The sequence below is a fragment of the Echiichthys vipera genome (assembly GCF_963691815.1).
Source record: "Echiichthys vipera genome assembly, chromosome: X".
Classification (NCBI taxonomy): domain Eukaryota; kingdom Metazoa; phylum Chordata; class Actinopteri; order Perciformes; family Trachinidae; genus Echiichthys; species Echiichthys vipera.
Window position 1 is genome coordinate 25,035,940 of NC_139825.1, and position 60,948 is coordinate 25,096,887.

At 38.9% G+C, this 60,948-nt stretch overlaps 5 protein-coding genes across 5 annotated transcripts in view; all 5 read right to left on the reverse strand.

Moving 5' to 3' along the window:
- The window catches only part of LOC310965760 (green-sensitive opsin-like), a gene marked incomplete at both ends in the record, with an annotated part of 3,260 nt that extends 2,265 nt beyond the window's left edge, over window positions 1–995 (reverse strand). Inside the window, 2 exons of the mRNA XM_083939515.1 lie at window positions 271–439; window positions 632–995. Coding sequence (XP_083795641.1) covers window positions 271–439; window positions 632–995 — 533 coding nt within the window. The remainder of the gene's footprint in view (window positions 1–270; window positions 440–631) is intronic.
- A 10,008-nt stretch (window positions 996–11,003) lies between these two features.
- Window positions 11,004–14,334, reverse strand: LOC310965606 (green-sensitive opsin-like; the record flags this gene model as incomplete). Its single annotated transcript, XM_083939304.1, has 5 exons — window positions 11,004–11,102; window positions 12,190–12,429; window positions 13,103–13,268; window positions 13,610–13,778; window positions 13,971–14,334. The coding sequence occupies 5 exons, from the start codon at window positions 14,332–14,334 to the stop codon at window positions 11,004–11,006; spliced, it is 1,038 nt and encodes a 345-aa protein (XP_083795430.1).
- A 9,679-nt stretch (window positions 14,335–24,013) lies between these two features.
- On the reverse strand, window positions 24,014–27,288 carry LOC310965440 (green-sensitive opsin-like; the record flags this gene model as incomplete). Its single annotated transcript, XM_083939041.1, has 5 exons — window positions 24,014–24,112; window positions 25,203–25,442; window positions 26,059–26,224; window positions 26,564–26,732; window positions 26,925–27,288. 5 exons carry the CDS (start codon window positions 27,286–27,288, stop codon window positions 24,014–24,016), a joined length of 1,038 nt encoding a protein of 345 aa, XP_083795167.1.
- Window positions 27,289–32,949: 5,661 nt separating this feature from the next.
- LOC310965442 (green-sensitive opsin-like) lies at window positions 32,950–36,705 on the reverse strand (the record flags this gene model as incomplete). The annotated part of the gene is made up of 5 exons (XM_083939043.1): window positions 32,950–33,048; window positions 34,647–34,886; window positions 35,525–35,690; window positions 36,008–36,176; window positions 36,342–36,705. The coding sequence occupies 5 exons, from the start codon at window positions 36,703–36,705 to the stop codon at window positions 32,950–32,952; spliced, it is 1,038 nt and encodes a 345-aa protein (XP_083795169.1).
- Window positions 36,706–42,733: 6,028 nt separating this feature from the next.
- LOC310965441 (green-sensitive opsin) lies at window positions 42,734–46,623 on the reverse strand (the record flags this gene model as incomplete). Its single annotated transcript, XM_083939042.1, has 5 exons — window positions 42,734–42,832; window positions 43,758–43,997; window positions 44,493–44,658; window positions 45,947–46,115; window positions 46,260–46,623. 5 exons carry the CDS (start codon window positions 46,621–46,623, stop codon window positions 42,734–42,736), a joined length of 1,038 nt encoding a protein of 345 aa, XP_083795168.1.
- Window positions 46,624–60,948: the final 14,325 nt, after the last annotated feature.

A 60,948-nucleotide genomic window follows, 5' to 3' on the forward strand; every position in this document is an offset into this window, starting at 1 on the left:
CTTTCATGTTCCGATTTACACACGTTCTGTCATAAAGCTAAACCTTTACTTAAGTGCAATGTTTACTGTGCTATTCAGCACAAATTCTGATTGTTTCCATCTCTGATATGTGTTGTGATGATTGCTGCAGCCTGCCCATGTTACTTTACAGGACAACATGGCACTGGCTGCAAAAGCGTTCATTTTGGATTTGATTTAAGCAGCAATATTGTTCGTTTTATGTATGAATCTGATAAATATATAGGAAATCTGACAGACGGAGGGTTTTACCTGGACCAGCCAACCAGTGGTGGGGCGGCACAAGCGAGAGCCATGATCCATGTGAAAACAACTCCAACTGCTGCATGAGTCCCACTGAACTTGAAGCTTCCCATGGGTTTGCAGACAACAATGTATCTTTCAACAGCTAGGACGACCAGAGACCACAGCGCAACTTCACCTGTAAGACAATGAGGTAAAAGACACAAAAACATCTGGTTATGACTTTTGTTAAATTTGTCTTTTAATTGTTGTATGTATCAGAGAGCTTTGCAGGGGATAGGTCAGGCAGTAAAATATGGAAAAACACTTTTTGTTCACAAAAGAAGCAACAATATACATTAGCAATTTTAAACAAATTCCTCTACCATACCTCCCAGAGTAGCCATGAATCCCTCAACAGCACAACCCAATGGTCCAAAAACAAAGTAGCCATTTAAAGCAGTTGTTAAGGTGATGGTGAACCCAAAGAGGACCATGATCAGTCCAGCCACAGCCAGGTTGACCAGGATGAAGTTCAGAGGTTGCCTGAGCTTCTTGTTCTGAGCTGTGACCACTAGTGTCAGGAAGTTGATTGGAAAGCCGGTGCAGATCAGAAAGAACATGTAGAAAGCCGTGAGGTAGTATTGCCATGGAGCTCCCAGGTAGTACTGTGGATACTCAAAAGGACTCCTCACAAGCCCCGTCCTGTTGTTCATGGGGATGTAGAAGTTCTTTCCTTCTGTGCCGTTCTCCATCTTTTTTGACTGTGTGGACCGACTGTGTGCCGTTTGCCCAATGCAGTATCGAACCTGTCTGCAGCTCATCTTGAGTCGAGCTTTATACCTTTGAAAAAGTGGATTACAGGAGGATTGAGAATAAGTCTTTGGTCTAATCCTCAGGAAATCACGTTAACAGGGATGACAGTGTTACATGTAGACACCCGTTACTGCATTTGTGCTTGAGGTTGAAAATCTTGATTATATCTGTAGAAATAGTAAAATCTCTTTTCAAATTTTCATCTTAAAACTATATTTTGCTAAAAAAAATTTGCGAGCTTACACTGTTTTGGACAGGAATACACTCTTTTTGTTTTTTTGTTTAATAACTGAAGTGATTTAGAGTTTAGTTTTTTCTGTGCATGAACTTGGTAATCTATCGTATTTTAAGGTGCTATATGAATAAAGTTTATTATTATCATTATTATCGTGTTACATTTTAAAGTTGGAGCTTAATTAATGACTTTTTCATTTTTAATGACGAAATGTACAATAGGACGTAATAATTTATTAGTTGATGATATTTTGTATTAAAAACTAAACATGTAAAGAAACTAAAGCTGTCAGATAAATGTAATGGAGTAAAAAGTATAATATTGACTACTGAGATATAGTGAATTACAAGAACAAAGTATTTGAAATGAAATTATATAAGTACACGAGTAAGTATGCAACCAACTCCAGTCAATAAATGTTTAATAATAGCAGATGTGAAGTAGGCAACATTCTCAATGCAAATCTTAATTACTAACTACTAATTATAGTTTTAACATCATAATGATCCAGAAAGTAAACTGTTTTTCAGTTACATATTTCAATTCAACAATGATAAAGAGATGTGCTGTGAATGTGAATAAGTGGCCCCAGCAAAATCCCCTACAGAGGTACAGGCTAAGCCTCCAATGTCCTCAGTTCTTGACAATGGCCCTGCTAGCCAACCTCACATGTGACATGTTTGGACTGTGGGAGTTCTTATAACTATCCATTTTTTTACTTAAATTAAATTACGTAATTAATTCATTCATTTAAAACTACTGAAATTGGTCCAGTCCAAAACTACTGACACAAAAGCAGGAAGATTTTATACTGTTAATGAATGTCATAGTTTAACAAAACACAATTACAGTGACTAGGCACCTCAAGCATATCTGTTTTTTGCTCAAATCTAAGGATAGATTAAAGCTAATTGACTTACAGTATTGTACAAAAAATTTGTATTTACAACCATTCCTTGCTCTTTTAATGTTAGCACTTTATCTAAAACTTTCTGTTCTATATATTTTTTCATGTTGGTAAACTGTGAGTCTCCATATGTCTATTAGGGTGCACTCACAATGTCCGCCCGTACCGTGCCCCGGGCTTTAGGGTACTTGTTTTTTGTTTTTTTTTATGTCCGAACAGGCACACATACAATGACGTCGTAGGCCTCATGCTCGTACACGTGCGCACGCTCGTGCTCGTACATGTGCAAACACGCTCTACAAAGGCCCACCTCTCTCAAACGGGCCATGGACGGCAAGCTGGCCGCAGCTAGGCGCGGTGCGGTTGCACTCACACTAATCAAACGAACTAGGCTTTACCCGTAAAACCTGTTTGAGCACGGTACGGAAGGACAGTGTGAGTGCGCCCTTAATGCCATCTTATGGCCTGGAGTTAATGAATAAGGCAATATAATTATATAAACTGTTAGGGAGTATACATGTTTCCAGACTTTTTTTCTTGGCATAAATAGTCTCAAATGTTTAAATCTATAATAGGCGTGTTTCCATTAGCCCTGTAGAGTGGCCTCCAGGAAAGTTTCAGTCCACGCCCTGTGAAAGGCCTTTAACTCGCCGTGTTTCCATTCCAAAAAAAGGCCCAAAAGTGATTTACGAGATACCGGAGGTGACATATCACTCTGAATGGGTTTAGATCATCGGTGATCAGCTGATCAGTTATACAGCAGTGCGTTCTTCCTCCAGAGAAATACAGAATAGTTGCAGTTGGATTTTAGGTGGCCCGTATTATTCACAACGTCAACTAATGCTCAAGTAACATGAAATAAAGCACACCACAGACAAGTTGTCACCCCGTTGCAGCACGGTGTATCTGTGTGTGTGTGTGTGTGTGTGTGTGTGTGTGTGTGTGTGTGTGTGTGTGTGTGTGTGTGTGTGTGTGTGTGTGTGTGTGTGTGTGTGTGTGTGTGTGTGTGTGCACGCGCATTTGTGTGTAAATTGGAGAGAGAGAGAGAGAGAGAGGTATGGAGCATGCAGCAAAGGACCACAGGTCGGAAATTCAATCCAAAATCCGTGCACAGATTATTTTTCTGCGCTGCGTTTTACTACACCACTGGATAAAAGTATCTACTCTACTTCACTATGTTGTGGTGGCGTCTGTACTACCAGATGTCACATCCCACCAAGAGCCACATCCGATCAGCATCTGGGTATATCTCAGGGCCTCCCTCTCCGATAGGGTCTCTTTCTACTCGGTCAAACAGCCTCCTGATCGACTCACTTGCAAATTAGGGGCGTTTTTGAGGAAATAAACCTGCTTCATTTGGGGTAGTTGACCATAGTGGAAATGCACCTAATCAGGGTTGTTTCAAGGCAATATAAAAGTTGTACCATATGGAGCTCCCTAGGGGACATGGAGAAAAAAAATGGTTGGAAAAAAAAATAACTTTGCAAAATGTCACAAAGTTTTTCACTTAGAATTTTAATGTGCCACTCACTGTTGGTAAATGCAAATAATAATGAATGCTTCCATCATGCTTTCATGCTACACTGGTTATTTTCTGATGCAAACTGAAGTTTAAAGTCAGAGTCGAACTGAAAGGCGGCTTCAAGCATAACTCTTGTACACGCTGACCGACTGCATCAGTCTCTTCAATCAATCACTACACAACCACCAGTGAAGATAAGACTCAGATCAGATTCATTACTGAGATAGCTGAGACTAAGCAACTGTTGAGGTGGACATTGGAATCAATTTCTGAGTTGTATCCATTCATCAAGTCAAGCAGCAGGTGAGTGTGACGGACGCGGAGCTGAGCTGCTGAGCACCTGAACAGGATTGCCAGGTAAACTGGTGATCTACCGGCTTTTTTGCGTTGATTGTTAAAAGCGAGAAACAGGAGCATATAATGCCTCCACCGAGGAAAAAAGTGACAAAAGAAGAAGTTGAGGATATTAAAAAATCGCTCAACTTCATCTCATAGGAAGTTTCCGCTGTTCGGAAAACCATGATGGACTTGGTTATGGAAGTAAAAGCACTACAGCTACTGAATGCTGAAAAAGACAAGAGAATCGCCTATTTGGAAGACAAAGTTGCAGACCTGGAGCAGCACACTCGGGCAAACGATGTGATCATCTGCAGACTTAAGATAAAGCCCCGTTCTTATGCTCGAGCAGTGGCCAGAGATCCCGGTGAATTGGAAGTTGATTCCGTGGAGCAACAAGTGGTTACCTTTCTACAGTCCAAAGGGATACAGCTGGATTGCCAAAACATCGAAGCCTGCCATTCACTGTCAATGAAAAGCGCCAGTGATAGGCCCATAGTAATAATGAAATTGATGAGTAGAAAACATGAGATAATGCTGCTGAAACAAGGAAGGACGTTAAAGGAAACCGATGTCTACATAAACGAGCACTTGGCCAAACACAATGCCGAGATAGCCAGAAAAGCACGCCTCCTAAGGAAACAAAGTAAAATACAAAACACTTGGACTTCCAACTGCAAAGTTTACATTCAATTGAATGGGACCCCGGAGGAAGCCAAAGTCATCTGTGTCAAGCATATCAGTGATCTGGACAAATTCCAATGAGGGTGAATGGGATTACCGTCAGGGGAATAAGGACCACCTGGGTGAATCCGTATCGGACTGAGGTAAGAAGCAAAATAAACAATCAAATTATAAATCAACTATGACTAACACTAGGACTTGCTCTGCATCCGGGGAGGACATCAGTCAAATAACACAGATGATAGGTTCAGTGGAATATCAGAAATTGGAACTGGGAGTTTTTGCATATACTGATTCCAGCAGGGGCATGGAACAGGATATAGACCCAGACAACAACTTTCTTTCATCTATAAATAACAACTGCTACTATTACACAGATGAACAACACAACCAGGGCATAAACTCTAAAGAGAAATTATCTCTCATTCACAACAGCAGAAGCTTATATGCTAACTTCAATTACATCAAGGACTACCTTCATACATTTTCACAGCAATTTAGTATTATAGCTATATCTGAAACATGGATCACCAATGAAAAGGTATAGATTTTGAACTGGATGGCTATGAATTCAAGTACAATAATAGACTTAACAAAAGTGGTGGAGGAGTTGCTCTGTACATTCATAAATCTCTTGACTGCAGGGTTATAGAGGGGATGAACAGCTGAGGATAATTTATATGAATGTTTGACAATTGAAGTCTGTATGGAGAAGACTAAGAATATTATTGTTAGTTGTATTTATAGAGCACCTGGGTCATGCATTAGTACATTCGGTTAATGGATTGAAACCTTTTTTTCAAAAATCATTAACAAAACTATATTTGTTTGCGGGGAATTTACCATTGATGTGTTGAACCCAAAATCAAAATGCTACAGATGATTTTGTAAATGCATTATATGGTATGAGCCTGTTCCCACGAATCACTAGACCAACCAGAATTACAACCCATTGTGCCATTCTTATCGATAATATTTTCACCAATGGCATTGACAATAATACAATAAGCGGTATATTGATTAATTCAGGGTATTTCCAAAACATTAACCTACATATCAAACTTATCATTTCAAACTGGTTCGTTCCCAAACAATATGAAAATAGCTAAAGTATTACATCTATATAAGACTGGAAACAAGCACCATTTCACAAATTATAGACCTGTGTCATTGCTACCGCAGTTTTCCAAAATACTTGAAAAATTATTTAATAGCAGATTGGACACATTCTTAGAAAAACACAAAAAACTTGCAGATAGTCAGTACGGATTTAGGACTAATAGATCAACATCATTGGCAATAATTGAGGCAATGGAAGAAATAACAAATGCAATAGATCACAAGAAATTCGCTGTTGGCATATTCATTGATTTAAAAAAGGCATTCAACACAATCAAGCACAACATACTGCTCAATAAAATGGAAAGATATGGTATTAGGGGAATAGTACTTCAGTGGGTGACAAGTTACTGAAGTGGGAGACAGCAATTTGTGAGCCTGGGTGACTGTGTTTCATCTTGTTTGGACATTGTTTGTGGGGTTCCCCAGGGGTCAGTGCTGGGTCCCAAATTTTTGCTTTTGTATATCAATGACATATGTTATGTTTCTAAGATATTGCACTTTGTATTGTTTGCAGATGACACAAATATTTTTTGTTCAGGGAATGATTCACAAAAACTACAGGAGGAGATCAATATAGAATTGAATAAACTTAAAATCTGGTTTGACACAAATAGGTTATCACTCAACCTCGGTAAGACAAAAATGATGATGTTTGGAAATTGTAGAACAAATAAACAGGTAATATTAAAAATAGAGGGAACTGTAATTAAAAGAGTACATGAAATAAAATTCCCGGGGGTAACCATAGATGATAAAATGAGTTGGAAAGCACATATTAGACATGTCCAAACCAAAGTTTCAAGAAGCATCGCAATAATAAATAAAGCAAAAAAGGTTTTAGATTACAAATCCCTCCACACTCTGTACTGTTCCTTAGTCTCAACGTATTTGCAATACTGTGCTGAGATTTGGGGTAACAATTACAAGACCTCACTACAGCCACTAACCATCATTCAAAAAAGAGCCATACGTGTCATTCATAACGCCGACTACCGGGAACACACTAACTCATTATTCCTGCAATCACGCCTACTCAAGTTTACAGATATGGTCAATTATCAAACAGCTCAAATTATGTTTAAAGCTAAAGGTAATTTATTACCTACAAACATACAGAAATTATTCAGCATATATGAAGGGGGTTACCATTTGAGAGGGACAATTAATTTCAATATTCCACTAGTGCGTACGATCAGGAAAGGTTTTTGTGTTTCAGTCAGCGGGGTGAGGCTTTGGAACAGATTTCAAAAAGAATTAAAGGAATGTCCAAACATAAAACAGTTTGAACTGAAGTATAAGGATGTGATCTTTACAAGGTACAGGGATGAAGTTACTCAGGACCACTAAGTGGTATAATGGGCATAAGGGTGTGATAGGGTGTACTGTAAAGTATGGGGTGGATATTTTTTCTCTATATCTTTCTGTGTGTATCTGAATCACGTATTCATTTTTTGGTCAACACACGTACAGCTATATGTGTGTTACTTTATTGTGCGTTGAGGATATCATATGAGGATATCATATGCATATATATATATATATATTTTTTTTTTTTTTTTTTTTTGCTTAGCACTCAGCATAGCGTTATCTATTTTATTTTTTTATGTAAGAGATCTGTTGGGCTAGGAAGCTCATTTCTATCTTGGTTGTAAGTTATAAAGAAGGATAAGGGGTGAGAGTTTATAAGTTTAACTTCTTCTCACTCCTTTTTCGAATATTTATTTCATGATGAATGCGATTACTGTTGTAGATATGTATGTGCATATATAGGTATATACATATATATGTGTATTATTATTTATTTGGAGAAATATTCAAAATAAATGCAACAAAACAAAACAAAGCAGTGGGGTGTCTGTGTTGGCTCCCAGTAAGCATGCAGTGACCTCCAGCATCTGCTGCTTTCGGGGCTGTCGACTCATCAGCGGAGAAACCGGTGGTCAGGGAAGCTGTCCAACTGAAGAAGGAGGCCTTCCGGGATAAGTTATCCCAGAAGACTCTGGAGGCAGTTGCACGGTATCAACAGGCCAGAAGGACTGCAGCCTCTGCTGTGTCAGAGGCAAAGATGCGGGTGTGGGAGGAGTTCGGGGAAGTCATGGAGAAGGACTTTCGGGCGGCACCAAGGTGATTCTGGAAAACCATTCGACATCTCAGGAGGAGGAAACGGGGAACCGTCCAAGCAGTTTACAGGAAGGACTGGACGCTGGTGACCTCAAACGAAGAGGTAATTGGGCGGTGGAAGGAGCACTTTGAGGAACTCCTTAATCCGACTCACACGCTCTCTTTTGTAGAGGCAGAGCTGGAGGCTGATGGGGAATCATTGTCAATATCTCTGGCGGAAGTCACTGAGGTAGTAAAACAACTCCTCAGTGGCAAAGCCCCAGGGATTGATGCGATTCATCCAGAAAAGCTGAAAGCTTTGGGTTTGGAGGGGCTGTCTTGGTTGACATGTCTGTTTAACATTGCGTGGAAGTCTGGGACAGTGCCAAGAGAGTGGCAGACCGGGGTGGTGGTTCCCCTGTTCAAAAAGGGGGACCAGAGGGTGTGTGCCAATTACAGGGGTATCACACTACTCAGCCTCCCTGGTAAAGTCTACTACAAGGTGCTGGGAAGGAGGGTTCATCTTATAATCGAACCTCAGATTGAAGAGGAACAATGCGGATTTAGTCCTAGACGTGGAACAAAGGACCAGCTCTTTACTCTAGCAAGTATCCTGGAGGGGGCCTGAGAGTATGCCCATCCAGTCTACATGTGTTTTGTGGATCTAGAGAAGGCATATGACCGGGTCCCTCGGGAGATACTGTGGGAGGTTCTGTGAGAGTATGGGGTGAGGGGGTCACTTCTGTTTGCCATCCAATCTCTTTACACCCAAAGCGAGAGCTGTGTCCGGATCCTCGGCAGTAAGTCGGATTCCTTCTTGGTGGGGGCTGGCCTCCGCCAGGGGTGCACTCTGTCACCAATCCTGTTTGTGATTTTCACGGACAGGATATCGAGGCGTAGTCGCAGTTGGGAGGGGTTGCAGTTCGGTGTGCTTTCTCGTCATTAACAGTTCAGCTGCGTTCACTTGTTATCGGAAAATTGGGGATTTCCAACTTCTGAGTCAGGCTTCTAGTAAGGGCAGAAGCGTAATAGGAACGCGACAAGACGGAGGGCTCTGAAAGGGCAAGCTCGCTTGCAATTACATCTCACCACTAAAGAGGCCACTAGAACCAAGGTATCTCAATTCTTATGGAGTACAACATTAACCTGAACCAAACCATATGTCCTTACTATAGCCATAGAGGAAAGCACCTCATCATTTAAAAAGAGATAACATTATTCGATTGCTGAACACTTTTCTATACAACCCCGGATCCCCACTGATAAAGGTACCTGGTTAAGCTGGGCCCATTTGCGGCTGCAGGACCAAGAGCTCACCGCTGCTTCTTTGAGGATAACACCCGCACCACGCTGCTAGAGATAGCCTTTCAGTTTGACAGATTTGGACTTTATACTTCACTAGTTACCAGAAACTACTCAAAAATGTGAAGTTTTTATGACATAACGCCTATGGAAACAGTACCGCTTATAAGCAGCGTGCTGCCGGTGTAAGTTCATAGCATCACTATGTACAGTACATTGTTATTCAGTTTGATTTAATTGAAATTCAATTTACAGTGCCAAATCATTACAAAAGTTGTCTCAAGACACTTTACACATAGAGTAGTCAAGACCACGCTCTATGACTTATTCATGATTTACAGAGACTTTTTAAACATGAAATGTTTATTTTTGTTACAAGTCAATTAAAGCTGTTATTACTCACTGTGCAAATATAGAATTTAAATATAAATGCATGGTTATACATTATTATCAATTTAATACAGATGACACACAATTAAATGTTGTTGCAGATAAACCCCAGGTTAAAAGTACGTGCAGTAAGATGAGAGAGGATCAGCCCCCGGAAGATGAAAGTTAAGAAGTAGGCAGGGTTCTTACAACAGGAACTGGCTGTTCATTGGAGGAACCGTGTGACCAGGGGGCGGAGGACTCAACTCGTGCAGCAGCATTGAACGAATGCAAACCTGAATGGGGGTGATGGATGGTCCAAAGCCTGGACCAGGGACCGCCTCAGCAATATTCTTCATCAATTACAACTAGCCAGTGAATCCAGTGGCTGATGGCCAAGCTGATATCTGAAGCCAGGGAGAGGCCTTGGTCAAGCAGAAAAATCCTTTGTTGTTTTTATAATTAACTTTTTAAAATGTAAGAAGTAGTTTGGCTTACCTTGAGAAAAAGAACACTACAAGACCGAGCTATTCCCCCATGAGTACCAAAAAGTCGCACAATTGTTAATAAAAAAATAGTAATAATTGGAATAATAAGAAATAATATAATAATCATGATAATGTTTAGATATTGTGTGCCACATTACTCTTCAACTTTAATGGACTTGTTTTTTTTCCTGAAATGCCATTACATCAAAGAAGCTTTGCACTGTATATTCATCACTGATATGTCCTCCTGCCTATTGAGGTTACTTTACTTGTTGGTCTATGTTTTGTTTATTAGGAGAACTTGTGCAGAACAGAATGTCTCCCTTTACCTTCTACCTATTAGCAAAAAAAAAATCAATGCAATATTCATACTTACAAGTATTAGCTGGTGGTAATTAAACAGTTTAAATGTAAAAGAAAAACAGAAAGAAAATAACAACAACGAAAAGGTCTTTTCAGGGATGCATTTAATATATTTTTACACTTTCTACTCTTTTGTTTTTATAAAATATATACAGAATATTATGACAGAGGTCAACAGATATGCTAACCTCTCCATCTCATAAATATACAAAGATGATTCTCAACCACTCATTCACCCAAACATACCATCAACATCGTTAAATCAACACTTGAGGCTGTGTTTCAGAGATTTTCTTTTCTTGATCGTTTTTCAGATGAGAAACTATGTTGGAGTCCAGCCGTGCAAACAAATCACGAACACGCACGTTGAATTAAAGGCATGTATTCTGAGATTAAAGTCAATTGGTTGCAAAAAATAAAGAGAGTCCACTTCTATCCAATTGTTCAATTTCAAAACAGCCATTCACAGTCAGGAAGAAATCAGCAAGTAGGAAGTCCAGAGTCGTGAAGTTCTTGATCTTAAGAGACAGAGGACACTTCTGTCTTGCTGGCTGATACTGAAGTCTCATCTTCCACCATACCGCCCATTCCAACTGTAGAGAGCATGCAGTTACGGAACTGAAAAGGAGACAGAGGTAAGATATTAGACCATTTGTTTTTCCAAATCTCAAATGAATGAACACTGATCTGGCAAGTTTGCCTATTTTGGTATTTTCAGACTCAACAAATATTTCTGGTAATAATGGTAACACTTAAGTCTTAATATTTAGCATTTATAAACAGTATACAAACCCTTTAATGGATTCTTTATAACAAACAATAATTTGTTTGTAGGCAGGTATAGGGACATGTTAAGAGTTTACTAACATGCAGTATTTGCCGGCAATTATAATTGCTCTTCCATAAATCATATTCATTCATAAGTCATCATTAATCCTTTCACCTGTGTTTTTTATATGATGTCATTTTTTATCTGTTTATACAGCAGACTCGACCTTTAATTACCACAGAAGGAGATTAATACATTATTTAACACTTAATTAACAACAGAGTATTACTACTCACAATGACTTAAGTAAAAGTGTTATTGTCACAAGTTTTGGATCAGATGTGTGGTCAGTTTGACCAATGAGTCTCTCAGTCATTGCAAATCATCAGTTGGGTTTCACTGTTTTAAAAAATCACACTTTATATTAGCTTGATCTGAAATCTTAAGCAATGGTAATTATTCAGTTACGAATGCCACAGTCATAATCTGTTAACGTTTGAGTTGTAAGGTGGTGGCTGGTGTTGATAATCTGCCAATAAGAACACTTAATTCATTACTATGACAGTGTGGGTGACTTTTTTAAGTTTTGCTGAATCATTAAAAAGTGAGACCCTTTATTAACTGCAGACTAGATGTTTATTGTTCTTTGTTATTACAGTGATGTATTCAAAAGCCATCAACTGTTGACCTGGTTAATTTTCCTTTAGTAATGACTTGTGTCTCAATAAATCAAAGGCCATAAAGACTTTCAACCAAAACCACAAGCAGGTTACCTAAACCGTATTTTCCTAAATTACATTAACCCTGACTAAAATGCATTAGTAAACACTTAATTAACCCATAATACAGTAATTTGTTTCAAAATATAAACCCTTTGGTCCGTCTCTTCTGAGGAGACTTAGTTTCTCAGTTCATACAGCAAAGTAATAAACTGACCTGTTTGTTGAACAACACGTAGATAATGGGATTGAACAATGCTGAGCTCTTTGAGAAGAAGGCGGGAATTGCCATTTGTGCAGCTGTGAAAGCTGCTCCTTTGTTGAAGAAGATCCAAGCAGCAAAACTAGCATATGGAGTCCAGGCCACAAGGAAGCCAAACACCATCAAGATGCACATGCGTGTCACTTCCCTCTCAGCCTTCTGAGTGGATTCTGAGTCCTGCTGCTGGGCTGCAGCCTGAAATGTGTTGAACAGAAGAGAAGTTAGGAGAAAAGTACAACAAAGCAAACAAACAAACAAATTATTTTTCCTACATTGTGTTACTTTAATATTAGACTTTAATTAATTAATTAATTAATTAATTAGATCTGAAAAAGATAGATGGATTAATCAATTACTTGATTGAATAAATAATATTTGGATTATTTGTTTGGATATTACGAAGCAATAATATTAATACGTTTTTATTCGATAGAGCTTTTCTGCATAAAGACACATTAAAGACACATTAAAGACACATTTCAGTACATAAAGTACATTACAACTCAACTAAGAGCCGACAGGAGTACATGTAATTGGAATTGTACCTTTTTTGAGTTCCTATTATTGATTGATTGGTTGATTCAGTAATTGATGGATTGGTCGACTGATGGATTGGTTGATTGATTGGTTGGTTGATTGGTTGATTGATTAATTGATTGGTTGATTGTTTGATTGATTGATTGATTGATTGGTTGATTGATTGATGAATTGATCAAAAACACTGTTAAAAGATAATGGTGCAGATATTAAATACAAAGTACAGGTGAGTATAATGTGAGATGTTTGAGGGAAGGGAAAACTAAAGATGCCATGCTTCCCCTCATAGGCTAGTGTTAAAATATATTACAGTTAACAAAATATGACTTACAGCTTTGACTGTCAGCACAAGGCTGCCATAAGTGAAGAAGATGAGGAAAACTGGGACAAAGAAGTGGAAGATGAACATATAGAGGACGTAGGATTCATTGTTGTATCCTGGGGCCAGAGTGTAGTAGTCAGGTCCACAAGAGCACTGCAGACCCTCAGGGATGTACCTGTGTGAGAGATAGTGAGATGGTAGAGATGATCAGTCCATAATGTACAGTCTATGAGGTATATGAAGTTCCTTTCATGTTCCGATTTACACACGTTCTGTCATAAAGCTAAACCTTTACTTAAGTGCAATGTTTACTGTGCTATTCAGCACAAATTCTGATTGTTTCCATCTCTGATATGTGTTGTGATGATTGCTGCAGCCTGCCCATGTTACTTTACAGGACAACATGGCACTGGCTGCAAAAGCGTTCATTTTGGATTTGATTTAAGCAGCAATATTGTTCGTTTTATGTATGAATCTGATAAATATATAGGAAATCTGACAGACGGAGGGTTTTACCTGGACCAGCCAACCAGTGGTGGGGCGGCACAAGCGAGAGCCATGATCCATGTGAAAACAACTCCAACTGCTGCATGAGTCCCACTGAACTTGAAGCTTCCCATGGGTTTGCAGACAACAATGTATCTTTCAACAGCTAGGACGACCAAGGACCACAGCGCAACTTCACCTGTAAGACAATGAGGTAAAAGACACAAAAACATCTGGTTATGACTTTTGTTAAATTTGTCTTTTAATTGTTGTATGTATCAGAGAGCTTTGCAGTGGATAGGTCAGGCAGTAAAATATGGAAAAACACTTTTTGTTCACAAAAGAAGCAACAATATACATTAGCAATTTTAAACAAATTCCTCTACCATACCTCCCAGAGTAGCCATGAATCCCTCAACAGCACAACCCAATGGTCCAAAAACAAAGTAGCCATTTAAAGCAGTTGTTAAGGTGATGGTGAACCCAAAGAGGACCATGATCAGTCCAGCCACAGCCAGGTTGACCAGGATGAAGTTGAGAGGTTGCCTGAGCTTCTTGTTCTGAGCTGTGACCACTAGTGTCAGGAAGTTGATTGGAAAGCCGGTGCAGATCAGAAAGAACATGTAGAAAGCCGTGAGGTAGTATTGCCATGGAGCTCCCAGGTAGTACTGTGGATACTCAAAAGGACTCCTCACAAGCCCCGTCCTGTTGTTCATGGGGATGTAGAAGTTCTTTCCTTCTGTGCCGTTCTCCATCTTTTTTGACTGTGTGGACCGACTGTGTGCCGTTTGCCCAATGCAGTATCGAACCTGTCTGCAGCTCATCTTGAGTCGAGCTTTATACCTTTGAAAAAGTGGATTACAGGAGGATTGAGAATAAGTCTTTGGTCTAATCCTCAGGAAATCACGTTAACAGGGATGACAGTGTTACATGTAGACACCCGTTACTGCATTTGTGCTTGAGGTTGAAAATCGTGATTATATCTGTAGAAATAGTAAAATCTCTTTTCAAATTTTCATCTTAAAACTATATTTTGCTATTTTTTTTGCGAGCTTACACTGTTTTGGACAGGAATACACTCTTTTTGTTTTTTTGTTTAATAACTGAAGTGATTTAGAGTTTAGTTTTTTCTGTGCATGAACTTGGTAATCTATCGTATTTTAAGGTGCTATATGAATAAAGTTTATTATTATCATTATTATCGTGTTACATTTTAAAGTTGGAGCTTAATTAATGACTTTTTCATTTTTAATGACGAAATGTACAATAGGACGTAATAATTTATTAGTTGATGATATTTTGTATTAAAAACTAAACATGTAAAGAAACTAAAGCTGTCAGATAAATGTAATGGAGTAAAAAGTATAATATTGACTACTGAGATATAGTGAATTACAAGAACAAAGTATTTGAAATGAAATTATATAAGTACACGAGTAAGTATGCAACCAACTCCAGTCATTAAAATGTTTAATAATAGCAGATGTGAAGTAGGCAACATTCTCAATGCAAATCTTAATTACTAACTACTAATTATAGTTTTAACATCATAATGATCCAGAAAGTAAACTGTTTTTCAGTTACATATTTCAATTCAACAATGATAAAGAGATGTGCTGTGAATGTGAATAAGTGGCCCCAGCAAAATCCCCTACAGAGGTATAGGCTAAGCCTCCAATGTCCTCAGTTCTTGACAATGGCCCTGCTAGCCAACCTCACATGTGACATGTTTGGACTGTGGGAGTTCTTATAACTATCCATTTTTTTACTTAAATTAAATTACGTAATTAATTAATAATGCAATTAATTAATAATTAGTAATTAATCATGCTCGTACACGTGCGCACGCTCGTGCTCGTACATGTGCAAACACGCTCTACAAAGGCCCACCTCTCTCAAACGGGCCATGGACGGCAAGCTGGCCGCAGCTAGGCGCGGTGCGGTTGCACTCACACTAATCAAGTGAACTAGGCTTTACCCGTAAAACCTGTTTGAGCACGGTACGGAAGGACAGTGTGAGTGCGCCCTTAATGAAATCTTATGGCCTGGAGTTAATGAATAAGGCAATATAATCATATAAACTGTTAGGGAGTATACATGTTTCCAGACTTTTTTTCTTGGCATAAATGGTCTCAAATGTTTAAATCTATAATAGGCGTGTTTCCATTAGCCCTGTAGAGTGGCCTCTAGGAAAGTTTCAGTCCACGCCCTGTGAAAGGCCTTTAACTCGCCGTGTTTCCATTCCAAAAAAAGGCCCAAAAGTGATTTACGAGATACCGGAGGTGACATATCACTCTGAATGGGTTTAGATCATCGGTGATCAGCTGATCAGTTATACAGCAGTGCGTTCTTCCTCCAGAGAAATACAGAATAGTTGCAGTTGGATTTTAGGTGGCCCGTATTATTCACAACGTCAACTAATGCTCAAGTAACATGAAATAAAGCACACCACAGACAAGTTGTCACCCCGTTGCAGCACGGTGTATCTGTGTGTGTGTGTGTGTGTGTGTGTGTGTGTGTGTGTGTGTGTGTGTGTGTGTGTGTGTGTGTGTGTGTGTGTGTGTGTGTGTGTGTGTCTGTGTGTGTGTGTATGTGTGTGTGTGTGTGTGTGTGTGTGTGTGTGTGTGTGTGTGTGTGTGTGTGTGTGTGCACGCGCATTTGTGTGTAAATTGGAGAGAGAGAGAGAGAGAGAGGTATGGAGCATGCAGCAAAGGACCACAGGTCGGAAATTCAATCCAAAATCCGTGCACAGATCATTTTTCTGCGCTGCGTTTTACTACACCACTGGATAATAGTATCTACTCTACTTCACTATGTTGTGGTGGCGTCTGTACTACCACATGTCACATCCCACCGAGAGCCACATCCGATCAGCATCCGGGTATATCTCAGGGCCTCCCTCTCCGATAGGGTCTCTTTCTACTCGGTCAAACAGCCTCCTGATCGACTCACTTGCAAATTAGGGGCGTTTTTGAGGAAATAAACCTGCTTCATTTAGGGTAGTTGACCATAGTGGAAATGCACCTAATCAGGGTTGTTTCAAGGCAATATAAAAGTTGTACCATATGGAGCTCCCTAGGGGACATGGAGAAAAAAAATGATTGGAAAAAAAAATAACTTTGCAAAATGTCACAAAGTTTTTCACTTAGAATTTTAATGTGCCACTCACTGTTGGTAAATGCAAATAATAATGAATGCTTCCATCATGCTTTCATGCTACACTGGTTATTTTCTGATGCAAACTGAAGTTTAAAGTCAGAGTCGAACTGAAAGGCGGCTTCAAGCATAACTCTTGTACACGCTGACCGACTGCATCAGTCTCTTCAATCAATCACTACACAACCACCAGTGAAGATAAGACTCAGATCAGATTCATTACTGAGATAGCTGAGACTAAGCAACTGTTGAGGTGGACATTGGAATCAATTTCTGAGTTGTATCCATTCATCAAGTCAAGCAGCAGGTGAGTGTGACGGACGCGGAGCTGAGCTGCTGAGCACCTGAACAGGATTGCCAGGTAAACTGGTGATCTACCGGCTTTTTTGCGTTGATTGTTAAAAGCGAGAAACAGGAGCATATAATGCCTCCACCGAGGAAAAAAGTGACAAAAGAAGAAGTTGAGGATATTAAAAAATCGCTCAACTTCATCTCATAGGAAGTTTCCGCTGTTCGGAAAACCATGATGGACTTGGTTATGGAAGTAAAAGCACTACAGCTACTGAATGCTGAAAAAGACAAGAGAATCGCCTATTTGGAAGACAAAGTTGCAGACCTGGAGCAGCACACTCGGGCAAACGATGTGATCATCTGCAGACTTAAGATAAAGCCCCGTTCTTATGCTCGAGCAGTGGCCAGAGATCCCGGTGAATTGGAAGTTGATTCCGTGGAGCAACAAGTGGTTACCTTTCTACAGTCCAAAGGGATACAGCTGGATTGCCAAAACATCGAAGCCTGCCATTCACTGTCAATGAAAAGCGCCAGTGATAGGCCCATAGTAATAATGAAATTGATGAGTAGAAAACATGAGATAATGCTGCTGAAACAAGGAAGGACGTTAAAGGAAACCGATGTCTACATAAACGAGCACTTGGCCAAACACAATGCCGAGATAGCCAGAAAAGCACGCCTCCTAAGGAAACAAAGTAAAATACAAAACACTTGGACTTCCAACTGCAAAGTTTACATTCAATTGAATGGGACCCCGGAGGAAGCCAAAGTCATCTGTGTCAAGCATATCAGTGATCTGGACAAATTCCAATGAGGGTGAATGGGATTACCGTCAGGGGAATAAGGACCACCTGGGTGAATCCGTATCGGACTGAGGTAAGAAGCAAAACAAACAATCAAATTATAAATCAACTATGACTAACACTAGGACTTGCTCTGCATCCGGGGAGGACATCAGTCAAATAACACAGATGATAGGTTCAGTGGAATATCAGGAATTGGAACTGGGAGTTTTTGCATATACTGATTCCAGCAGGGGCATGGAACAGGATATAGACCCAGACAACAACTTTCTTTCATCTATAAATAACAACTGCTACTACTACACAGATGAACAACACAACCAGGGCATAAACTCTAAAGAGAAATTATCTCTCATTCACAACAGCAGAAGCTTATATGCTAACTTCAATTACATCAAGGACTACCTTCATACATCTTCACAGCAATTTAGTATTATAGCTATATCTGAAACATGGATCACCAATGAAAAGGTATAGATTTTGAACTGGATGGCTATGAATTCAAGTACAATAATAGACTTAACAAAAGTGGTGGAGGAGTTGCTCTGTACATTCATAAATCTCTTGACTGCAGGGTTATAGAGGGGATGAACAGCTGAGGATAATTTATATGAATGTTTGACAATTGAAGTCTGTATGGAGAAGACTAAGAATATTATTGTTAGTTGTATTTATAGAGCACCTGGGTCATGCATTAGTACATTCGGTTAATGGATTGAAACCTTTTTTTCAAAAATCATTAACAAAACTATATTTGTTTGCGGGGAATTTAACATTGATGTGTTGAACCCAAAAATCAAAATGCTACAGATGATTTTGTAAATGCATTATATGGTATGAGCCTGTTCCCACGAATCACTAGACCAACCAGAATTACAACCCATTGTGCCATTCTTATCGATAATATTTTCACCAATGGCATTGACAATAATACAATAAGCGGTATATTGATTAATTCAGGGTATTTCCAAAACATTAACCTACATATCAAACTTATCATTTCAAACTGGTTCGTTCCCAAACAATATGAAAATAGCTAAAGTATTACATCTATATAAGACTGGAAACAAGCACCATTTCACAAATTATAGACCTGTGTCATTGCTACCGCAGTTTTCCAAAATACTTGAAAAATTATTTAATAGCAGATTGGACACATTCTTAGAAAAACACAAAAAACTTGCAGATAGTCAGTACGGATTTAGGACTAATAGATCAACATCATTGGCAATAATTGAGGCAATGGAAGAAATAACAAATGCAATAGATCACAAGAAATTCGCTGTTGGCATATTCATTGATTTAAAAAAGGCATTCGACACAATCAAGCACAACATACTGCTCAATAAAATGGAAAGATATGGTATTAGGGGAATAGTACTTCAGTGGGTGACAAGTTACTGAAGTGGGAGACAGCAATTTGTGAGCCTGGGTGACTGTGTTTCATCTTGTTTGGACATTGTTTGTGGGGTTCCCCAGGGGTCAGTGCTGGGTCCCAAATTTTTGCTTTTGTATATCAATGACATATGTTATGTTTCTAAGATATTGCACTTTGTATTGTTTGCAGATGACACAAATATTTTTTGTTCAGGGGATGATTCACAAAAACTAGAGGAGGAGATCAATATAGAATTGAATAAACTTAAAATCTGGTTTGACACAAATAGGTTATCACTCAACCTCGGTAAGACAAAAATGATGATGTTTGGAAATTGTAGAACAAATAAACAGGTAATATTAAAAATAGAGGGAACTGTAATTAAAAGAGTACATGAAATAAAATTCCCGGGGGTAACCATAGATGATAAAATGAGTTGGAAAGCACATATTAGACATGTCCAAACCAAAGTTTCAAGAAGCATCGCAATAATAAATAAAGCAAAAAAGGTTTTAGATTACAAATCCCTCCACGCTCTGTACTGTTCCTTAGTCTCAACGTATTTGCAATACTGTGCTGAGATTTGGGGTAACAATTACAAGACCTCACTACAGCCACTAACCATCATTCAAAAAAGAGCCATACGTGTCATTCATAACGCCGACTACCGGGAACACACTAACTCATTATGCCTGCAATCACGCCTACTCAAGTTTACAGATATGGTCAATTATCAAACAGCTCAAATTATGTTTAAAGCTAAAGGTAATTTATTACCTACAAACATACAGAAATTATTCAGCATATATGAAGGGGGTTACCATTTGAGAGGGACAATTAATTTCAATATTCCACTAGTGCGTACGATCAGGAAAGGTTTTTGTGTTTCAGTCAGCGGGGTGAGGCTTTGGAACAGATTTCAAAAAGAATTAAAGGAATGTCCAAACATAAAACAGTTTGAACTGAAGTATAAGGATGTGATCTTTACAAGGTACAGGGATGAAGTTACTCAGGACCACTAAGTGGTATAATGGGCATAAGGGTGTGATAGGGTGTACTGTAAAGTATGGGGTGGATATTTTTTCTCTATATCTTTCTGTGTGTATCTGAATCACGTATTCATTTTTTGGTCAACACACGTACAGCTATATGTGTGTTACTTTATTGTGCGCTGAGGATATCATATGAGGATATCATATGCATATATATATATATATATTTTTTTTTTTTGCTTAGCACTCAGCATAGCGTTATCTATTTTATTTTTTTATGTAAGAGATCTGTTGGGCTAGGAAGCTCATTTCTATCTTTGTTGTAAGTTATAAAGAAGGATAAGGGGTGAGAGTTTATAAGTTTAACTTCTTCTCACTCCTTTTTCGAATATTTATTTCATGATGAATGATTACTGTTGTAGATATGTATGTGCATATATAGGTATATACATATATATGTGTATTATTATTTATTTGGAGAAATATTCAAAATAAATGCAACAAAACAAAACAAAGCAGTGGGGTGTCTGTGTTGGCTCCCAGTAAGCATGCAGTGACCTCCAGCATCTGCTGCTTTCGGGGCTGTCGACTCATCAGCGGAGAAACCGGTGGTCAGGGAAGCTGTCCAACTGAAGAAGGAGGCCTTCCGGGATAAGTTATCCCAGAAGACTCTGGAGGCAGTTGCACGGTATCAACAGGCCAGAAGGACTGCAGCCTCTGCTGTGTCAGAGGCAAAGATGTGGGTGTGGGAGGAGTTCGGGGAAGTCATGGAGAAGGACTTTCGGGCGGCACCAAGGTGATTCTGGAAAACCATTCGACATCTCAGGAGGAGGAAACGGGGAACCGTCCAAGCAGTTTACAGGAAGGACTGGACGCTGGTGACCTCAAACGAAGAGGTAATTGGGCGGTGGAAGGAGCACTTTGAGGAACTCCTTAATCCGACTCACACGCCCTCTTTTGTAGAGGCAGAGCTGGAGGCTGATGGGGAATCATTGTCAATATCTCTGGCGGAAGTCACTGAGGTAGTAAAACAACTCCTCAGTGGCAAAGCCCCAGGGATTGATGCGATTCATCCAGAAAAGCTGAAAGCTTTGGGTTTGGAGGGGCTGTCTTGGTTGACATGTCTGTTTAACATTGCGTGGAAGTCTGGGACAGTGCCAAGAGAGTGGCAGACCGGGGTGGTGGTTCCCCTGTTCAAAAAGGGGGACCAGAGGGTGTGTGCCAATTATAGGGGTATCACACTACTCAGCCTCCCTGGTAAAGTCTACTACAAGGTGCTGGGAAGGAGGGTTCATCTTATAATCGAACCTCAGATTGAAGAGGAACAATGCGGATGTAGTCCTAGACGTGGAACAAAGGACCAGCTCTTTACTCTAGCAAGTATCCTGGAGGGGGCCTGGGAGTATGCCCATCCAGTCTACATGTGTTTTGTGGATCTGGAGAAGGCATATGACCGGGTCCCTCGGGAGATACTGTGGGAGGTTCTGTGGGAGTATGGGGTGAGGGGGTCACTTCTGTTGGCCATCCAATCTCTATACACCCAAAGCGAGAGCTGTGTCCGGATCCTCGGCAGTAAGTCGGATTCCTTCTTGGTGGGGGCTGGCCTCCGCCAGGGGTGCGCTTTGTCACCAATCCTGTTCGTGATTTTCACGGACAGGATATCGAGGCGTAGTCGCAGTTGGGAGGGGTTGCAGTTCGGTGTGCTTTCTCGTCATTAACAGTTCAGCTGCGTTCACTTGTTATCGGAAAAATTGGGGATTTCCAACTTCTGAGTCTGGCTTCTAGTAAATGCAGAAGCGTAATAGGAACGCGACAAGACGGAGGGCTCTGAAAGGGCAAGCTCGCTTGCAATTACATCTCACCACTAAAGAGGCCACTAGAACCAAGGTATCTCAATTCTTATGGAGTACAACATTAACCTGAACCAAACCATATGTCCTTACTATAGCCATAGAGGAAAGCACCTCATCATTTAAAAAGAGATAACATTATTTGATTGCTGAACACTTTTCTATACAACCCCGGATCCCCACTGATAAAGGTACCTGGTTAAGCTGGGCCCATTTGCGGCTGCAGGACCAAGAGCTCACCGCTGCTTCTTTGAGGATAACACCCGCACCACGCTGCTAGAGATAGCCTTTCAGTTTGACAGATTTGGACTTTATACTTCACTAGTTACCAGAAACTACTCAAAAATGTGAAGTTTTTATGACATAACGCCTATGGAAACAGTACCGCTTATAAGCAGCGTGCTGTCGGTGTAAGTTCATAGCATCACTATGTACAGTACATTGTTATTCAGTTTGATTTAATTGAAATTCAATTTACCGGGCCAAATCATTACAAAAGTTGTCTCAAGACACTTTACACATAGAGTAGTCAAGACCACGCTCTATGACTTATTCATGATTTACAGAGACTTTTTAAACATGAAATGTTTATTTTTGTTACAAGTCAATTAAAGTTGTTATTACTCACTGTGCAAATATAGAATTTAAATATAAATGCATGGTTATACATTATTATCAATTTAATACAGATGACACACAATTAAATGTTGTTGCAGATAAACCCCAGGTTAAAAGTACGTGCAGTAAGATGAGAGAGGATCAGCCCCCGGAAGATGAAAGTTAAGAAGTAGGCAGGGTTCTTACAACAGGAACTGGCTGTTCATTGGAGGAACCGTGTGACCAGGGGGCGGAGGACTCAACTCGTGCAGCAGCATTGAACGAATGCAAACCTGAATGGGGGTGATGGATGGTCCAAAGCCTGGACCAGGGACCGCCTCAGCAATATTCTTCATCAATTACAACTAGCCAGTGAATCCAGTGGCTGATGGCCAAGCTGATATCTGAAGCCAGGGAGAGGCCTTGGTCAAGCAGAAAAATCCTTTGTTGTTTTTATAATTAACTTTTTAAAATGTAAGAAGTAGTTTGGCTTACCTTGAGAAAAAGAACACTACAAGACCGAGCTATTCCCCCATGAGTACCAAAAAGTCGCACAATTGTTAATAAAAAAATAGTAATAATTGGAATAATAAGAAATAATATAATAATCATGATAATGTTTAGATATTGTGTGCCACATTACTCTTCAACTTTAATGGACTTGTTTTTTTTCCTGAAATGCCATTACATCAAAGAAGCTTTGCACTGTATATTCATCACTGATATGTCCTCCTGCCTATTGAGGTTATTTTACTTGTTGGTCTATGTTTTGTTTATTAGGAGAACTTGTGCAGAACAGAATGTCTCCCTTTACCTTCTACCTATTAGCAAAAAAAAAATCAATGCAATATTCATACTTACAAGTATTAGCAGGTGGTAATTAAACAGTTTAAATGTAAAAGAAAAACAGAAAGAAAATAACAACAACGAAAAGGTCTTTTCAGGGATGCATTTAATATATTTTTACACTTTCTACTCTTTTGTTTTTATAAAATATATACAGAATATTATGACAGAGGTCAACAGATATGCTAACCTCTCCATCTCATAAATATACAAAGATGATTCTCAACCACTCATTCACCCAAACATACCATCAACATCGTTAAATCAACACTTGAGGCTGTGTTTCAGAGATTTTCTTTTCTTGATCGTTTTTCAGATGAGAAACTATGTTGGAGTCCAGCCGTGCAAACAAATCACGAACACGCACGTTGAATTAAAGGCATGTATTCTGAGATTAAAGTCAATTGGTTGCAAAAAATAAAGAGAGTCCACTTCTATCCAATTGTTCAATTTCAAAACAGCCATTCACAGTCAGGAAGAAATCAGCAAGTAGGAAGTCCAGAGTCGTGAAGTTCTTGATCTTAAGAGACAGAGGACACTTCTGTCTTGCTGGCTGATACTGAAGTCTCATCTTCCACCATACCGCCCATTCCAACTGTAGAGAGCATGCAGTTACGGAACTGAAAAGGAGACAGAGGTAAGATATTAGACCATTTGTTTTTTTAAATCTCAAATGAATGAACACTGATCTGGCAAGTTTGCCTATTTTGGTATTTTCAGACTCAACAAATATTTCTGGTAATAATGGTAACACTTAAGTCTTAATATTTAGCATTTATAAACAGTATACAAACCCTTTAATGGATTCTTTATAACAAACAATAATGTGTTTGTAGGCAGGTATAGGGACATGTTAAGAGTTTACTAACATGCAGTATTTGCCGGCAATTATAATTGCTCTTCCATAAATCATATTCATTCATAAGTCATCATTAATCCTTTCACCTGTGTTTTTTATATGATGTCATTTTTTATCTGTTTATACAGCAGACTCGACCTTTAATTACCACAGAAGGAGATTAATACATTAATTAACACTTAATTAACAACAGAGTATTACTACTCACAATGACTTAAGTAAAAGTGTTATTGTCACAAGTTTTGGATCAGATGTGTGGTCAGTTTGACCAATGAGTCTCTCGGTCATTGCAAATCATCAGTTGGGTTTCACTGTTTTAAAAAATCACACTTTATATTAGCTTGATCTGAAATCTTAAGCAATGGTAATTATTCAGTTACGAATGCCACAGTCATAATCTGTTAATGTTTGAGTTGTAAGGTGGTGGCTGGCGTTGATAATCTGCCAATAAGAACACTTAATTCATTACTATGACAGTGTGGGTGACTTTTTTAAGTTTTGCTGAATCATTAAAAAGTGAGACCCTTTATTAACTGCAGACTAGATGTTTATTGTTCTTTGTTATTACAGTGATGTATTCAAAAGCCATCAACTGTTGACCTGGTGGTTAATTTTCCTTTAGTAATGACTTGTGTCTCAATAAATCAAAGGCCATAAAGATCTTCAACCAAAACCACAAGCAGGTTACCAAAACCGTATTTTCCTAAATTACATTAACCCTGACTAAAATGCATTAGTAAACACTTAATTAACCCATAATACAGTAATTTGTTTCAAAATATAAACCCTTTGGGTCGTCTCTTCTGAGGAGACTTAGTTTCTCAGTTCATACAGCAAAGTAATAAACTGACCTGTTTGTTGAACAACACGTAGATAATGGGATTGAACAATGCTGAGCTCTTTGAGAAGAAGGCGGGAATTGCCATTTGTGCAGCTGTGAAAGCTGCTCCTTTGTTGAAGAAGATCCAAGCAGCAAAACTAGCATATGGAGTCCAGGCCACAAGGAAGCCAAACACCATCAAGATGCACATGCGTGTCACTTCCCTCTCAGCCTTCTGAGTGGATTCTGAGTCCTGCTGCTGGGCTGCAGCCTGAAATGTGTTGAACAGAAGAGAAGTTAGGAGAAAAGTACAACAAAGCAAACAAACAAAATTATTTTTCCTACATTGTGTTACTTTAATATTAGACTTTAATTAATTAATTAATTAATTAATTAGATATGAAAAAGATAGATGGATTAATCAATTACTTGATTGAATAAATAATATTTGGATTATTTGTTTGGATATTATGAAGCAATAATATTAATACGTTTTTATTCTATAGAGCTTTTCTGCATAAAGACACATTAAAGACACATTAAAGACACATTTCAGTAAATAAAGTACATTACAACTCAACTAAGAGCCGACAGGAGTACATGTAATTGGAATTGTACCTTTCTGAGTTCCTATTATTGATTGATTGATTGATTCAGTAATTGATGGATTGGTCGACTGATGGATTGGTTGATTGATTGATTGATTGATTGATTGGTTGATTGATTAATTGATCAAAACACTGTTAAAAGATAATGGTGCAGATATTAAATACGAAGTACAGGTGAGTATAATGTGATACGTTTGAGGGAAGGGAAAACTAAAGATGCCATGCTTCCCCTTATAGGCTAGTGTTAAAATATATTACAGTTAACAAAATATGACTTACAGCTTTGACTGTCAGCACAAGGCTGCCATAAGTGAAGAAGATGAGGAAAACTGGGACAAAGAAGTGGAAGATGAACATATAGAGGACGTAGGATTCATTGTTGTATCCTGGGGCCAGAGTGTAGTAGTCAGGTCCACAAGAGCACTGCAGACCCTCAGGGATGTACCTGTGTGAGAGATAGTGAGATGGTAGAGATGATCAGTCCATAATGTACAGTCTATGAGGTATATGAAGTTCCTTCCATGCTCCTATTTACACACGTTCTGTCATAAAGCTAAACCTTTACTTAAGTGCAATGTTTACTGTGCTATTCAGCACAAATTCTGATTGTTTCCATCTCTGATATGTGTTGTGATGATTGCTGCAGCCTGCCCATGTTACTTTACAGGACAACATGGTTGGCTGCAAAAGCGTTCATTTTGGATTTGATTTAAGCAGCAATATTGTTTGTTTTATGTATGAATCTGATAAATATATAGGAAATCTGACAGACGGAGGGTTTTACCTGGACCAGCCAACCAGTGGTGGGGCGGCACAAGCGAGAGCCATGATCCATGTGAAAACAACTCCAACTGCTGCATGAGTCCCACTGAACTTGAAGCTTCCCATGGGTTTGCAGACAACAATGTATCTTTCAACAGCTAGGACGACCAGAGACCACAGCGCAACTTCACCTGTAAGACAATGAGGTAAAAGACACAAAAACATCTGGTTATAACTTTTGTTAAATTTGTCTTTTAATTGTTGTATGTATCAGAGAGCTTTGCAGTGGATAGGTCAGGCAGTAAAATATGGAAAAACACTATTTGTTCACAAAAGAAGCAACAATATATATTAGCCATTTTAAACAATTTCCTCTACCATACCTCCCAGAGTAGCCATGAATCCCTCAACAGCACAACCCAATGGTCCAAAAACAAAGTAGCCATTTAAAGCAGTTGTTAAGGTGATGGTGAACCCAAAGAGGACCATGATCAGTCCAGCCACAGCCAGGTTGACCAGGATGAAGTTGAGAGGTTGCCTGAGCTTCTTGTTCTGAGCTGTGACCACTAGTGTCAGGAAGTTGATTGGAAAGCCGGTGCAGATCAGAAAGAACATGTAGAAAGCCGTGAGGTAGTATTGCCATGGAGCTCCCAGGTAGTACTGTGGATACTCAAAAGGACTCCTCACAAGCCCCGTCCTGTTGTTCATGGGGATGTAGAAGTTCTTTCCTTCTGTGCCGTTCTCCATCTTTTTTGACTGTGTGGACCGACTGTGTGCCGTTTGCCCAATGCAGTATCAACCTGTCTGCAGCTCATCTTGAGTCGAGCTTTATACCTTTGAAAAAGTGGATTACAGGAGGATTGAGAATAAGTCTTTGGTCTAATCCTCAAGAAATCACGTTAACAGGGTACATGAACAGGGTGCATGTAGACACCCGTCACTTCGTAGTAGGCATGTTATGTGACGTTTATGTAAAACTTTAAAGTCTTCTTTTTGAGTGCACTTACACCCTTTTGGCCAGGATTACAGTCTTTTTGTTTTTGGTTTATAATTCACATGATCTTTTTAGGGTACGGAAAGTATTCAGACCGCCATTTCTCAGTCTATGTTAATCAGCCGCCATTTGCTAAAATAATTGAAATAGAATTTTTTTACATCATGAATGTACAAACAGCACTGTATTTTGACAGAAAAACACAGAATTGTAGACATTTTCGAAAATGTTTTAAAATACAAAACCTGAAATATCACATGGCCATAAGTATTCAGCAGAGGGGAACCGTTAACGACTTCAGAGAAGGCCCAACATATAAGCATTTTAAATGTTATATTTAATTTATTTCAATGAATATCAATTATGTCTTTTAATTCTAATTTTAGCCTCATTTTCTATCAAGTTTGCTTCAGAAATGACAGTGAAACAATGGTGATTGCACTAAGACTGCAAGGGAAAGTCACCTTCCCCTAAAATGTCACCCAAAGAAAGTGATGAAAAATGTACTGCTTTGTGTACATTTCATTGACTAAATACGCACTAAAAATCTTCATAATTTTTTCAGAATCAGCTACTAGTGTCATGAACGGTGCGGGGAAATACACAAAGGAACTGGACCCAAATGCAGACAAGGAAATAGGATAAGGGAATAAACAAATATTTAATAATGACAGCAAATGGGAACCAATTACAGGGGACAGGTACAATACGGACGAGACGGACGAGGGTAACAGGAACGGATAACAGACGGACAGTCGGGGATCTGGACAGGGGAACGGGATCTCGGGAAACTACGTAGAGAAACAAAGAAACAATAATTAACCAACAAATAACACGGAGCGAGAATGCAAATACGAACGAGAAACGGGAGCCAACCGACAAGAAGTTATCACGTAAATGAGAACGGTCCGGCGCTGAATGTGTGTCACCTCCAGCTTCTTATACCCAGGGAGGTGATCAGCATAACTAACGTTGTGTTTGGTGACCCTGTTCTGTCACTCTGCGGTTTCTTTCCCCATCAAGCAGCTGCGAAGCTTCTCCCCCATCACTCACACTCACACTCACAGGCGGTCACACTTCACAGAAGCCTGGCGCAGCAGCTCCAGCTGGGCCAAGGCCGTTTGAGAGGACACCGGTCAAGTCCCTGGAAAAGACGACTAGTTGGTACGATCTGGCACAGATCATTTTCTTGAAAAGGAACAAAGGGTAGAATTTACATATAAATAAATAAACACACTTTTGATGTAGGCCGGAAAAATTAGCTCCCCTTCCTTGAAAGACCAGCAGCCACAACTGCAGTGTAAGTGTCCTAAAACCTTTAAAATAGAGTTATCCAATCAGATTTAGTTGTTGTTGTCTCTAGGCAGAAAAGGCTTCCAGTTCTCTGCTCAGAGACTGCAAGCGGCCCTTAACTGGGATCCGGAGCTGTGGTCCAAACCTGTGTGTTAATGTAGTAAGTGACAGGTATATCAGCCAATCAAATGCTGCTACTAGTGGGCAGGACAAAAAGGACCTTTAAGAACTTTAACCTACCAGCCATCAGACATCCTTAATAATAATTATATAATAATAATAATACTAATAATAATAATAATAATAATAATAATAATAAGAAGAAGAAGAAGAAGAAGAATAGATCAATTTTATATAGCGATTTTCTCAATACTCAAATATACTTTACAAATAAAAAAATAAAATAAAAAAATTAAATAAAATAGACAGTCAAACAGGAAGCACATGAAACAACACTAGGACAAATAATATGACATTAATAAAAGAACAAGGGTGAAAGATGGTGGATTTTAGTTGTTGTAGGTAACTAAAGCTAACAGCAAATGCGTTTGTGTGTGTTTGTGTGTGTTTGTGTGTGCGTGTGCGTGTGCGTGTGTGTGTGTGCGTGTGTGCGTGTGTGCGCGCATGTGTGTGTGTGTGTGTGTGTGTGTGTGTGTGTGTGTGTAACAAAGAGGAGAGGTGTGGGGCTTGGACCCCTGCAGGGATGGTGTGAACATTTAAGTTACACAAAAGCCAGCAGGCTGAAGACCTCAGAAGTTAGAGTCAGGTTATAACAAAGTTACAGTATTATCTAGTCGTTCATACAGTCCTATAACATGTAGTAATGCCCAGTTGGTGATTAGTTACCAGTCCATGAGATGGGAGAAAAGTTGCGTTGCTTGATGCCAGTGGCTGGTCCTTGTGAAGGAAGCTGGTTGAAGAAAGGTTCTTGTCTTAGTTGTTGCTCTTAGGCAAAAGAGGACTCAGATCGCTCTTCGTTCTGCTCAGTTGAGTTGGTAACCGGTTGGTTAACCTTTGCTGGTGATCATACACCATACAGGCCATTTTCAGGGAAGAGGGACAGCGGGCAGCTGGTCCCTGGATCCAGCAGGACAGCATCAAGTTGAGTGCAAGAGGAGAGTCCAAGGAAAAGTGGCCAAGAGAAAGAGAAAGAGCAGGAAGTGTCCTACAGTTTTATAGACACTGATGATGTCATCCCCAGTGGTCAGTTCAGCCAATGAACTAACAGTTTGGGGGTCCCTTGGAGAATTCACACCTGGGTGTGACCTGTGGGGGAGAGCTTTGACCATGTACTCAGGGACAAAGAATCCCAGGCTTTCGGGCCTAGTCTTCCCCCATTATCTGAGCAGGCTGAGGCCTTCTCATAATCAAACTGAAAGTTCACGTTAATCCAGAAATGAACAATCATCTTTGGGATGCCAGTTGCACCTACAGCACTGAATTTGAGGAGGAGGAGAATGGTGAGGGAGCCGGAGTCAGAGGAGAGTAAGAGGTCGTTGGTGACATTGAGTAGAGCTGTTTCAGTGCTGTGGTTGGTTTGGAAGCCGGATTGGAATCTTTCATACAGGTTATTGGAGAGGCTTTTGCTTGAGTTGTGTTGAGTCAGCTCTTTCCAGTAGTTTTGAGAGGAATGGGAGGTTGGAGATGGGTCTGAAGTTGTTGGGGTCATCAGAATCAAGGCCAGGCTTTTTGAGGAGGCGGGTGATGGAAGCAAGCTTAAGTAGTGGGGCTACGGTGCCAGAGGTAAGGGAGGAGTTGATGGTGTCCCTGATGAGTCGAGAGAGGTGAAGCAGGCTTTGACGAGGTCAGAGGGCAGGGAGTCAGGGGGGAGGTGGATTATTTCATGGTGGGGAGTATTTTCGAGAGGTCTGCTGTGGTTATGGGAAAAGGGATAATCGGTGGTCCAGGGGAAGTGGAGGTTCAAAGTGGGGGGTGGTGGCAGAGGAGGTGGCGAGCTGGTTGTAGATGCTATCTTGAAGTGGAAAAATTATAGGAAGTTGTCACATTTTTCCTGAGTGAATGAGGATGAGATGTCCTGGGGTTTGAGGAGTTTATCTATAGTGGAAAACAGAGTGCAAGGGTTTGAGGATCCAGACTGAATGATGCCGGAGTAGTAGACAGAGGAGGAGTTCAGTGTGTTGTTATAAATATTGACAAGATCCGTGGGGGCTGGCTTAACAGGGAGGGTGAGGCCAGAGAGAGTGTTTGATATGCAGTTGGAGAGAGTGACTGGGCAAATGGACCGGAAAGTTATTGTGCGGTCGTGTTTGGGTTGACCTGCTATACCTGCTGTTTATGGGTAATCTCTGCACCACACTTTGCCATGCAAAACCGAACAGAACTGTGAACTGAACAAACTAATGTTACGCTGTGCTTGGGTCCTCACACATGCGCCCACATACACACACAAACACACACACACTAGCAACACCAGTGAATTGAATTGAACTGAACTGTATAGCAACGGCGCTGTTACATATCTACACACAAACACACAAATTCAGACTGATACAGCTGCTGAGTGACAGTTTGAACATAAACATTTTCTATTTCAAGGGCTGTTACTGAAACTGAGGTTTCAGCTGAGTGTATTTATCTTTTATTGAAACATAGACTGGAGCAATCTTTCATTTGAATCTAAGATGCATGTCTTGAGGCAATTTGTAAGGCAAGCCTAGTTTGTTTAAAGGGTGCCATTTCAAGTGTAATGGATAGGCCAAGTCAATAAGTGTTTGTTTTCTAATGTTTAATGGAAATGCTAGATTGAGAGGATATGGGTTGTTATTGGCAAATGCTAATAGTGAAAGCATTCATGATAAATGGAAGTGAATACACATTTATATTTGAAGGTTTCACTATTGGTGCCCTGGTGTGTTAATGAAACCATACTGTGTTGTATTCCTTGATCTAAGAAAATGTTAACAAGTTTGTATTTTAATCATTTTACTAAAAGCTCAGTGTTTAGTCTCGGGTAAACATCAGAAGGTATAACATTCGTAATCTTGTATTTAATTTACTCAAATGTTGTAAATTGCTACTTACCTGGAGGTAGGGGCACCTCACCTGTTTAGTAAGATCTATACAAAGTAGGGGTGGTGTCAAGTCAGTTTGACAATTTTCTTCAGACACTGCACACTTTCCAGGTGGCCATGTAAACATTCATAAACATCCTGAAGCCCACTTAATCCAATCTAAGAGAGTCATGTGAAATGATATCAAATTCTGCCCAGAGGATGAGTAGTGATAACAATCTAGAGTCTGTGGCCATCAAGAGATCACTGATGATTTTGCCTATTAACCCCATGCTGTACAGTTTTACCACTGACACAGAATTGCATACATACACATTTGGGGCATATTATATATTTTCCAGAAAATATGCTTTATCATCATATACAGTATATTGTCATGTCATACAATGACAAATTTTATGTGCCATTTTACTCTTGAAGACATATTTTTTGTTGCACATGTGCTGCATATTCATCACTGACAAGTCCTCCTGCTTATTGTTAAACGTGTTGGTCCATCTATTGTTTATTAGGAGAACTTGTGCAGCACAGGATGTCTCCTTTTACCTTCTACTTATTAGAAAAAAAATCAATGCAACATTAATATGTACAAGTTAAAACAGGAACTAATTAACAAACAGTTTAGATATAAAAAGAAAAGAAACAACAACAACAACAACTGAGTTGTATTTTCATGGATGCATTTAATAGATTTCTTTCTACACTTTTGTGTTTATAAAATATATACAGAATATTATGACAGAGGTCAACAGATATGTTAACCTCTCCATCTCATAAATATACAAAGAGGATTCTCACCCACTGATTCACCCAAACACACCATCAACATCGTTACAACAACACCTGAGGCTGTGTTTTAGAGATGTTTTTTACTTGATCCTTTGTCCGATGAGATAGGATGTTGGAGTCCTGCCGTACAAACAAATCAAGGACCTGCACATTGAAATAAAGGTATGTATTCTGAGATTAAAGTCCATTTGTTGCAGAAAAAAGAGTCCACTTCTATCCATTTGTTCAATTTCAAAACAGCCATTCACAGTCAGGAAGAAATCAGCAAGTAGGAAGTCCAGAGTCGTGAAGTTCTTGATCTTAAGAGACAGAGGACACTTCTGTCTTGCTGGCTGATACTGAAGTCTCATCTTCAACCATACCGCCCATTCCAACTGTAGAGAGCATGCAGTTACGGAACTGAAAAGGAGAGAGGTAAGATATTAGACCATTTGTTTCTAAATCTCGAAGGAATGAACACTTATCTGACAAGTTTGCCTCTTTTGGTATTTTCAGACTGAACAAAGATTCTGGTAATAAACACTTAAGTCTTAATATTTAGCATTTATAACCACTATACAAACCCTTTAATGGATTCTTTATAAACCACAATAATGTATTTGTAGGCAGGTATAGGGACATTTTAAGCGTTTACTAATGTACAGTATTTGCCAGCAATTTGTGAGCATCATTTGTCATTACACCTGTGTTTTCATATACTGTCATTCATTATCTGTTTATAGATTCAGACTCAATTTATAGATTCAGACTCAATCTATAAGTGCCCACAGAAGGAGACAACTACATTAATTAAAACTTAATTAACAACAGAGTACAACTGCTTTAAATGACTCTTACGTAAAAAGTGTTGCTGTCACAGGCTTTGTATCAGAAGTGTGGTCAGTTGTGTGTCAATGTGTGAACAATGAGTTAAAATCCCAGACTGTATAAAGAAATGGACATAGCCTTTACGTTGAGGTCCGTTCTCTCAACTTGATCCAATCGTACTCGCCTATGGGAGTCTTGTCAGACTTTGACTCCGCCTCATTTCCACCTCCAAAAAAAGGCATTGATTGTTTTACAGAGGGAGGTACGTCAATCTGGCAGACGTACACCGAGGCGATGTGAGGGCAAGCGGCACTCGTCACTTAAGAGGCAGCGCCCCTAATTATACATACATTCTCCAATGCAGAAAAAAACTAACGTGGAACAAAACCATTCAACCCCCTGAGTGTTGTCATGGACATGGTTTTCTCTTCTTTCTTTTCAGGCCTTGAATTATTGTAATTATGCAGTAAAAATGGGGTCCATGAGAATTTCTCATTGTGAAACCTGCCCTTAGTGGACACTCAGAGAACTGCAATTTTTGGCACTTCTGTATTGGATCAACCAGGAAATTGCTGTGGTTGGGGCTTGTTTAAAATACGATATTCAGACTAAACTCTTAGTCATTGTCAATCATCACTATTTTATTAATCACACTTTATAAGGAATATATAAGCTGGATCTGAAAGCTTAAGTAATGGTTAATAATAAATGAACAAATGCAATAGTCATAATCATTTGTGTTGCAAGGTGGTGGCTGGTGGTAGCTGGTGATCGACTTCCAGTAAGAACACATAATGCATTACTATTAAGATTTATAACTGCAGATGAGTTTCCGGGTTTTAGCTGATACTTTTCATTAACTGTAGACTAGATGTTTATTGCTCTTCATTATTACAGTTATGTATTTGCCCTTCACAATTGGAACCTGGTTGTTAATTTTCTTTTTGAAATGACTTGTGTCTCAAAGAAGATTTTCAACCAAAACCACAAGCTGGTTACCCAAAAGTTTTCTTAAATGGCTTATACCTTATCTATAAAGCTTTAGTAAACACTTTATTAACTGTTAATAAAGTACTTTGTTTAAGTTATGAACCCTTCATAAAGGATGACGAATCAGCCTTTAGTCCGTCTCATCTGAGGAAAGTTAGTATTTGAAGTGGTATTTCATACAGAAAAGTAAAACAACTGACCTGTTTGTTGAACAACACGTAGATAATGGGATTGAACAGTGCTGAGCTCTTTGAGAAGAAGGCAGGAATTGCCATGGCTGTAGCTGTAAAGGCTGCTCCTTTGTTGAAGAAGATCCATGCAGCAAAGCTAGCATATGGAGTCCAGGCCACAAGGAAGCCCAATACCATCAGGAAGCACATGCGTGTCACTTCCCTCTCAGCCTTCTGAGTGGATTCTGAGTCCTGCTGCTGGGCTGCAGCCTGAAATGTGTTGAACAGAAGAGAAGTTAGGAAATTATTACAAAGGTGGCATCAACACTACTTTCAAAATTGTGTGTACATCCCAAATGTATCAGTGTATGAATTAAATGATATTATGAAACAGTAATATTAATAAATCTGACTTCTATAGAGCTTTTCCGCAAAGTCAAAGACACATTTTAGAATAGAAAGTATATAACTACTCATAAATTGAATGAGCCAAGAGGAGTACATTTAATTGGAATTATGTCTTCCTGTGGTTGATTGATTGATTGGTTGATTGGTTGATTGATAGATAGATAGATTGACTGATTGATTGATTGATTGATTGATAGATGGATAGAAAGATAGATAGATAGATTGATTGGTCGATTGATTGATTGATTGATTGATTGATTGATTGATTGATTGGTTGATTGATTGATTGATTGATTGATTGATTGATTGATTGATTGGTTGATTGATTGATTGATTGATTGATTGATTGATTGATTGATTGATTGATTGATTGATTGATTGATTGATTGATTGATTGATTGATTGATTGATTGATGTTCAAGGGGAGTTGAAACTCAAGATGCCATGCCTCCCCTCAAAGACAAGTATTTAAATATTACAGTTAAGAAATTTAGACTTACAGCTTTGACTGTCAGCACAAGGCTGCCATAAGTGAAGAAGATGAGGAAAACTGGGACACAGAAGTGGCAGAAAAACATGTAGAGGACGTATGATTCATTGTTGTAGCCTGGGGCCGTAGTGTAGTAGTCAGGTCCACAAGAGCACTGCAGACCCTCAGGAATGTACCTGTGTGAGACAAAGCGAGACAGTAGAGATAACCAGTCCATATTGTTAAATCAATTAGGTCTATTAAGATCCTTTCATGTTCAGATTTACACACATAAACTTGTACTCAAGTGCACGTTGGAAGCAAGATATCTTCACACAGTGTTTACTGTGTTTCAGAATTCAGCACAAATTCACCCTGCCCATGTAACTTTACAGGACAACATGCACTTGATGGCATGCATATGGAGTTTCATTCAAGCAGCAACATTTTTGTTTCTTTAATAAATCTGATAAATAAAAATAACATCTGACAGATGTTTGACATATGTATTTACCTGGACCAGCCAACCAATGGAGGGGCGGCACAAGTTAAAGCCATGACCCATGTGAAAGCAACTCCAACTGCTGCATGAGTTCCAGTGAATTTGAAGCTTCCCATGGGTTTGCAGACAACAATGTATCTCTCAACAGCTAGGACGACCAGAGACCACAGCGCAACTTGACCTGTAAGTCAATTAGGGAAGAAAAACAAATTATCTGGTGATAGTTGTTGTTGCTTTTTTGTTGTTGCATGCATCAGAGAGCTTTGCAGTGGATAGTTCAGGCATTAAAATATAGAAAGCAGCAATAATATAGAAAAGCAATGTTACAAAAAATCCTCTACCATACCTCCCAGAGTAGCCATGAATCCCTCAATGGCACAACCCAATGGTCCGAAAACAAAGTAGCCGTTTAAAGCAGTTATAAAGGTGATGGTGAACCCAAAGAGACACATGATCAGTCCAGCCACAGCCAGGTTGACCAGGATGAAGTTGAGAGGTTGCCTGAGCTTCTTGTTCTGAGCTGTGACCAACAGTGTCAGGAAGTTGATTGGAAAGCCGGTGCAGATCAGAAAGAACATGTAGAAAGCCGTTAGGTAGTATTGCCATTGTGCTCCCAGGTAGTACTGTGGATACTCAAAAGGACTCCTCACAAGCCCCGTCCTGTTGTTCATGGGGATGTAGAAGTTCTTTCCTTCTGTGCCGTTCTCCATCTTTTTTGACTGTGTGGACCGACTGTGTGCCGTTTGCCCAATGCAGTATCGAACCTGTCTGCAGCTCATCTTGAGTCGAGTTTTATACTTTTAAAAAAGTGGATTACAGGAGGATTGAGCATAAGTCCTTGCTGTAATCCTCAGGAAAACACGCTCTCCGCCTGCTTGCTGCACACGATGCCTCTATCAAAATCTGGATAATGACATTCCATCCATTATATTCATGAGATTTCATTAATTTCCCATAGTTTCAGTCAGGATTCTTACCAATTAACCATTACATAGTTAGGCACATGGTACTTTTGGTGCAATTGCCATTAAGTTTTGAATTATTTGATGCTCATACACCATCTTCTACACATCTTCTAACTTGGTGTGTACAGTGAAGGCGTGCAGCACTGAGTGAAGTTATAACAGCGGATAAATTAAGTTTCTAAGTTTTATTAGATTATATTTTGTATTAATAATTTAACCTGTAAAGAAAGTAACACTCTCAGATAAATGTAGGTGAGTTAAAGGTGCAATATTTACCTTTGAGGTATAGTGTAGTACAAGTATAAAGTTCATATGGAAATACTAAAGTACACTACATGAGTAATTGTGCAACTCCAGTAAATATTTAATAATAGCAGCTGTGAAGGAACTAAATCCTCAATGCAAATACAATTTTCAAACAACTACTCATATTCTTAATCATAATTTATATTTTATGTGGAGAGTAAATTGTTTTGGAGATAAACATTTTACAATGATAAAGACATGTACTGTGGATATGAATAGGCAGCCGCAGGAAAAAAAAACCTACAGAGGTCTGAGCTAAGCCCCCAACGTCTTCTGTTCTTAGCAATGACCCTATCCAGCCCACATGACTTATGTGTCAGGACTGTGGGAGCTCTTATGACCATTTACTTTTATTGCTATTATCCAAAACCTAACCGACACAAAAGCAGGAGGAGAGCAAACTGTGAATGAATGTCACACAGCTTAACACAATTACTTAAGATACAGTAAAGGCGATCAATAGAATAGAATAGCCTTTATTGTCATTGCATTTGCATACAACGAAATTCGAGTGCTACTCCCCCTTGGTACATTTTTAGCAAAAATAATAAAAATAATATAAAAATAAAAATAAAATAAAATAATAATAAAACAATAAGCAAAGTCAGCTCATTGTACCAACATTTGTATTACACCAATTTATTGCTCTTTTAATTTTAAACACTTTTTTCTAAAAGTTTGGTCCTATGCTTTTTTACCTATTGGGCCTATACGTCTCCTTATGCCTACTAACCCAATAATAATAATACACTTTAATACAGGCTCAAGGCCCAAAAGGAAGACTCTTCATTACATACAATACATTACATATAAACTAAAAAGGAAAGAAAAAGGAAGACTAAAATAGGCACTCATGTCACTGTTCCCAGATCTCAGAAGTGTATTTGGTGGAGCTACGACCTGTATCTGTTATCAGAACAATTATCTCATTTGTAGAGTGGTCCAGCCTGCTCATGAACTTAAAGGTGAAGTTTCTCAACAGGGCCATGAAGGTGGTTAGTCCCAGTTTACATAAAAAGGTCACTGGCTATTGCTCTCCTTCATTTCTTCAGGAGAACCCCAAGACAGTCTTTGTAAGCCACATTCAACTTACGCAAGCTTTCCTTTGTGTTCTTCACCCAGAGAGGAGCTGTATTTAGAGATGACTTTAAACAGGTTTACCTTGACATCAACAGAACAGTGGTGGAAGTTTCTGGAGCTGATCACAGCTGACATTGGACATTCATACCTAAGGGCAATATAGAGAAAGTAATTAACCTAGCATGTGCATGTCTTTGGACGGTGGGAGGAAGCAGGAGAACCCAGAGAAAACCCATGCAGACACGGGGAGAACATGCAAACTCTACACAGAAGGGCGCCAGCCCGGATTGGAACCAGATACCCTCTTGCTTAGGTGAAGCTGTATGAGCAGCAAAGCTACATAATGCTGCCTCCAGAGGTCTATGTCCCCTGCATCTGTTACTCCCTCCTTGTTACATGGAAGAGCAGTTTTAGCCCTCATAATAAAAACATTTTCCTTGTAATTCAATTCTAGACCAATGGCCCAGTCCACGTTAAGACGCACAACTTTAACCATAGGGGCATATTTCAGTATTTCATTTTCCAAAAAATAGCTACTTTTGTTTGGGTCTGTCCCTCAACACAAATCTCAGTCTTCCGCTAGGGCTATTTCCCTCCATCGAGGAGAGGACAAGCCCAGGGATTCACCTGTTGTCGACCACTCCTCACCCGGCTTTTACGGGCAGTAGGAGGAAGATCCCCCTGGCTGGACCACCATTGCCGCCTTAGCCAGGCTGATCCAAGACTGGATCAGGCTCGTTGCCTGTTGGGCCCTCTTCAGCAGACCACAGAGGAGTAGGTGTATGCAGATGGCCTGCTTTGGAGGAGTATTTACCACCAGTAACGTTGGGATTTCCCACCACAACGCTGGTTAAGGGAGTCGGAAAGCTCCAGAAGTTTTCCACATACAGTCGGCTGTGACTTAAGTGAAGACTTCAGAAGTTCAATGTCTGTATTAATCTGCAGAATCCTTCCGAGTGGTGCTGAAACATCAACATGTTTGAATTAAATGAGAGGCAGGTCTTCAATGTAATGGGAAATTAATCTTGGTAGTGCCCCTTTCTCCTTATATCTTAAATCTCCTCATATAGGTTTTGTCTTTCTTCCCTCCCCTGTAAGAGGCTCAGCATTTGCTATCAAAAAACTTAGTCTTCAATCGGTTGTGAACTAAAACTGGTCTTGACTATTGTAACAATGTTGTCTTGGTGAAGTGTTCTCAACTTAATCAAATAATCTTCAACTACTGTTTCAGTGTGGTAAATCATAGGTTTAACATGGGCAAACGCACCCACATCACACCAATAGTGCTGATTGCAGAAAGAACTGTCATTAACTCTTAATGTCATTACGTCTTTGTGAACAAAAATGTTTCCCTAATGTTTTACAATGGACACGGGTTAATGCAAACACATTTGGGGCTTATTGAAATGTTTGCATAAATGCATGTATTGGTCAAATCTTATGGCCTAGGGGTCATAAATATGGCAAAGAATAATTGTGCTATACATTTTTTAACTGCCGTGTTTTGTCAACTGTCTATGACTATTTTCCATGATGCAAATAGTCAGCAAATACTCTTTACTTTTTGTATTGATGTGATGAGGTACATATACATACATATACATACACATACATGCTTTGTCTGGTAAACTGATGCATTAACAATTGCTCAAAAGGACTATATTTTGAAAATAGGTCTTTTCAGGGATGCATTTAATAGATTTATTTCTATACTTTTGTGTTTATAAAATATATACATAAATAATGACAAGGGCCAACAGATATACTAACCTTTCCATGGCATAAATACACAAAGATGATTGGCACACACTCATTCACCCCAACATACCATCAACATCATTACAACAACACTTCAGGCTGTGTTTTGAGATGTTTCTTTTTTTAATGATAGAGTCTGATGTTGGAGTCTGACTGTTATCACACAGATTCAAACAAATTAATAACATTCATATTCAGATAAAGGCATGTATTGTGATATAAATGTCAATTTGTGCAGAAAAAAACCCACTTATATCGATTTGATCATTGTCAAAACAGCCATTCACAGTCAGGAAGAAATCAGCAAGGATGAAGTCCAGAGTCGTGAAGTTCTTGATCTTAAGAGACAGAGGACACTTCTGTCTTGCTGGTTGATACTGAAGTCTCATCTTCGACCATACCGCCCATTCCAGCTGTAGAGAGCATGCAGTTACGGAACTGAAAAGGAGACGCAGGTAAGATATTAGACCATTTGTTTCTAAATTTCAAATCAAATAATATATGAACACTAATCACTAGTCAGTCATTGTGTTTATACAGCAGACTCAACTCCTGAGTACCCACAGAAGAAGACATGCATGAATTAACACTTAAAGTATATCTGTTTACATGTACTCTATATTGTGTTATAAACCATTTATAAAACAAAATAAATAAACTTGAAAAATAATTTCAATAAGTGAGACTGTGTATTAACTGCAGACTAGAAGTATGTTGTCCTTTATTGCTACATGTATGTATTTAACCTACATTACATTACAACAGATATTCAGACTAGTCCATCATGAGTTGTTGGGTATCACAAGTCAAACTTTATAAGCCGTAATATAAGCTGGAATTTACAGCTTAAGTAATGGTCAATAATTAATTTACAAATAATAACATAGTGAGACCGATTATTAACTGCACACTAGATTTTGTCCTGTATTGCTACAGGTATGTATTTACACAGCATTACTGTGGATGTGGTGGTTAAATTCCCTTTAGTTATTTAGACTATATAACAGTCATTGGCATAGGTAAATGCTGAAGGGAATAACGCTAAAGCTGGTTGGCTTTGTGGGTCATTCAGAGTTCACACAAATATATTAACACAACTGTTTGTTCATCAACACGTAGATAATTGGATTAAACAATGCTGAGCTCTTTGAGAGGAAGGCAAGAATCACCATGGCAGTAGCATTTAACTCTGCTCCTTTGTTGAAGAAGATCCATCCAGCAAAGGTAGCATATGGAGTCCAGGCCACAAGGAAGCCCAACACCATCAGGAAACACATGCGTGTCACTTCCCCTTCAGCCTTCTGAGTGGCTGCTGGGCTGCAGCCTCAAAATAAGCCAAAATCAGTTATTCAATATAATCTAATATAGAAAGGCGCACACTGTCTCACTCTGAAAGAACTGTCAATAACTCTTAATGACGTTACATCATTGTGAACCTAAAGCACAAGCTAATGAAAAATGTTCTCCTAATGTTTTACCACGACCACAGGGGTTAATGGATACACATTTGGGGCGTATTGAATCGTTTGCATAAATGCATGTAATGGTCAAATCTTATGGTCTGGGGCTCATAAAGAAGGCAAAAATGAATTATATACGTATGTCAAATGTGCAGGGCTATACATTTTTAAACTGTTGTGTTTTGCCAGACTGTTTTACATTATGTTAATAGTCTGCATATAGTCAATATTTAAATCCATATAGGGACAGCTTTATGGCAATATGACATTTGAATTGTGATTTTTGTATTGATGTGATGAGGTACATATTTTTAAGGTCTATGATTATCTGGATCAGCCTAAAATAGACTTTTTTGTCTGGTAAATGGATGCATTGACAAATTCTCAATTGATTTTCCAAAAAATCTACTTAATCTCTACAGGATATTGTTATCATGACATCATAGCATTCAGGTATTGTGCGCCATATTACTCCTCAGTGTTAATAAAGACGTTTTTTTCTGAAATGGCATTACATCACTCAAAGTCAGCACTGCATATTCATCACTGATATGTCCTCCTGCTTGGAGTTATTGTACTTACTGGGCTATCTACTGTTTATTAGGAGAACTTGTGCAGAACAGAATGTCTCCTTTTACCTTCTACTTATTATAGTAATACTTAGCAGGTAAAAGCAGGTGCTATTTAAATAGTTTAAATGTAAAACACAGAAAACAAACAACAATAACAACAACCAAGAGGTCTTTTCATCGATGCATTTAATAGATTTCTTTCTACTCTTTTGTGTTTATAAAATATATACAGAATATTATCACAGAGTCCAACAGCTATGCTAACCTCTCCATCTCATACATATAAAAAGATGATTATCACCCACTTGTTCACCCAAACATACCATCAACATCGATACAAAAACACTTGAGGCTGTGTTTTGAAGAGGTTTTTTGTTTGATCCTTATTCAGATGAGATATGATGTTGGAGTCTGATCACACAGATCCAAGCAGATTGCTAACATTCACATTCAGATAAAGGCATTTATTCTGATATAAATGTCAATTTGTTGCAGAAAAATTATCCACTTCTATCGATTTGATCATTGCCAAAGGAGCCATTCACAGTCAGGAAGAAATCAGCAAGTAGGAAGTCCAGAGTCGTGAAGGTCTTGATCTTAAGAGACAGAGGACACTTCTGTCTTGCTGGCTGATACTGAAGTCTCATCTTCAACCATACCGCCCATTCCAACTGTAGAGAGCATGCAGTTACGGAACTGAAAAGGAGACAGAGGTAAGATATTAGACCATTTGTTTCTAAATTTCAAATCAAATAATATATGAACACTAATCACTAGTCAGTCATTGTGTTTATACAGCAGCCTCAACTCCTGAGTACCCACAGAAGAAGACATACATTAATTAAGATGTGAACTGTACCTGCTTACATTTACTCTACCATTTTTTATAACACAATTAAATAACGCTTGAAATAAAGTGTTGCTGTCACAGGTTTTGTATCAGATGTGTGGTCAGTTGTGAATGTTAAAACCAGATATTCAGACTAGTCCTAGTCATTGTCAAACATGAATTGGGTATCGCTGTAGGGTTTTACTGGGCATCACAACGTTATAAGCCATAATATAAGCTGGAATTTACAGTTTAAGTAATAGTTTATAACCAATTTACAAATAATTACAAAGCGAGACAGTTTATTAACTGCAGACCAGATGTTGTCCTGTATTGCTACAGGTATGTATTTACCCAACATTACTGTGGATGTGGTGGCTAATTTTCCTTTAGTTATTACTTCCATTTCAAAAACTCAAAAGCCATTACTTGTTTTGCAACCTGGTAACCCAAAGGCTGTTTTCAATAATGACGTATTAATAAATAAGGTAATTTGTTTCATCTTATTAAGCCCTTTAACAAGGGTGATTTATCAGCCTTTGTTTCTGTAATGAGAGTTCATACAGCATAAACTGACCAGTCTTTTCATCAACACATGGATAATGGTGTATACCGGGTATAGATAAAAATGTACTGTATTTCATGTCTGCTAAGAGGGAAGTGGAGACAGGCTGCTCATACAGCAAAGTAACCAACAGTCTTTGGCATAAAATGGGTAAATGCTGAAGGGAAGAACGCTAAAACTGTTTGGCTTTGTGGCTCATTCAGAGTTCACACAATATATTAACCCACTTGTTTGTTCATCAACACGTAGATAATTGGATTAAACAATGCTGAGCTCTTTGAGAAGAAGGCAGGAATTGCCATGGCTGTAGCTGAGAACGCTGCTCCCTTGTTGAAGAAGATCCATGCTGCAAAGCTAGCATATGGAGTCCAGGCCACAAGGAAGCCCATCACCATCAAGATGCACATGCGTGTCACTTCCCTCTCAGCCTTCTGAGTGGATTCTGAGTCCTGCTGCTGGGCTGCAGCCTGAAAATAGGTTAAAATCAGTTATTCAATACAATGTAATATTGAAAGGTTCAGACTGTCTTACTCCCGGTTCCTATTATATCTTACAAAAAGTAATGCATAATAATGTGTGTCTTACATATATTAAAATGAGGTGGCATAGTTTCAGACTGCTGATCTCCAGGTAGAGAGGCAGATCAGGGTGGCGGACTGGCCTCAAAAGACAGGACTTTACACCATGGGAGCATTTCTCATGTCCTGGTAGTACTATGCCAAACCACTTTTTTTTTTCTAATCCTAACTAAGTACTTTCAATGCCTTACCCTGACTGTCACTCTTTGTTTCCTAAATGTAATGAAACATAACTGTAGCTATCCACTTCCGGTCATGTACTCTGACATGAAATAGAACGTCATATTACATAAGATTTTATATGAATTACTTTGCTTACGATAACCTACAAATCTGTTGATGAGAATACGTTGATTAATGCAGTGTAAGAAAAAAGTCTCTTACCGCCTTCACTGTGCACACTAAGTTTCCATAAGTGAAGAAGATGGTGAAGACAGGAACACAGAAGTGGCAGCTGAACATGTACATGACAAATGAATCGTTGTTGTAGCCTGGGGCCATGGTGTAGTAGTCAGGTCCACAGGAAACCTGAATACCCTCAGGAATGTACCTGCGTATACAAGATATACAATGTGGGATGCATCATATATAATGTTGATATTATACGTTAAAACCTTGCTGTGACTAACTTTTGAGAAAAAAAACAGGACAAGATGTGAAATCAACTACAGCAGTTTCAAGCGTGACTGTAATATGCAAAGTTTCATGTTAAAGGCCATTGTACAGTGAAAATATTAGGACTTTATGAAAGATTTTGTATGAGCATCCAATAATTCAAAGCATAATGGTAGTGGCACCAAAAGTACCATGTGTGTCAATATGTAATGGTTTATTTGTAAGAATCCTGACTGGAACTAATGGAAATTATTGAAATATCATGAATATAATAGATGGATCGTCAATAGAAAGGTTTTGATGCATACATTGTTTAAAGCTAAAAAAGTAAAACACATTTATATGATGTCAGTGACTAGACTGGATCAGTAAGGAAAGCAATTTCCTCTGGTACAGTATGGCTGTTTATTCTCATGAGAATTCAAAAAAGTAGGAAAAATCGTCAAATTTGTTTGAATGCTATGCAAGGAGGTTAGGTTTTTATTGGGTTTGTATGTTTGTTTTTCTATTTGACAGCAGGATGATGGAAACACTATTGGCCCAATTTTCATGAAACTTGTAAGAAGGGTGTAGCATTGGCCAAGTAAGAAAGCATTGTACATTGGAAGAGGCACAAAAAAATGGGGCAGGCGCACCAATTATTTTTAATTTTTGTTAAGACTGCAACGTAGAGCATGACTTTGGTAGAGGTATACGCCCTCTGAATGCCCTTCTATTTTTGGTCATGATTCTTTTTTATCATGATCATTTTTTACTTACTAACTTGATTGTTTAAGTCCAGCAACCAGATGGTTGTAAAAAAAACTTCCAATTTAAATGCATCATCATAAACATTTTGAAACACCCAAGCTATGTTATAATGATCTGATGTTGAGGGCAGTTGTTTATCTGCACAACTTGATAGTATGTTTTGTCAAATTTGAACCAGAGAAATCTATTGGTTGCTTTGAACAGGCAATTTGTCTGATTTCTAATTCAGTGGTGAAGATAACATGGCTGGATTGGGTGTCTGCTTACCTGTGTGACTGTTTGTGTCCCTACCTAACCTTTTCTAGAAACATCACCACAACCCAAAATTTGAGTAATTAGGTTGTTAAGTATAATATTAGATCAAATGGGAAGAATTAACAAGATGAAAAAAAAGAGTGTGGTAAGCACTCCAATAAAAAACTTGTCTATTGTCCATTCTGCTACCGCTAGGCATGTGATCAATGTTGAATTACCTTGACCAGCCAACGAGAGGAGGGACAGCACAGGAGGCAGCCATGATCCAGGTGAATGAACAACCTATTGCAGCATGAGTGGCTGTAAATTTGAAACTACCCATGGGTTTGCAGACCACAATGTATCTCTCAATAGCTAGAACCACAAGAGACCACAGAGCCACTTGACCTGTTGATTTAAAAAAGAGAACATATCATGCCAATGATTGTACCAGATTAGACCTCAGTCATACAGCCTTGGTTTAAAACATCTGACAAAACTATATTCATCTATCCATGACAGCAAATTAACATCAGTTTTCTTCAAATTTACCTCCAAGTGTAGCCATGAATCCTTCAATAGCACAGCCAATGGTACCCAAAGAGAAATAGCCCATGAGGGAAGTATAAAAAGTGACTGTAAATCCAAAGGTGACCATGATAAGCCCAGCCACAGCCAAGTTGACCAGGATGAAGTTGAGAGGTTGCCGGAGCTTCTTGTTTTGAGCTGTGACCAACAGTGTCAGAAAATTAATGGGGAATCCAGTGCACATCAGGAAGAACATGTAGAGAGCCAGTAGTTTGAATTGCCATGGATCTGCCAAATAATATTGTGTATATTCAAAAGGACTCCTCACAAGCCCTGTCCTGTTGTTCATTGGGATGTAGAAGTTTTTGCCCTCCGTGCCATTCTCCATCTTTGCGAGTTAGGAATTGGATTTGCAGAGAAGAATGAGCTTGGAGCAATGTCGATGTAGCCAATAATCTGTTACTGCAGCTATGGTTATATAGCCCCAAGGGGTGACCAAGAAGATCAAGAAGATCAAGAAGATCAAGAAGATCATGAATAAAAGCAAAGAGGATGAGAATTATCCGTCAGCATATAATCACTTGTTACCCAACAGAGCAGATGTTGTTTTTTCTAGTTATGTGTTTCATCATTTGGAACAATGGACGTAACAGGATGACAAAGGTCATTTAACATTTGAGAGACAGAATTCTAGTGTTTAAGTATGCAGTGCATTTTTACTGCAGATTTATTCACCCATTTCAACATGAAAAACCTGCACTCCAGGGGTACATTTCTAGTGATGAACAAAATTTCCTGTCTATACATCAACCTTTACGCTACCTTATGTTGGCCTAACCCAGGAAGACTGAATTAAACATATAACTTGATTAACTCGCTATCCATTTAGGCTGGATTCAACTAACAACATCTTAATAGGATTTTAGAGCGCAGGTCAATGTGTTTGGTGAAGCCATGCTAAAGTTGCACTAGTATTGTAGAATAATGATAATAATAGGATGTAATTTATATTTTATACTAGATAGAACGTTCTAACACTAAAGCAACAAAAAAGGTGATGGTTTATGTAAAGGTTTGTGTGTTGTTTGCATGGTAAATACTGGAGGTGAAAAGCTAAAGCCTGTTGGCTTTATGGGTCACTCATAATCCCCAAAAGGTCATTGCCTGAGGTCCTTCTCTAGTAGGTTATACATCATGTGATGATAAGAATAATAACTGTAATACCAGTATATGTAAATGTAAAAATAATGTGTATACTGTATTTTGTTTAAAAAGGCTTATCATATTTCTTTTATTTCGGCAATGGCAGCACAATGAATTGAAAATCTTAACATTATTGGGAGTGTTTTTTATATTACAAAATCTAGCAGACATACAGTGGGTTCAGAAAGTATTCCGACCCCCTTAAATGTCTCACTCTTTGCTAATTTGGAGCCATTTGCTAAAATCATTTAAATTTACTTTTTTTGCATTATTATAGACACACAGCACCCCACTGTGAATTGTTTGAATTTTTTGCAAATTTATGAGAAAACTAAAACGGAAATATAACATGGCCATAAGTGCTCAGACCCTTCGCTATGACACTCATATACTGTATTTAACTCAGATGCTGTCCATTTCTTCTGATCACCTTCATTGGATTGTAGCGGTGTTTAACTAATTTGATTGGACCCGGTTAGGAAAGGCACACACCTGTCTATATAAAACCTTACAGCTCTGACAGTGCATGTCAAAGCAACTTAGAATCATGAGGTCTGAGGTTTTGCTGCAATTAAGGTTCCTAAGATCAGAGTGGCCTCCATAATCCTTAAATGGACTAAGTCTTTGATAACTAGAACTCTTCTAGAGCTGGCCGTCTGGCCAAACTGAGCAAACGGGGGAGAAGAGCCTTGGTGAGAGAGATTCAGTGAGGAGATGGGAGCAAGTTCTAGACTGCAGCCCTCCAGCAATTGGGCTTTATGGCAGAGTGGCCTGAAGGAAGCCTCTCCTCAGTGCACAACACATGAAAGCCTGCATAGAGTTGGCCAAAATACACATAAAGGACTCCCAGACTATAAGAAATATGATTCTCTGGACTGATGGGAGCAAGATTGAACTTTTTGGCCTTAATTCTAAACAGTATGTGTGGAGAAAACCAGGCACCTCTCATCACCTGCCCAATACAATCCCAACAGTGAAGCATGGGGATGGCAGCCTCATGTTGTGGGGATGTTTTTCAGTTGCAGGGACAGGATGATTGAAGGAAAGATGAATGCGGCCAAGCACAGAAATATCCTTAAAGAAAACCTTTTCTAGAGTGCTCAAGACCTCAGACCGGGCCGAAGGTTGACTTCCAACAAGACAATGACACTAAGCACACAGCGAAAATTACAAGGGGTGGTTTAGGACTGTTGAATGGACTCTTGAATCCCTGACTTAAAACCAATTGAACATCGGCGATGTGACAACATGGCGATGTGATATTTCAGTTTTTGTTTTTAAGACAATTCTACAACTGGGGGGCTGTGTGTACATTAATGAAGAAAAGATCAACCTATTTTCTCACTTGGTAGGCACCGGCCTCATCAGACTTGTTTAGGTTAAATCCACTGCATGGCTCTCACAACAGGTTTTGCAAACCTGATCATAGTCCAGTGTTGAGGACAAAATGCTGTGAAGAGCTACGGTCTAGCAATGTGAGACTAAGCCACAAACTACTTATCCACTTACAAGAGGCTATAATGTGGATGGAGCTTTTAATTAATAAATTAAGTCAGAACCTATTACCCCATTACTACTAGCCCGTGCAATCAATTGATTAGAACTTTGTGTCTGTAGTCATAGAAACCAAGAGCAGTTGGATTAGTCAGCTTGGCACCTAAACAACCATCATCAACTTTGAAAACAGACAAGACTTTGATTATTTTTATCGTTGTACCAATCATTTATATTTCCATGAATGTTGTTTTATCAGTTATGTTTCATACAGTCACACTTAACTTGTTTGTATTGTTAGCTATTACCACTTCACTTTCAAGCTGATAATGTCAATGATCTATTTTTTAACCAGGATTCGTCTTTTAGCCAATGAGATATTTCTATATTAGATTTTTCACAAAGGGCCTTTGCTTGACTGAAGGGTCTCCTCTTGTAGATGGACTGCATTGTCCCCTTAAACAACAGTTCAAGGTACTTCACAAAGCCTTAAATGTGTTTCATGCTTGTTGTGGTCTGCCTTACAAGAGCTCCGTGTCAAGTTCGCCTTCTTGGGAAGTCTGGGGAAGTTTGGCACAAATGCCAGCATCCTCGCAAACTTCTACAAAACATCAAAAACATACCTATGAAAACCCACAATTGAGGGAGGATTAGCACTACCTAATTTCACTCGCTACTACAGGGCTGTAAATGTGTGTCTGAATTTCACCCTCCTTCAGTCTACAGGGTGAAATTCAGACAAACATTCGGCTGAATTTTTGTCTGAATTTCACCCTTCTACAGCCTCTCGTAAAGGGTTGTTATTAGATAGAGAAAATGTAGCCTCCCTATGACCCAGAGGCTATTAACCTATCCTATATACCCCAAAATAAATATCAGAGTAATGAAATAATATAGGCATCAACTCGTATCTGGAGGCATCTAAACAGGTTTGTCAACATGTGCTCCCTAACTCTCCTGATGCCAATCTATGGGAATCCTTTATTCCCTCCAGCCCCCTTAGATGATGCTGTTATAATTTGGAAAAATGCTGTGATTCAGATTTTTATATCGACAATTACTTTGCCCCAGTTAAACAACAGGGTGCAAAATCTGTATTACCTAGGTGCAACTATTTTAGATACCCTTAGATAAGAGACTATGTTGGAAATTTCATACAACTTTATGAGACTATGACTCTACACTTAGATCCATTTGTATGCTTTCATCCTATACTCTATGACTGGTGTCTATCCTTTACGCAGTTGCAGGATGAAAAGTTGGACACTTCTCACATAACACATAATGGGAAAAACATTTAAATATCCAGATTGTAGAGGAACAATGGAATCATAGTTTTAATCACATAGCTGCATGTTCAATTAAGGTAAGACAACATCTAATACAATTTAAAATATTGCATAGCTTGCATATTTCTAAATCAAAGATAGGAAATAGGTTCCCCTCTGTTCCCTCTATATGCCATATGTTCAAATGAACCCACCCCTTTATTGTTATTTTATATGTCCTAAGATTCAGATTTACAGGTGCAATACTTACTACATCATTTCAAAAATGATTGATTCAAAAATAAGCCTGAGCCGAAAAGAAAAGGTAGGGAATAAGTCCTTACCCCAAGTGAAGGAGTTCAAGTACCTCAGGATCATGTTCACCAGTGAGGGGACGATGGAGCGTGAGTTTAGCCGGAGAATTGGAGCAGCGGGTGCGGTGTTGCAGTCGCTCTACCGCATCGTTGTGACGAAAAGAGATCTGCGGAAGCGGAAGGCAAAGCTCTCGATCTACCGGTCAACGTATTTTCTCACTTGGTAGGCACCGGCCTCATCAGACTTGTTTAGGTTAAATCCACTGCATGGCTCTCACAACAGGTTTTGCAAACCCATGCATGCACCCACAAACCTTTTATGCAATTATTGGCGGTGTATTGACCTGAAGCATACCCCTCTGAATGATTGCAGTCTACAGCCATGCCGAATGAACACAGCTCCTTGTTGATTTTAGTCTCATTGGTCTATGGTACCCTCGAGCCAATCACTTATCCTTCCTTCCCCTCCCAACATACATCAACAATCAGATATAAAATATACTAGACTACGCTAAATGTAGACGTGGAAGAGGGGGCAAGTAGAAGTTAACAACACACAAGTTATAACAAAGAAATGTCACTTGCTGATTGGTCAAAAGAAATGCAAGCAAGCCTGAGTGTTATTCCCACCTATACCCAAATGTAAACTCATGCAGCCTGATCATAGTCCAGTGTTGAGGACAAAGTGCTGTGAAGAGCTACGGTCTAGCAATGTGAGACTAAGCCACAAACTACTTATCCACTTACAAGAGGCTATAATGTGGATGGAGCTTTTAATTAATAAATGAAGTCAGAACCTATTACCCCATTACTACTAGCCCGTGCAATCAATTGATTAGAACTTTGTGTCTGTAGTCATAGAAACCAAGAGCAGTTGGATTAGTCAGCTTGGCACCTAAACAACCATCATCAACTTTGAAAACAGACAAGACTTTGATTATTTTTATCGTTGTTTGATGTATCACTTAATTACCAATCATTTATATTTCCATGAATGTTGTTTTATCAGTTATGTTTCATACAGTCACACTTAACTTGTTTGTATTGTTAGCTATTACCACTTCACTTTCAAGCTGATAATGTCAATGATCTATTTTTTTAACCAGGATTCGTCTTTTAGCCAATGAGATATTTCTATATTAGATTTTTCACAAATAACTTTGCTTGACTGAAGGGTCTCCTCTTGTAGATGGACTGCATTGTCACCTTAAACAACAGTTCAAGGTACTTCACAAAGCCTTAAATGTGTTTCATGCTTGTTGTGGTCTGCCTTACAAGAGCTCCGTGTCAAGTTCGCCTTCTTGGGAAGTCTGGGGAAGTTTGGCACAAATGCCAGCATCCTCGCAAACTTCTACAAAACATCAAAAACATACCTATGAAAACCCACAATTGAGGGAGGATTAGCACTACCTAATTTCACTCGCTACTACAGGGCTGTAAATGTGTGTCTGAATTTCACCCTTCTTCAGCCTCTCATAAAGGGTTGTTATTAGATAGAGAAAATGTAGCCTCCCTATGACCCAGAGGCTATTAACCTATCCTATATACCCCAAAATAAATATCAGAGTAATGAAATAATATAGGCATCAACTCGTATCTGGAGGCATCTAAACAGGTTTGTCAACATGTGCTCCCTAACTCTCCTGATGCCAATCTATGGGAATCCTTTATTCCCTCCAGCCCCCTTAGATGATGCTGTTATAATTTGGAAAAATGCTGTGATTCAGATTTTTATATCGACAATTACTTTGCCCCAGTTAAACAACAGGGTGCAAAATCTGTATTACCTAGGTGCAACTATTTTAGATACCCTTAGATAAGAGACTATGTTGGAAATTTCATACAACTTTATGAGACTATGACTCTACACTTAGATCCATTTGTATGCTTTCATCCTATACTCTATGACTGGTGTCTATCCTTTACGCAGTTGCAGGATGAAAAGTTGGACACTTCTCACATAACACATAATGGGAAAAACATTTAAATATCCAGATTGTAGAGGAACAATGGAATCATAGTTTTAATCACATAGCTGCATGTTCAATTAAGGTAAGACAACATCTAATACAATTTAAAATATTGCATAGCTTGCATATTTCTAAATCAAAGATAGGAAATAGGTTCCCCTCTGTTCCCTCTATATGCCATATGTTCAAATGAACCCACCCCTTTATTGTTATTTTATATGTCCTAAGATTCAGATTTACAGGTGCAATACTTACTACATCATTTCAAAAATGATTGATTCAAAAATAAGCCTGAGCCGAAAAGAAAAGGTAGGGAATGAGTCCTTACCCCAAGTGAAGGAGTTCAAGTACCTCAGGATCATGTTCACCAGTGAGGGGACGATGGAGCGTGAGTTTGGCCGGAGAATCAGAGCAGCGGGTGCGGTGTTGCAGTCGCTCTACTGCATCGTTGTGACGAAAAGAGATCTGCGGAAGCGGAAGGCAAAGCTCTCGATCTACCGGTCAATCTTCATTTCTACCCTCATCTATGGTCATGAAAGCTGGGTCATGAGGGTGAGAAGTTTAGCCATCCATGAGGAACTCGGAGTAGAGCCGCTGCTCCTTTGCGTTGAAAGGAGCCAGTGTAGTGGGTTCGGGCATCTAGTAAGGATGACCCCTGGGCGCCTTCCTAGGGAGGTGTTCCAGGCAGGTCCACCTGGGAGGATGCTTGGGGAAGACCCAGGACAAGGTGGAGAGATTATATCTCCACACTGGCCTGGGAACGCCTCAGGATCCCCCAGTTAGAGCTGGTTAATGTGGCCCAGGAAAGGGAAGTTTGGGGTCCCCTGCTAAAGCTGCTACCCCCGCGATCAGACCCCGGATAAGCGGTTGAAGATGAGATGAAATGAGAGTCACTAGATAACCTTACATTGGCTCACAGACGACTTAACAACTACAGTGGAGATCAATACGATCAACTAGAGAACAAAGTATTTATACATGATTTATTCTGAAGTATAGTTATTTTTTATTGTTATATAGAATATAAGCTGTGGCTATACCACTGCTGTCCTAGCATGTTTTTTAAATAACCAAGGCACTTTGACAAAAACCTTTATTTTGTGAAAAATATCAGTGTGCAAAATTAGAGAACACTTTCAGATCCCTCCCAGTTATTGGTGTTAATCCGGCACCTGGTGACAATTGACGTAATTGTTGGACACACCCTGTTTATCTGCAGCTCTCCTAGTTACATTGCAAGATGGCAAGCCCCTCTAAGGTGAATGAAACCCTGCGACCGCAGATTGTTTAGATATAGGACAAAGGCATGAACCTCTCAGCAATTGCAAGAAGGTTGGGCATTCCAAGTCTGTGATTTCAAGAATATCGAAACTTTACAAGGGCACAGATTCATTTAAGTCCCTCAAACAGGCTGTCACCCACATAAAACAAGCGCACGACAAGGATGGAGGAGAGGATTATGCAAAGACTCTCAATTGGGAATGCCTTTGCTGAGGAACATGCTGTGTGGACAGAGGAGAACTGGTCCAGAGTGCACTTCAGTGATGAGAGCAATTGCAATTTATTTGTGTCGGATGGGAAACATTATCTTTGGTGTAGGACTGGGGAAAGACTGAACCCAAAGTGTGTAAAGAAGTCAAGTCAGTTCAATTTGGGAGGAAGTTTTGAGGAAGTGTCATGGTTTGGGGGATGTTTTCTGCAGCAGGAGTTGGACCTCTTGTTCAGCTACATGTCAGTGTGAATGCAAATGTTTATGTGAACCTCCTTCAGCAACATGCAACACCTTCACTGCAATTGTCTCCCAATCAGCCCGCAATTTTTATGAAGACAATGTTTCCTGTCACATTTCAAAACAGGTTGAGCTGTTCCTTGAAGTTAAGAATATTGAAACGATGAAATGGCCAGCCCAAAGTCCAGATCTAAACCCCATGGATAATCTCTGGAAAATCCTTGGCGACAAAGTAACATCTAAGAAACCCACTACAGTTACTGAACTGCGGTAGAGACTGCAAGAAGAATGGACCAAGATCAAACCAGAGCAGTGTGAGAAACTAGTGATGTCCTGTGGGTGCAGACTTGCTGAAGCACTTTCTATTCAATTTTAATTCCTATATCCCTAAGTAAACATTTAAATCTTCTTCTCTGAAACAAAATAGTTAAAAAGTATTGGCTAGTAGACTTGAACGTGTGCTTCCCAAAGTTATCAATCAGTAAGTAAAATCACCCATCAAATCAATATGGCACAGATAATGTATGTCATGCTCTCAAACAACCAGTGTGGATAATTACCTTAGATGTAGAAAAGGCTTTTGACTGAGTGGAATGGTCTTTATGTTTTCCATCTGAGAAAAATTTGCGTTGGGTTCCAGTTTTATTAATGTGTTTCAGAAGAGAATATTTAAACAATGCTTTCTTAGGGCTATAGAATTTATAAATGATTAGGAAGTGTAGATGCCCTTGCCTTGAATTACTTCAGCACGTATACGTATAAGTTTAGAGTGACTGTATTAAAGAATAACTGATAAAAAAAACATTGAGGGAAATATAAATGATTGGTGATTAATTGCTGAGGTGTCAAGCTGACTAATCCAACTGCTCTTGAATACAGACAGAGTTCTAATTAATTTACTAATGGGCCTATATGATGAACAGTCAAAGATATCTTTGTCTTTTTTTAAGAGTAAGATAATAGAAGCATCTTGAAGAAGGCGGACTATCACCTTTCAAAATATTATTGATAGCAGGCATAAGAAAATGGTGGATCTCTGTTCAAAATTTCTTATCGCATTTCAGAGGAAACCCATCTGGACCCAGACATTTCCTGTTTGGCATAGCCCTGATCACAGCCCAGATCTCCTCTAGTGTAACTGCTGCAAGTAAGCTGGAATCCTCCTCTGACATTGTGATTAGTGAAATATTATTTTGGTAAGAAGCAATGTCAGAGTCATATTTCTCTGAACTGCAAAGGGACTTGTAAAAATCTCATAACGTACTATTTATAATCAGGGGGTCACATGAGATATCGTCACATGGTGTCCTAATCAATAATTATCAAATGGTCATTGTTCTGTTTTTTTAGTTGATGGGCAAGTAACCGGCTACACTTATTACTAATTAGGTAATGCTTATGTTTCGTAAAAAGTAGCAGCTTCTGAATATGATGAGTATGCTCCCTGTTGAGTTTAGTCTTTGCCGCTGCTAACACTTTTAGATTCGCCATTGTGGGTGCTTGTTTATGGATTTGATCTTATCTAATAACTTTTCAAGATTCTTTCTGTCACCCTCTCTAACCTTCTTATGATGAGAAACATAAGGTGGCTTTAGCTGCATTCCAGATCATAGCAGAAAATACTGGTGAATATTTATTGTCAATCAAAATTGTGATAAATTGTTCCAGACAAAGGCGCAAAAGCAGTCACTGTTCAAAAATGATGAATTGAATCTCTAAGTCGGGGTCCTAGGAATGTTCAGTGCAGGGCTAATATGCAAAAACACTAACATCCAGACACTTATTCTTCTTTTACACTTCATTTTGTTGATAGGTTAAAATGTTTTTGTATAGTTGCACTGAAGTTATTTGCTGCTCTGTGTGCCCTGAATTGCCCCCCGGGGACAAATAAAATTTTTTGAATTGAATTGAATCTCTCACAGCATCTGTGTGCATTTGTGTGCATCTGTGTGTCACCATATATCAGACCGGTGTCTGTGCATAAACCATTAATGACAGCAGATGAAATACAATTTAATAGATGTCATGTGCACTAGTGTAGCCAGATATATAACAGTATAGCCAGCTTTTACCTTTTTTGCAATGGCGCTGAATCTGGGTTTTGCCTTTCCTAAGAGGATTCAGATTTGTTTACATGTCTTAGGTCTGGCAATGCTAGATTAAACCAAAACAAAACAAACTACTTATTCAATTACAAGAGGCTTGTAATTTAGAAATACTTAGAAATACAACAACACTGCTTTACTTCAGGTGCCTTTAATTCATCATCTTGTTTGTAGGTCTTAATTGTTAGTAGAAGCCAGGCATCTCTTAGCTAATCCATTTACTGAAAGGTCGAATGGGTGTTCTACTTTGGCAGATAAAGTTGGTAGAGCTCTTAATTAACAAATTAAGTCAGAACCTATTACCTCATTATAACTGGCCTGTGCATAAGATTAATTAGAACTCTATCTGTAGTCATAGAAACAAAGAGTAGTTGGATAAGTTAGCTTCACGCCTCATCAACCATCATCAACCCTGAAAACAGACATGACTTCTTTTTTGTTTGATCCGTCCATTCATTACCAATCATTTATCTTTCCCAAAGTGTTGTTTTATCAGTTATTGTTTCATAGATGGACTACATTGGCACTTTAAACCTGACATCAGATCAAAGTTCTTCACAAAGCCTTAAAGTTGTACTCCATAAGATTTGAGATATCTTGTTCCTAGCAGCCTCTTTTGCGATAAGATGTAACTGCAGACAAGCTTGTACTTTCAGAGCCCCCCATCTTGTCATGTTCACGGTCACTATGTGTGTTGACTTTTTTTTTTTTTTTTGCTCTTTTGTAAACTTTAATGAAACACATTCACCTGTCACTTTTATGTTACCCTCTTCAATCCACACACACACACACACACACACACACACACACACACATATGTTCCTATTACATACTGCTCTTAATACAAGTCTGTCTCAAGTTGGAAGTTCCCAAATTCTGATTACAAGTGTACGCAGCATAACGTTAGTCACCAGTTGGGCCGACAGACCGACGGCTGTCACCAGCGTCACTAACATGGCGGCTTTTTTGCATCTAGCCTGGAAAGTCCGCCACAGACACTGATATTGGAATAATCACCAAAAAGGCAAATAGAAGTGCTGTCAATGGTGGGTCATATAATAGATCACCATTGTTTTAACTCACTCTTTGATAGATAATAAAATAAAAGACAATTAAATAATGAAAATCTTATGGAGTACAACTTTAAAGTGTAATTCCGGTGCAAAATCATCACATGGTTTTTTTTTAGCACTTACATACATCAAATAAGCCAACGAGACAGTTTTTTTCATGCAACAACTATTAACGGAAAAATCCTGGAGATTCACTAACAGTCACTAGCTAATCAGTGTTAGCCACGTTCCGACTGTGAGCGGGATTTCTCTGTTATGGCTTATTTGATGTTAATAAGTGCCGAAAAGGACCATGGGATAACACTTTAAATGTGTTTAATGCTTCTTGCAGTCAGCACAGTAAACGTGAAACAAATTTACGGCTTTGCTTACCTGCTGTTTGCATTATATACTGTTAACATAAACGTGCACTATTCAATTTTCAATTCCATCTCTCACGACATTGTGTACTTAAAACTATCTCTTACTTTTACATTGAACTCTCAATTTCATATGTATACAGTCCTGATCAAAATCTTAAGACCAGTTAAAAAATGGCTTGAATTTGTATTTTTGCACTGTTGGAACTTAACAAGGTTCTAAGTGGAGCTTCAAGATGCAAAAAGAAGAAATGGGAACAAGAGACCAAAAGTTTTGAGCAGGTAATTTATTGAAAACAACAATTTAACTGAAGTAGGCTTGTGGGAATGATGGTCCAAGCGGTGAAGATGGCTTCATGAAGGGTGTCCGCTGTCTGGAACTGATGTCCATTTTTGTAAACTTCCCTTGCCATCCATCCCCAAATGTTCTCAATTGGGTTAAGATCTGGGGAACATGCAGGATGGTCCAAAAGAGTGATGTTATTCTCCTGGAAAAAAGTATTGGTCAGACGAGCATTGTGAATTGGAGCGTTGTCCTGCTGAACAACCCAGTCATTACCACACAGACGAGGGCCCTCAGTCACGAGAAATGCCCGCTGCAACATCTCCACATAGACAGCTGCTGTTTGACGCCCCGCACAACCCGGAGCTCCATTGTTCAATTGAAGGAAAAAGCACCCCAGATCATGAACGCACCCCCTCCACTGTGCTGCGTAGAAAACATCTCAGGAGGCATCTCCTTGTCATGCCAGTAATGTTGGAAGCCATCAGGAACATCAAGGTTAAATTTTTTCTCGTCAGAGAATAAAACTTTCTTCCATCTTTGAATGTCCCAAGTTCGGGTCTCCCTTTCAAAGTCCAAACGGGCAAGTTTGTGGCGTTGAAGTAGACGTGGCCTTTGAAGACGTTTCTTGTTTTTGAAGCCCTTCCTGTGCAGATGCCGTCTGATGGTTATTGAGCTGCAGTCAGCACCAGTAATGGCCTTAATTTGGGACGGGGATCGTCCCGTGTCTTGACGGACAGCCATTCGGATCCTCCGGCTCAGTGCCGGTGAGATTTTTTGGGGTCAGCCACTTGATTTTTTTGTTCCATAGCCCTCAGGATCTTTTAAGAAATGGAAAATGACTGTTTTACTGCGTCCGACCTCAGCAGCGATGGCCCTATGAGAGAGGCCTTGTGTATGCAGCTCAACAATCCTACCACATTCAAAGACGGTCAACTTCTTTGCCTTTGCCATCAAGAGATCCTCACAGTACGATTACTTGACAAGAAATGACAGGGAATCCAAATTTTTGCACAGATTGTGGCTTTTAAAGGCTGTGGTCTTAAACTTTTGATCAGCTGATGAACAGCCTACTTCAGTTAAATTGTTGTTTTCAATAAATTATCTGCTCAAAACGTTCGGTCTCTTGTTCCCATTTCTTCTTTTTGCACCCTGAAGCTCCACTTAGAACCTTGTTAAGTTCCAACAGTGCAAAATACAAATTTAAGCCATTTTTTAACTGGTCTTAAATTTTGATCAGGATTGTATATATATATATATATATATATATATATATATATATATATATATATATATATATATATATATAGTACTACATTTAGGTTATGCCATCTTTACTTACCTCTATACGTATTGTCTCTTCATCTAAATTATCATATATCGTCATATGTATATCATCTTTCTATTTCTATTGGATTTTATCAGTGTTTTACCATTGTTAAACATATTGTTGCTGTGTTGATTGTCTTGTGTTTTGTTTTATTTTATCTTTGTAATGTGTATTGCTGAGTTGACACATTCTAACACATTTCAACTGTGAACAAAACTGAACAGAACTTATCTGAACTGAGGACATCAAGAAATAATATAGAATATATACAACAGCCACTTTGCATGTTACAACTTAAACTTTCAGAAACATTTATTTATTAAAAGATTTGAACAACAGTTTTCTTTCCGTGCTAATATTTCAAACTAATAAGTTATGCTCATTAAATGTAATAATAAATAATAAATTAGTACTATAAATACCTATTTACCATACTGTTTGTATGTATGTATGACTTAATAAAGAAATTCTTAAGCACACGCTTAGTCTACATAAACAACATATATAAGTAATCACATGTTGATTAAACTAGATATTTTTTTTTTTCATTCAGGATTTATTTATTTATGTTCAGCAATTTCTCTCTAACTGCTATTAAGGTGTTTCTCTGGCTCCCTAGCAACCTTTTTAAGACAGTGACTGAATTGATTTATCTATATATATGGATATATTCTTCAAAATGATTTAATAAAACCAATCTTACAATTACTACAACTTACTGTATATGCAAACTTTGGCAGATGTAATGAATGATAATATATTGCGATATTTTATTATAAGTGACAATACAACCATGTATGGTAATGCTTTGGATGGACAAGCAGGAACCCATCTGTTAACCAGCTTTCAGAAGTGTGCCAATACCATTGCCAAGTGGGATTTCCAGACCAAGGAGCTTGTGTTTATCTGCTTAGCATCCAAAAATTGTCACTTGCAAGCTGTTAAACTGTAGAGGTTGGGCCCTTTCTAATCTACAATCCTCACAAATTGGATTCACACCTTGTACGCAATTCAGAGGCATTGAGTAGGTCGTCTGGGAGTCAGGGCACATGCTAGAGGTGACACCTGTCTCCTTCAATTCACGTTGTCTTCAAAAGTGATTACAGCTGCCACTTACTGAGGTCAAAGACACAGGTTACCTCTGAAGGTGCTCTTCTTCTCTATCTTTTTAGTTATTTATTTATGGTTATATTTTTTCTGTTAAGGTGACACTATACAGGCTGATAGTGCGCCTGATAGATCACTACAATAAAATGTTGGCTGCTCTGTCTCTGTGATTTAAAGTTTAACGTATGCTGGTATGCAAATGGTACTGAGAGCAGCCTAAATTATGTGTCAAGTGGCAGAAGTACTACTGAAGTCCTACATTCAGAATTAAAGTTAAAGTACCATTTTGAAGGACATAACTCTCCTGCTCCAGGAGAGCTGTTGTGCTGCATGTTTTAGATATCACATTGAGTATAATTTCTCTTTAAATCTGTGTGTTGGTAAAATTATCATAATTTGGACAACACTTTACATTCTGGTCCTTGCATGTTATGTTCATTTCGTACTAAAGTTCCTCATAAATACTCAATATTCATAC